This window comes from Brachyistius frenatus, unplaced genomic scaffold, assembly GCF_029030835.1.
Source record: "Brachyistius frenatus isolate BFR_SWC_R1_liver_20210118 unplaced genomic scaffold, ASM2903083v1 Contig_174, whole genome shotgun sequence".
Lineage (NCBI taxonomy): Eukaryota > Metazoa > Chordata > Actinopteri > Embiotocidae > Brachyistius > Brachyistius frenatus.
In genome coordinates, this window is record NW_027210773.1 from 240,910 (window position 1) to 312,662 (window position 71,753).

The 71,753-nt window shown below is 41.6% G+C and overlaps 4 protein-coding genes across 4 annotated transcripts in view; 1 reads left to right on the forward strand and 3 right to left on the reverse strand.

The window, feature by feature from the left end:
• The window catches only part of rps21 (ribosomal protein S21), a 3,458-nt gene extending 3,423 nt beyond the window's left edge, over window positions 1-35 (reverse strand). Inside the window, exon 1 of the mRNA XM_069717414.1 lies at window positions 1-35. This exon is cut by the window's left edge and continues 39 nt beyond it. The gene's annotated coding sequence lies outside the window, so the exon portion shown is untranslated.
• Window positions 36-12,580: 12,545 nt separating this feature from the next.
• On the reverse strand, window positions 12,581-29,312 carry LOC138632095 (cryptochrome-1-like). Its single transcript, XM_069717386.1, has 15 exons — window positions 29,142-29,312; window positions 25,530-25,697; window positions 20,317-20,425; window positions 20,014-20,156; window positions 18,999-19,183; window positions 17,594-17,682; window positions 16,974-17,114; window positions 16,569-16,880; window positions 16,216-16,367; window positions 15,731-15,933; window positions 15,531-15,635; window positions 15,265-15,435; window positions 14,844-14,924; window positions 14,507-14,634; window positions 12,581-12,651 (listed from the first exon to the last, which is right to left on the reverse strand). The coding sequence occupies exons 2-15, from the start codon at window positions 25,685-25,687 to the stop codon at window positions 12,643-12,645; spliced, it is 1,986 nt and encodes a 661-aa protein (XP_069573487.1). The 5' UTR covers window positions 25,688-25,697; window positions 29,142-29,312; the 3' UTR covers window positions 12,581-12,642.
• A 5,360-nt stretch (window positions 29,313-34,672) lies between these two features.
• Window positions 34,673-39,475, reverse strand: LOC138632100 (ras-related protein Rab-7L1-like). The gene is made up of 5 exons (XM_069717395.1): window positions 39,063-39,475; window positions 37,422-37,493; window positions 37,149-37,330; window positions 36,817-36,938; window positions 34,673-35,042 (listed from the first exon to the last, which is right to left on the reverse strand). Exons 1-5 carry the CDS (start codon window positions 39,193-39,195, stop codon window positions 34,925-34,927), a joined length of 627 nt encoding a protein of 208 aa, XP_069573496.1. The 5' UTR covers window positions 39,196-39,475; the 3' UTR covers window positions 34,673-34,924.
• Window positions 39,476-42,738: 3,263 nt separating this feature from the next.
• tmem81 (transmembrane protein 81) lies at window positions 42,739-44,800 on the forward strand. Its single transcript, XM_069717428.1, has 5 exons — window positions 42,739-42,957; window positions 43,036-43,181; window positions 43,607-43,722; window positions 44,456-44,634; window positions 44,786-44,800. The coding sequence occupies exons 1-5, from the start codon at window positions 42,739-42,741 to the stop codon at window positions 44,798-44,800; spliced, it is 675 nt and encodes a 224-aa protein (XP_069573529.1).
• Window positions 44,801-71,753: the final 26,953 nt, after the last annotated feature.

Consider the following 71,753-nt stretch of genomic DNA (forward strand, 5'->3'; position numbering starts at 1 on the left):
CACCCGGAAATAGAAAGGTCTGGTGTGAATGTCTGATCGCCACCTGCTGGACGCTGTTGCTCCTACAGGCGGAATAAACACCACATGGAGGAGGGTGGAGGGGTGGAGGGTGGAGGGGGGTGTGTGAGCAGGTCATTGTGTCTGCTTCCAGCCATGCAGGAGCTGAGGGCGCTTTAGTTTGAGGATGTTTTAGACAAAACTGGTTTTATTTTTATGGAAACGGTTTAGAGGTGCAACACTTTATAAATAGTTTTCCCAGTCTGGTGTATGAATACATTTGTCAGATTTTTTTTTTTTTATCTCCACACAATTAATAATTATTTTTCTTCCCTTAAAAGTCTTTAAATAATTTAAATGGAGTATTTTTTTCTAAATATAAAAGCAACATAATGGAACAAAACAACTATTAATTGGAAATTTTATCATTTTTTTCCTGTATGTCAACGGGTGTTTTGATTGCATGATTTTGATGTGAATTTAAAAACATGGGAATTCAACACAGACAGACACTTTAACTAAATCTGTATATTTTCTATATTTCTGCAGAAGTATCACATAAAACGTAATAAAAATGGGGATTTCTGTGATTTGTCATATTTATACAGAAATAAAAACAATTTTAAAGCGTACACAAACATTTCAAGCACCACAGTTTCTTAATGATTGATACAAAAACTCAATTTTTTTGTGTGATTATTCTTATATTTAATAAAGTTGAGTAAAATACAGCAAAATAAAGCATTTATATAATGCAAAACAAAATTCATATTTTATTGAACAGAAATATTCTGATAGTATTGTGTTGTTGTTAATGCTGATTACATGATGCATCTAAAAATATTCAGATACTGAATATCACATATTACAAAGCAGCACACCCCCCCCCTTTCTAAAAATGTGATTCATGTCACCCTGAAATGTGCGATGCTTCTAAAAATACAGAAATTTATAAAATTTCATCACATGTACGAAAAAAAACAACATGTTTCAGAGTCAATTCATGTCACTGACATACATTATATTTTAACCTGGTATCAAGGTAAAGTGGGAAATCAACACGTTGGATCCAGTGTAGAAAAACGTGATAGCCGCTCTGCCCTGTCTCGGCATGAAAGTTACACATTTCTACTTGGTCTCAAAACTGTTGCGTGAGCTTGTTCACATGATCCCAAGTCACGTGACATTTTGTAAGTTTCCAAAACGTGTAACTGTCACTCATAGACAGAGCAAAGCGTCGGTATCTCACATTTTGCTGCAGTGGACCTGCTTGTGGTTTGCCATGATACCGGGTTGTATATTTAGCTTATCCTAAAGGATTATACTGTGTATTTATACTGCATTGAAATATAACCCCGCCCCCCCCCAAAAAATAAAACAAAAATACACAAAAACGTGGTCTAGGTAAAACTATAAAAAAAAAAAAAAAAAAAGTGTTGCAACTATGACATCAAATACTACCAGTTGTCTTAATGTTTAGTGGTGTTTTAAAACTAAAACATGTCACACACACGCGCATCCGACAGCCAGCTGGTAGGGACAGAGGCACCAGCCGTTGCAGCTGTGTGTCATCTCGTGGACGAAAACCCGGACATAGATGGACTTGGCGGTCATGGTCGTATTGCGGCACGTCCCGCATACAGCATTAGAGATGGTCCTCGGTCTTCTGGCTGAGTCTTTATCTGCTCTGAAAAAACCAAACCGAACAGATGGAAAGGGAATGAATGGCATGTGGAAGAGTCACATCAGTGGAGACAAAATGACAGATATCAGATTTAATACAGCTTTAAACTGTATTAAATCCAACACATCAATTCTCCAGCAATTCTTTCGATATTTTTTGCCGCATTAGTTGCAAAACTCCAACTTGAACAGTTTCACTCAGCCTGAAATAACCTTAAATTGTGAAACTCAGAAACCGTCGCCCCTTCAAATCTTTTCACAATTATACATCACCACGTGCACCGTTAGTTGAGAACAGGTTGTTACGGAAAGGAAACTCACTCGTAGTGCCACGGCGCCGAGGAAGAGTTCGCGAGCTCGGCCGACAGGTGTTGGAATAACTGCTGGTGATGCGTCTGAGGCTGGAAGGTGCATCCCTCCCTGCAGACCGGCGAGCAGCGCGCCGTCCTCATCACCACCATGCTGCCCACCACCTGCAAGGAGCAAAAGAATCCGGAAATACAAACACAGTTTAGGGTCACATCACCAGAGCGAAACAGCCAAATAACAATAGCTGATCATTTTCAGAAATGATGTTCCCCTTTATGTGACCTGTGCTGCATGTCAAACGCCTGCCGTCATAAGTAATCACTGCTGTGAATGAAGTCGTTTTAATCTTTACAAAAATTAATTCTGCAGTTCCAACTGTTTATCTAATCTGTAGATCTTTCGCTGTTGCACTATGCAGAATGCATATGTCCTGTTACTTTAGTTTTCGCTGCGTGTATTTTACAGACCAGAATATGAAAGCCGATGAAGGAAATAAACAAACTTGAAAGACCTTCAGTATTTGACGGTGTACTCACCAGAAGAGCTGCGAGGTTCATGCTGAGGCTGAAGCGAACGTGATCTCCTGTTTTAAAAAGGAGTGTGATCGGTTGGGATCTTCTGATGGTGTCTACCTGTCAGCACACCTTTGCTGTTTTTATACTCTCCTCTTTTTATGTCGCCCTAGTGGTGATGAAACACGATATTTGCATTCGAGGGAAAACATCGGAGGCGGCTGTCATGGGACGGTGCCAACAATATATTGTCATCGCATATCGATATCCAGCTGTCATTTAATGATTGTATGTGTGTGTTGTGTGTTTTGTGTTTTTTTTGGTGTCACTTTTAGTTTCCAGACTTTCTACGAGTCCATCAAAACTCATAAATTCAAAGTCCTCAGTATAATTTGGACATTTTTCCTCAATTATTTCTCAGAATGAGCAAATGTTTTTGCAACGTATTAAATGTAGGTACTCATATAGTGACATTTATGAGAGCTTAGTCCATATTCCTGGTTTATTCTTTTAATTTATTTGCATTTATATTTTTATTTATACAACAAATATTAGAAAAAGAGGATTATTTTTTGAAAAATGTAAAAAAATGTAAAACAAATGTATAAATACACACAAGCAAGCTATCAACTCAAAATAATTAAAATACACTTTGACCTATACAGTGAAATGTGAAGATCATTGTTATAGTAGCAGGTGATTGTGTTGTTCTGTTCTGTTATTGATATTTGATTTATTCTGAAGCACTTTGTTCTGAGATGGGCGCTGTACTCAACGATGCACTCATATATTCATTCATGTTGCTATACTCTACTCACTTAACGTACACGCAGCTGGAATAATACTAACTACAATTTCACTTCCGTTTAGTCATCACCTTAAATTAACTTTGTGTTTTTCGTGCTGATTCCAGCGAAGAAGAGACAGGTTCCTCCTGAAAGCGATCCGGGGACACCGCCGCCGCTGCTGCGGTGAAACTGACCGCAACAATCTCTAAATGTGATTTGTGATGCTGCCTTCACGGACGCCCACGTCGGGAGATCCCTCTGAATGTTCACGCCCACACAGGAGGTTTCTCCTGAAAACTCCTGTCGTGAGAGGTCTGGCGCCTACTCCTTCTCAAATTCAGCCTTGATTCAATGTTGATGTAATAAGTTCCCAGTAAAATAGTGACGTTTTAAAACCTCCTACACAATAAATAAGTAAAATAAATAAATGCTGCTGCAGTCAGTGGAGTTTTTGGAGAGTTTTGGCTCCAGATTAGAATAAACGTGCGCTTGGTGTTGGTTTTGACATAATCCCACATATTAAAGAGAAAAGAGAATATATTTAGTATTTGATATCTATGGTTGATCAGCTACATGTCGGGGTAAAGATGGCTGGATTTAAAGTATGTAACCATACGCAAAGCGTGGATTTGTGTCCAAGGTTTTGATATTACAAACAAAATTGAACATGTTTAAATTAGATGGAAACTACATCCTCTGATTCTGTGAGAACATTCTCCCATCCATGTTTGTTCATGACTGATGTGACATGTTAAATACAGAATTAGCAGGAATCCTTACATACGTTCATATTCTCGGCCAGTGAATGCCGAGTCTGATAGAACATACAGTCGTCACTGACATTTTCAACCCGACAGCACAGAAGATCTATACAATTCTGCAGATATTCGATTTACGAGTGGGGGAGAGATGGATGGGACCAAAATGAGGACACAGCGACCTTGACCTTTGACCCCCAAAAATGTTATTACTTCATATTTAAGTCCAAGTGAACATTTGGGCCAAATTAGAAGAAAATTAGCTGGGCTCAGTCGGCAGATGTTACATTTACGAGGATGGGACAGATGGATGGGACAGACAATTTGGACACTGTGACCTTGACCTATGACCCCCAAAAAGTGAATCACCTAATCTTTGAGTCCGAGTGAACATTTGGGCCAAATTTGAAGAAATCAGTTCATCTTTGGGACCAAGTAATAAAAGCCACAATATAGGAAGAGTGTCTGTGGTCAAAACTAGATCTGTGTGTCACACGGGACAAGAGAGGACAACGGGACATTTGAAAGTTGTGTTTTTGTCCTCGGTGTCATCGAGTCTCACACTGTTTGGTTTTTTGACGCTATGGGCGAACAGGTGATGCAGAACCCAGTTTTGATGGTAAACACCAGTATTGGTGTTCCCAGTCGGGACACACCTGCAAACAATCCTGTATGTCAGGAGTTACTCTGACACCCCCGGGATTTTGTGGAGAGATAAACATCTGAAAGAGGAAAGGTGATCCTGCAATTTTGAGATGAAGCCAAACGATGCGTATTATGCAGTTAGGAACTCCTGGGGAAGACCTCGGCTGCCTTGTCACATTTCCATAACTGAAAAGCAAACAAGATCGGTGAATGGAGGAAGTTTGGGAGAGCTAGTTGGACAAAAGAAAATCCCACATGCGGTATGGAAATTATTTTCCACCCCTGCTATTTTGGATTGCCGTATTGTTTGTGTCCTTTATCAGCATACAGTGGCAGTATATTCAAATTTTAAAGTATGCTGCGAGGGAATCCCTCCACACACGCCCACGCACATGGAAAGCAGCCCGAAGCACTTTACTCTCCGTTTGGTCACTTAGAGGTGTATTATGTTTTTGGGAACTCCTATGTGGAAATCCTATGTATCTGTGTTTACTCAGATGTTGACGGATGTGAACTTTCACAGCGGCAAAAAATAAAATATAAATAGAGAATATATAAATAGATTATTGTTCCCATTCTAAATTAGGCACTGTGTATTTAAGGGCTTGCGAGCAGCGATCGGCAGCAGTAGTGCGAGCTTACATTATAAACCATCCACTGAATGTATTTATCAATTATTGTTACAAATGCAACAGCAATAATGGCAAATTATGAAAAGGTTAACAGAGTAGTAGTTCAGGTATTGTTAATGACCTTTTTATGTTGTTTTTTTATGGCTCGGTTTGTAGGGTTATTATTGGATTATTAGGTATCAGCTGTAGTTAAGATGTACGGACTCATACGCAATTCAATCAACAATATTTATTATTATTACAGAAGTAAACAGTTCCCTAACTTTCACCAAGTGGTTGATATTGACGAAGACACAATTTCTTTCGTTTTTGGGATTTAATTAAGACCTTTTCAAGTTTCTATCAAGCTGTATGAGCACTGAAAGTGGTTCAATGTGCACGATTTAGGAGGATTTATTGGCACAAATTAATATCTAAATGATGTAAAACTATTGAATTGAGTAAACCGGAGGGTTGGATGAAACCTCGTTATACATTTGAACTGTTAATGTTCATCTCACGAGGCGGTGATGACTGTTGTGGGAGGAGCCTGTTGTAATACCAACCACGTCACTTTTACTTGACTAGAAGTAACCAGAATTACGAAATCCAGCTTCACTGTAAAGGACCACTTTCTGTCCTATTATAATTATTTAATCACCGTGGTGGGTTTGGTTTCACCGTGGGTGGATGTGTAAAAGCTCTAAGTAATTTTGTTCTCCTGTATCTTTTGTTTTCTTTGACTCCTACATTGAGACACAAGACAGCACATGTTAAATCCTGCCAGAGTATCTTGCATCAGTAGGTAGAACTAAAATGAAACGTGTCCTGTCTCGTCTCGAGTACCTGCTGGTGCAGCCGATTGAGTTTCTGTCAAGTGACAGAAAATGTCATTTAGATGCATTGAGAGGATTTTTATAAACATAAAAGCAATCGCCTCGTTAATATTGGACAGATGGGGATAGCACCTTTGGTCTTTCTGCATGGCTCCCCTGTATCTGCATGGGCATGTGACCTGTCCGTCATGTGACCTGTCCATCATCTCTTGGTCAACATCCCACACGTTTTCGTATGTGCACATTTGCGTCTTGATTGTTTCTTCCGAAATTTCCAACCAAACATTTGTAAATCGAGATCTCTCTCCCATCCCACCACCTCCTACTCTTGGCCACATTTGGAATTTTTTTTTTTTTTTTTTTTTTTTCCTGTCTGCAGAAAAGTTACTCAATAAAATGTATAAAGTAACAGCATGACTAAGGATTAAAGTATTTTTTATTCAGAGAAGGTGTATCGTTGCATCACAGAGCCAGTCTGCCTGAAGATACATTTTCATTCCACAATCAATTCAAGCTACTACACGCTTCGTATCCTCTGACTCACAAACAAAAAGTCTGTTGTTGTAAAAGCTGTTTGTCTGTTTTGTGTACGTGTGTGTGTGTGTGTGTGTGTGTGTGTGTGTGTGTGTGTGTGTGTGTGTGTGTGTGTGTGTGTGTGTGTGTGTGTGTGTGTGTGTGTGTGTGTGTGTGTGTGTTGCTATCGATGCGAGGACGGATTGTCTATTTTTACCCTTCAATGTAAGGACATTTTTCCTGGTCGTGTTTTAAGGTAAAGATGTGGTTTAAAGTTGGAAGTTTAGAAATGTAAAGTTTAAGGTTGGAGTTGTGCATTAAGCTGACGGTTAAGGTCACCTGTACGTGTCCTGATATCAACCTCTATTTCAGGAGTCAATGAACACAAGTAGAATTTAATACTGCCACGGATGGAGATTCACACAGTTGCCTCTTAAACATGCGTTCCCGCTGACAACCGGCCGTGTTGTGAATGTAATGTTTCACGTGTTTTGGTGCTTTGCGTGTTTATTGAAGGATATTCCACCACAGGGCACATCCCAGAATAAAAAATGTTAATAGATGAAAATAACAGAAACTCCTGGATTTGTATTTGCTGCAGATGGTTTGTAAAGCAGCTAAACATCAGTCTGTATTTTTTACCAAGCAGCGGCAATTATGGAGCCCCCTAAAGGTCAAAGGCGAGAACTGTTTTAAGGAAAGTTTTTGCATTATGTCGCAATAACATTTTGTATTACTTTTGAATACTATTTTGTTACCTCTTGAAAACTTATTTCGAGGTAACACAAAAGTTATAATGACCTTGCAAAACTTTCGCATTGCCATGCAACTAATAATTTATCGCTTTACAAATACTTTTCGTTAACTTGCAATATTTTTGCGTTACCCTAAAACAAGTTTTGTGTTGCCTTACACTGCGTCACTTCTCAATTTGCGTTATTTCGCAATTTTTCTGATACCCGGAAACAAGTTTTGCGTTACCTCGCAACACTTTTGTGTTAATTCACAGTAAATTTTGCGTTACCTCGCAATTGGTTTTGTATGTCCATCAGATATTCCCTTTTATTTCCAAACAAGACTCCCAACAGTGTGAGCGTTCTGGAATCGGTCATCATGTTTTGTTAGTTAGCTTAAAATATATTTACATTTTTCGAAACACTTTTGTTGAAAACGTTATGAGGACATTTCATGCTCAGAAAAAAAACAAAAGTAGGCAGTGAAGTCAGATTATTGCATGTTACACATTGTTTTTCCTAAATGAATATTGTCTTGATATACAGTGGGTACGGAAAGTATTCAGACCCCTTTAAATTTTTCACTCTTTGCTTCATTGCAGCCATTTGCTAAAATCAAAAAAGTTCATTTTATTTCTCATTAATGTACACTCAGCACCCCATGTTGACAGAAAAAAACAGAAATGTAGAAATTTGTGCAAATTTATTAAAAAAGAAAAACTGAAATATCACATGGTCATAAGTATTCAGACCCTTTGCTGTGACACTCATATTTAACTCACATGCTGTCCATTTCTTCTGATCCTCCTTGAGATGGTTCTACTCCTTCATTGGAGTCCAGCTGTGTTTAATTAAACTGATTGGACTTGATTAGGAAAGGCACACACCTGTCTATATAAGACCTTACAGCTCACAGTGCATGTCAGAGCAAATGAGAATCATGAGGTCGAAGGAACTGTCCAAGGAGCTCAGAGACAGAGTTGTGGCAAGGCACAGATCTGGCCAAGGTTACCAAATAAGTTCTGCAGCACTCAAGGTTCCTAAGAGCACAGTGGCCTCCATAATCCTTAAATGGAAGAAGTTTGGGACGACCAGAACTCTTCCTAGACCTGGCCGTCCAGCCAAACTGAGCAATCGTGGGAGAAGAGCCTTGGTGAGAGAGGTAAAGAAGAACCCAAAGATCACTGTGGCTGAGCTCCAGAGATGCAGTAGGGAGATGGGAGAAAGTTCCACAAAGTCAACGATCACTGCAGCCCTCCACCAGTCGGGGCTTTATGGCAGAGTGGCCCGGCGGAAGCCTCTCCTCAGTGCAAGACATATGAAAGCCCGCATAGAGTTTGACAAAAAACACATGAAGGACTCCCAGACTATGAGAAATAAGATTCTCTGGTCTGATGAGACCAAGATTGAACTTTTTGGCGTTAATTCTAAGCGGTATGTGTGAAGAAAACCAGGCACTGCTCATCACCTGCCCAATACAATCCCAACAGTGAAACATGGTGGTGGCAGCATCATGCTATGGGGGTGTTTTTCAGCTGCAGGGACAGGACGACCGGTTGCAATTGAAGGAAAGATGAATGCGGCCAAGTACAGAGATATCCTGGAAGAAAACCTCTTCCAGAGTGCTCTGGACCTCAGACTGGGCCGAAGGTTCACCTTCCAACAAGACAACGACCCGAAGCACACAGCTAAAATAACAAAGGAGTGGCTTCGGAACAACTCTGTGACCATTCTTGACCGGCCCAGCCAGAGCCCTGACCTAAACCCAATGGAGCATCTCTGGAGAGACCTGAAAATGGCTGTCCACCAACGTTCACCATCCAACCTGACGGACCTGGAGAGGATCTGCAAGGAAGAATGGCAGAGGATCCCCAAATCCAGGTGTGGAAAGCTTGTTGCATCATTCCCAAGAAGACTCCTGGCTGTACGAGCTCAAAAGGGTGCTTCTACTCAATACTGAGCAAAGGGTCTGAATACTTATGACCATGTGATATTTCAGGTTTTCTTTTTTAATAAATTTGCACAAATTTCTACATTTCTGTTTTTTTCTGTCAAGATGGGGTGTTGAGTGTACATTAATGAGAAATAAAATGAACTTTTTTGATTTTAGCAAATGGCTGCAATGAAACAAAGAGTGAAACATTTAAAGGGGTCTGAATACTTTCCGTACCCACTGTATACTGGACATCAGAGCTGATGAATGAGACACAACGAAAGGTTTCCAGTCGTAACAATTTTAATTTCCTGTCATGAACTCGATCGAGCACAAGAAAAGCCAAGAGAGACCGAAAGAGCATAATATTACAGAGATGATAGATGCCATCCGTTTTCACCTTCATGTCACAGAAGTGAGAACAAAACAAAACAAAACGAGAATAAAAACTTGGTTCAGTTTGTTTTTTTTCTCCAGTGATAAAAGCTAAAAAAATAAATAAAAGAAAACTAACAATGTTCAGATCCTTTTTGAGAACACACAGATGTATAATACAGAAACACTACAATACTTTTTTATTTTTTTGATTCATACATCCCCCGCCCCTCCTCACCCTCTCTACGTTACTCCTGAAGCCGAGAGCAGTACGATCACAGATGAACAAATATCAAGTACTGTACACAGAACTCTGCAGCCCCAATCTGCAGGATTTTACCAACGTCGACTCTTCGACCGCCAACAGGGGGCGTAAAAGTGCTTTCTTTCTGGTGAAGGTGGTTTGACGAGCTCGAATTGTTTTTTCACTCGATAAGTGTTTTTGATTTAGAGAATCGACAGCGTATGGTCGATCGCAAATCAGGAGTCGATTTGGAGACTGATGTTTTAAAAAAATAAAATAAAATAAAATCACAGTGGATGTAGTTACACTGCTTGAACAAAGGGGGCGCCAAACTCAGGTGGCAGGTTGGGGCTTGAAGCAGACTTCAGGAAACTCTCCTGTCTAACCATTACAAAGGCCGTGTGTGTGTGTGTGTGTGTGTGTGTGTGTGTGTGTGTGTGTGTGTGCGCGTGTGCCATAGTTATCAAATCATCTACTCCCAAATGAAACCACACACTTCCTGTGTCCGTTTCACAATAAAAAACCCTCAGCTTCTCAGGAGGCAACCTCTCCTTCGAAGGGCTTTTATTGTGAAACAACAGGAAGTGTTGTCTTTCATTGACAAAGTTTCATGTAATGAAAAATACAGATAAAAATAATGCAACTAGTGCAATTTCTAGATTTTTTCCCCCCAGGATTTATGTTAAGTATATTTTGATTTGAGAACGTTCAATGTAAATGTCAATATTTCATGTGTGTGTGTGTTGGGGGGTATTAACATCAGCTGCTGGGTGGATCTTACAGGGCCAATCGTACATACTCAGGTTCAAGTCGACTGCATTCTTCTCAGAAGGAGTGAAGGTGATCGTAGAGGGTGGACGGTACTTAAATAAGACACCAGCTTCATCTTTCCAGCGCCGTTACACAATCCTCCGGCGGCCATTTTTGGGCCATTCTGCGACCCTTCATTTGTTTAAGATCAATAAATCGGTCGAATCGCGGCCACACTTACATCAGTGGATGGTTTTTTTGGTCACATTTAAAAAAATGTCCAAGTCGTAAAATGTCGCAAGCAGCCATAAATATACTTAAACATATATAAAGTTGATCTCCTCGTACAGTAGTTGAAATCCTTCATCGGGAGGGTATTATTAGTTCTGAGGAATGTTGGTTTCTGTTTTGTTGACAGAATTAGGCTCATTTGGATCTTTTATTGTGTCGACTCACTTCACGTTTTTTTCTTTCGTTCCTTTTTGTTTTGTAAGTTTTACAGGTTTTTTTTTTTTTTTTTTTTAAATATATGAAATCTTAGAAAAATGTGACACCTTTTCGAAAGGAGACTGAAACCAACCGCCCTCAGGTCACCTGCAACCACTCAGCTTGTGTGTTATTGTTGTTTTTGGTTGTTGTACAGCAAAAAAAAATTAATTATAATTTCCAAACGCCACAGAATGTCACAAAGACTCCGAAGCATTTAAAAAAAAAAAAAAAGAAAGAAAAGAAAAGTCTACAAGTTTAATCGATGTAGATCTGCAGAGGGGAAACAGAGAGGTGGAAATGTGACTGGCTTCTGAAGGGCGAAGTCCAAAACCAGCTGTGCTCAAAAAATTACCACGAAAAATGTCACAGAAGGGTTAAACAGAAAGAAACAAAATAAAATAAAATCACACGTGCTCGGTAAAAGTGCTAAACTACACTAGAAATTCAATGTAAAGATGGTCAGATGACAAAAAAAAAGACATTCTCCAAAACAGAGCCTGCTCATGTTTGACCGACGCGATCGAAATGACCAAAACCTAAAAAATGTCCGCGCTGCACGTCGACCTCTGATGACGTCACGCCAGTAAGCTACACAAGAACATCATTACACGTCCTTTTTTTATTTTACAGTAGGAGCGACCCGACAAAAATGTCCGCTCGCGCTAATCTATAGTAACACACTGTAAACCCGTTTCAGAGGCCGAGAAACCGGTCCGTTCATTTATATGAACAGATTTTAGCTGCCGATACGTAGCAAAGTGACGGTGGCGGATGTTCCTGTGAAATCAGCTGGAATCAGTCGCATTTTAAGGACGTTTTCAGGAGGCTAAACTCCTGGAGGACCTCCAGGGCCTTACAAACAGATCATTAAACCTCATCCTGAATGCCCAGATTCTTGATAACTATCCTGGTGAAAACCTAATTTGGCTTATTTACAAGCGTTTTGACAACATACGATATTACTAGAAACGACAGGTTGGAGTTAAAGTAGAACAAGTTCTCCGACAGGGTGTTTGTATGCAGGTGTATATTTGCAGCTTTAAAAAAAAACACGAAATATTGAATTTCTTACGTTTGTAGCTGCTTCTGTATCGGTACAATAAATACGGGCTGGTGGCAGCAGTTTAAGACAATAATGTCGTTTTTTTGTTTGTTTTATAGTTTGTATAAATAATTTGAGGCGTTTTGTTTCTTCGCACGTTCCTTTAAGCTCGAAAACCCCGAATGTCTGCGAGAGGTCGGAGGTCATCTGACTGATGTTTGAAGCCCTTCTGGAAACTGTCAGGAGCCCAAAAAATTAATCCCATTTTCACCTCTGTGTTTGCCCCTCGGGGACGTTTGTGACTGCAGAGTTGGAGCATGTTTAGACGCTCCGAGTCGGAGGCGTCATCGGTGTTTTTTTTCTCTCTCTTGGCTGGCCGGGTGGTGACTAACGGGGAGTTGGACAGCCTCATCTCCGCTCGCCCTAGGTGTTCTGCAGGGAAGACGACAACAAAGACACGGTAAGTTAACAGAGGAAGATGTTTCCAACTGATGTTATCAATAAGAGACCATCAGTGATGTCATCGTTGGTTTGTGAAAGTTATGAATCCTCCAGTTCAGATTCTGTCCGTCACCATCTTTGCTAGTTCGGAGCAGGAAGTGACCATATTTGGACGAGCTGGGGGAGGAGCCAGCGGTGGATCTGACCGATCTGATCGGAAACCTGACGATACTACGTCCCGCCCACCGATAGCTGTAACCTGACTGCACCACAGGCCTGTCAATCAAACAGACACGCCCCCAAAAACAGGTCTTCTTGAATCTTCTTTTCTAATGAATGAGGGATTATTTTCAGATGGACCTCCAGAAAACTAAGAAGAAGGAGTGACTTTAGCTAACAACACCGAGATAACTGATGGACACATTTTATTCACTTTGGATTTGATGAGAGAAGTTGAATGGGAGTCTATGGAGCCGGAGGCTTTTTGGAGCCGACCTCTAGTGGCTCTCGCTGGTACTGCAGCTGAAGACACTTCTGGATCAGAACCATTTTACAGACCTGAAGCTACGAACTCTTTTAGAAACAGTCTGTGGTCTTGAGTGACCACCTGTGATTGGATCTCACCTCCGAACTCTACATGCAAACAAACATGTAGGTTACATCAAGGAAATATATAATTAAATTAGCACGAACAGCTGGGAGTAAATTGGAGAAACATTCAGAGAGGTGATGGATGTAACTCCTCTCCTCCGTTCATAGTTTCCATTGTTTGCACAGTCAGGTGTCCTGAATTCAAACATCTGCTTTGTATCTTTTATTGTTGACATTTACATAGATGACTCCCTCTGCTGTCTGCATGATGATAAAAACTATTGACTTTATAAAGTTTAAAATAACCACAACAGTCTGTGTTTGTTGTGCTATCGTGTCGTCGACGGTTGTCTGAAAAAACAAATAACATTTGTCTCTGTTTGGTCTGTCCGGCTGTAACGTGATGTTTTGGAAGAATTACAAGTCGCTGACATCAACGATGACATTTAAAATTCATTGAGTGTTAAAGGGAAAGTTACACCAGCGGCAGCAAAACATTTACACCTCAACTAGTTTCTATGGGAGCGCAAACACACACACACACACACACACACACACACACACACACACACACACACACACACACACACACACACACACACACACACACACACACACACACACACACACACACACCATAATAACTTGCTGAGTGTCACTCAGTGGCATCATGTGTATTTATACCAAAAGGTCTCTAACCTTTTTTTTTTATTTGCTCCTCATGTTCAGTAACATTTATTCACATAGCTGAGCTTCACCCAAACCAGCTGAATCAGCTTCTTTTATGTGAGCAAGAACAAACTGATGCTCAACACACACATTTGTATCACAACAGCTTAAAATCTAGAGCATATGCATGATTTTTTTTCTGTATGCAATTCTTTACGTTTTCAATTTAAAGGGGGGTTTAAGTGTTTAAGTTCTCCAACTCTTTTTAGCTCCGCCCTCTGCTGTTGCGGTCCAGATGAATATATTGTATTTATGTTGTGTACCAAATATACCAGCAGATGTTTGTTTTCTGCTTGTGCTTGTGTCCTCTGATCTCTGTGTCTCACTGTGGGCGGAGCTTAAACCTCTGCTGTGTTTGTGTCCTCTGATCTCTGTGTGTCATCCTGGTAGCTCCAGGAGCAGGAAATCTCACATATCGCTGTTCATATATCATCTCTTAAGTGAGGTCTTAATGTTGTCTGAGCCGTAACGGTGACGCGTCAGCAGAAGTTCAGACCCGGTGTGGCGTGATGAGACGAAGACTGACCTCGGCACTCTGCCTCTGCATCTTGTGCACGGAGCAGGACGCCGGGTCCTCTTCCCCCGAACCGTCACGTTCCGACTCGCGCTCACGCTTTCCTGTAGTGATGCCGCCTCTGGTGTGCAAGAGGAGTCCTGAACGTGCAAAAAAAAAATCATTATGAGAGTAACGGGATGATTAAAGTAAAGTTTGGTTGGATGAATCCTCTTTGTGGCACCATTATTACTTAAAAAAAAAAAAAAGAAGGAATTTCTACATCTGACATTTTACAAAATAAGCAAATAAACAAAATTCAGGACTTTATTTAGACTTTGGAAGATACGAGCTCCCGCCTGCTTCCTACCTGGATGTTGAGGCACAGCGAACTTGTGGTAGAGTCTGCTGCTGGTGACGGTCTGGCTGGCGTCTGGCACCGAGTGGTATCCTGCAGCACAAACCGGCAACACACTTTAAACTTGTACGGTTAAGTCAGTCCTTCAGAGTGTTTTTGTGATTGTTGCGAGTAAAAAATGTTTGTGGAGGATTTTTAGAGTTTTTTTAATGTAATCTTGTTTTAAACATATACCTTATAATGAGCCATACGTAATCTCTTTCTTTGATAATAAACATGCTGCACATCACATATAATGAGACTGACAACTTTGAAGTTAGTGATTAAAGTTTACCTCCACTTTGTTATGCTAAAGCTCATTTATCTCTTCACGCAGGTTAAGGTCCAACTAGGAAGTTAAGAGCAACTGTTTAAGAGTCAGGTGGGGGTTTACCATGCTGTTGCTGTTGTTGTTGTTGTTGTTGTTGTTGCTGCTGCAGCGGTTGCAGTCGTTGCTGCTGCTGTCCGACTCTGCTGGTCCTCGTCTGTTCCTTGCTGTCGAAGTTGAGTAAGATGCTGCCGCTGCCTTTACTCGTCGCAACGGAGCTCCCCGACAGTCCAGGCACTGAAGACAGAAGAAGACGTGTCAGACACGAAGTCTCCGTACGATGGCATCGACTCAAAAAAACCCGTCTCTCATTGTTTTTAAAATGGACCTACAATGTGAGTTGTTGTTGTTGGTCCCTGGCTGCTGCTCTCCAGGAGAGTAGGCCATCATTCCTCCGTTCCCGTTCCCGTTGGTGGACGGCACCGACGCCAGCAGGCCTGAGACACACAAACACATGTTTATTTTGAAATGTATGGAGAGGAATGATTATTTAGTTTGGAGTCTGGCTGGATTTAAAGTCCTGATCTCTTACCCAGTCCCCGGTACCGGCTCAGTTGCTGGTAGATCTGCTTCATCCTCTCGATGTTGAGGCGGCTCGCCTCGGCGTGGTGCACCATGGGCTTCGGGTAGTGGACGCCGATGATGCACTTGGCGGCCGCCTGCACGGACTCGGGGGCGTTCCACGGGTCGTAGATGTACTTGGCGGGAAAACCTCGGAGGACAGGTAGGTATCGTCTGGAAGCAAAAGGGAGATTTAGACGCGCTGGTTGGGTCAACAAGAGGTGGAAGGTCGGGGAGGGAAATCAGGGAGCGACGCGGGGACACAAAAGGGTGTTAGGAAAAAATTTAAATAAATAAATACTCCAATATCCTACAGTAGTTCAAACATGTGAAAATATTTAAAGTTATATATTTAAAAGTTTGAACAGGAAAAAAAAAAAAAAAAGGAAGTGAGAGGAGGGAAGGGTGTTTGTTCTGTTTCACCACTGGGGGGCGATGGCAGGACCGGTTACCCACCTGATGAAGTCCCCGTTGGGGTCGGTGCGCCGGCCGAAGCCCACGGGACAGTAGCAGTGGAAGAACTGCTGGAAGAAGGAGCTGCAGGACAACCACATCCAGCTGCCTGCGTTCACGCTCCAGTCGGCGTCCAGCAGCAGCTCCTCGAACACCTGCAGGACACACGGAAACTGTTCTTAAAAGTCGTTTCTTAAAGACGATGATTTTGAAGCTTCAAAGTGAAACGGACAAATCTTTACGTACCGCACGCATTATTTTAAAATCCTTTCACTACAGCTGAATCAAGGAGAATAAACTTCCTCTACGAGATTAAATTAAGTTCCGAGACTTCCCGCCTCCTCCCGCCTCCTCACCTTCATGCCTTCCTCCCAGCTGATCCACAGGTCGCCCCTGGTGAGGAAGCAGGCCACGGCGTGCCGGGCCAGGTGGTGGATCCAGCCCTCCTGCCTCAGCTGAGTCATGATGGCGTCGATCCAGGGAAAGCCCGTCTTGGCCTCGGCCCACTTGGCGAGGGCCTCGGGGTTCTTGTCCCAGGGGATGCGGACGCAGATGGGGTTCCCCTCCATCTTGTCGAAGCGCGGGTTGTTGGTCGCCGCCGTGTAGAAGAACTCGCGCCACAGCAGCTGGCCGTACAGGGAGAGCGGCGGAGAGCTGTTCTTCTTCACCTGGAGACCAACAGAGAGACGTTAGGCCGACGCGTTACGCCGCGGCGGTGACACTCGTGGCTTCTCTCTACGCCGGGGGAGTCGAGCGCCGACCTTTCGGTAGAGGTCGGTGAGCTTGAAGTAGAAAAGGCGACAGGAGAGGCAGCCGAAGCGCAGGTACGGGCTGAGGCCCGTCGGGCTGGCCAGCAGCGAGTTGGAGTTCATCCTCGGACGCTCGAAGTTCGCCACCCAAGCCTGGACGAGGAAACACAGACCAGAGAAACAGGACGAGTCATTTTACAACATTCAACACTCAGATGAGCTGATTATTTTCCCAATAATGTCATTTTTTATTAAATGTCAGGTGTCATTTGATTGACAACAAAAGTAGACTAAAGTGCTGCAAAACATGAAATAGAAATCTAAACTTGAAGCATTTAATCTATTAAAGAAAAAATAAGCAATAAAACAAAAATAATATTCGGAGTAATTAATAATAAGGAAAAAGATAAATAAATTCAAAAATCCAGTTAAAATAGTGTAAAAGCAGCAGTGACATCATTTTAAATGAGTTTGGTAATACAGACTTAAATATTTTACAGTTTTTCTCAGTCAAAAAACCTCAAAACTAAAATTATTTTGTGATTAAATTCCAGAAAATGTATTAAAATAAATAAATGAATGAACTCCTGGCCATGCAGGGAGCTGCTAAAAAGCAGAGGTGCAGCGCTGACCTTTCTCTCCAGGTGGCGCTCTATCCTGGTCAGAGCCTCGGTCTCCCCTCCAGGCCACACGGCCGTCGGCAGACCCTCTGTGTCGAAGCCTGAAAAAAACCATCCGTCTGGATCACAAAGCTGCTTTAAATATGAAGTCATCGGTGTGCGTTTGATGAGTCAGCGATCCTTCAGTTAGGTCATATAAACACCGATTTAAAAATCAGCAGGCGGCTCCCCAACCTGCTCTTAAACCCAACAAAGTCACTGAAACCTTTACAAAACAATTAAACTTGGATAACAGTGGCATAATAGCATTCATCTGTAGCTGCCTCAGGGCGGCGGTCTTTGTTTGAGGAGCAGCGAAACAGGAAAACTTCCCCACCCACAGTCTGCAGTATTATGTAATGTAACTTTCTCGCTCTTTCTTTTGAGGGCGGTGTGAGCAGGTGTAAGAAAGTGTGAGCAGGTTTAAGAAGGTGTGAGCAGGTTTAAGAAGGTGTGAGCAGGTGTGAGAAGGTGTGAGCAGGTTTAAGAAGGTGTAAGAAGGTGTGAGCAGGCGTGAGCAGGCGTCAGCAGGTATAAGAAGGTGTAAGAAGGTGTAAGAAGGTGTGAGAAGGTGTGAGCAGGCGTGAGCACCACAAAGACTGTAAATGGCCGCCGGCCGTCTGTGAATGGAAACTCCACATCCTGACCGAGAGGATCAGAAGTTTCAACATGCTGTCTGGTTAATTTATGTCATAAATAGAAGCGTGCACAGGAGGAAACATGTGGAGCGACATCCTAATAGAGCTTTGATCTCCTTGAACTTTTCAGGTGTTAGTGAAAGAGCTGCACGGGTTGTAAGCGGCAGATGGCTGAGGTGCAGTTAAGGGTATGAATGGAGACTTTATCCTGTGAATGGAAACCAAACGTGTGGATGGAGCTCAAAGAAGCGGCCACGTTTAATCCAATAGGGAGAGTTTAGACCAGCTTTAAATAGACAGACTTGCAGTTAATGCGTTCAGTTTCTCCTGAAACTAGAACTAATTATGAGTCTATATATTATTTATATATATATATATTATATATTATATATATATCTCAAAGTGACCTTGACCTTTGACTTCCAAACGTGAATCAGTTTATTCTTGGTATCAAGTGAATGGTTTTGCCAAATTTGACCCAAGTCCCTCGTCGTGTTTTCAGGATTTTAAGATTTTTTTAAACAAAACTACTGTTTTTTTTTTTGTGTGGCATTTTTCACCATATTTCTTCAAAATGTATTGAACTTTTTAATACTTTTTTTTTAGGGTATTTTATTTTTACATTTCTACTTTTTCTTTCTCGCTGTTGTTGCTTTGGAGCCACTACGTTGTTTTTTCCTCATCTCATCCAGGTGTGCCCTTCTCGAAGGTATAAAGTGTGTGCGTGTTTGTTTTCTCACCCAGCTCCTCCAGGGACGGGACCCCGTACTTGTCTCCGTGGTCCTCGGAGACGGGCGTGACGCAGCGACCCATCAGCGAGTCCGACAGCGTCTCCACGGGCATCTCGGGAGGATCCAGCCGACTGATGAGGGTCTGGAAACGCTTGTAGGTGAGAGGAGGCTGTCCGCCGTTCAGCTCGATGATCCTGGAGAGAGGACGGCTCAGATGAATCAGCTGGTCGCTGCAGGCCGTCTGTCATCAATGTGAGGCAACACTTTCTCGCAAAAGCTGGTTTGAGAATAAACTTGAAAGCTGTTGGCCAATGCAGGCCAAAGGTTAAGGCTCTGCTTTTGCTCATCTTAAAATCAGATATGGCTGAAAGCAAATCTCCTCCTCTTAAAATAAAGATCACTTTCTCATGTTTAAAGACAAACTTTTCGATCAGTAGTTCTAAAACCTGCAGACCGGAGGAAAAATGATTATTAAATAGGGACGTACGAATAAATAAAGAGTTTTGACAGCCGTCTCTCGTGTCTGCTCTGGCTCTGTCAAAGAACAACGTGTTCCTCTCTTGGACTCAAGATGGCGCTGTTCACTGCTGTGAGATCTGCTGCAGGCCTTAGAGCAGTTATTTTCTGGGATGTTTAAGGTCCAAAGTGTGAGCCAAGATAGAAGCGTTTGGTTTCTAAAGACGCAGGTGTTTAAAGGCCCCTGTGATCTTCTAGCAGATGGAAAGAGGTTTATTTAGATATGCAGAAGATAATTTGATCATTGAAGCTGCTTGGTTATTTAGAAAAGTGTGCAGGAAGCACTTTTTTCCATTTCTGCAGGGTGAATGCAAAATATCGCAATTAATCCCTAAAACGATCAACGAGGAAGACGGATTTGGAAACTTTTGGAGTCTTTTACAAACAACAAAAATGAACCTTTTTCTGATCTGTGCTTCTATTGTTAAGATTTTTTTTTCACAATAGAAAACATTACTAACTCAGAAGAATCTGTACTATTTGTGTATTTTCGGAGTGTGTTCCTCACTTGTCCAGGTCGTAGAGGGTGTGTGACGTCTTGACGATGACCTCCACGCCCGCCTCCATGGCCAGCTTCTTGATGGCGGCGTCTCTCTCCTTCCCGAACGGCTCGGAGTCGTACTCGAAGGTCAGCCGAGAGATCTTCCACTCCTGAAAAAAACATCGTTGACGTGACATTTTAAAAATAGGAATGAAAGACCGAAGATTCACAATTTAAATTCATGTAAAAAAGGAAAAAGCTGCAAAGGTTTTCCAATTCTTTGTGATATTTGTTTGATGTGTTTGTTTAAATATGTGGGTTTTTTCTGACCTTAAAGAGCCGCGGGAACACGTTGGCTGGTTGACCCCTGATGACGAAAAGGCGCGAGTTGAGTTTGCGGAGGCTGGCGTCCAGATCCTCCAGACACTGGAGGAGGAACCTGAAGAGGGACCAAACATTTCATTATTTATCCAAAGTCATAAAGCCCCAAAAAAAGGTAAAAACATAAATAGAAAGAGAAATAAATAAAAGTGAAGGTAATTTTTCATTTTTTAAACAGTTGTTGTCGCATGAATTCAACACCTGTTTAACAGGAAGAAACCTCCGACAGACTCTGTTCGAGTGAGGGGAGAGCAGAGAGAGAAAAGAGCAGCATAGAGAGTCAACTACAAAGTTCAAGTCTATGGAGCCGGAGGCTTTTTGGAGCTGACCTCTAGTGGCACTCGGTAGTATTGCAGCTTTATGCACTTTGTTTAGAACGATGAAGGAGGACAGATTGACATCTGATGGCACGCTGCCTGGTTTTACATTGAAGTTTCCTGCCGATGCTGCCAAACTGGTTTGGTCATGACACGTGTGTGTGTGTGTGTGTGTGTGTGTGTGTGTGTGTGTGTGTGTGTGTGTGTGTGTGTGTGTGTGTGTGTGTGTGTGTGTGTGTGCGTGTGTTTCCTTCACTTGTGGAAAGTCAGATTCATCAGTGCTGCAGGACGAATGAAGGATTCCGACTAGAAATTAACTCTAAAAGCTGAATGACCGAATGAGCGACGATAACAATTGAAATAAGATCAAAAGCGTTTTAAATTGCTGATATTTTAAATGGAGTCTGGCTGCAGATGCTGGATGGATTAAATGAATACAAGCAAAAACCATGTCAGTTTAAAAAAAAAAAGTTTTAATTGTTGATCCATCTAAAAGGTGCACAAAGAGATCAAATGTTTCATCCTGCGTAATCATTAATCAATAAAAAAAGAAAAGGGCATTAACTCAAAAAACAAAAGTACTTTCACGCCCACCACTTGGGTGTTTGGCCTCTAAACAGCCACCGATTTCATCACCAGTCGAATCGAGTGCTTCGGTTTGTTGATCATTAGCAGAACACACGATGTCGCGCTCATTGTTGGCCTGACCCCGTTGGTTCAAACCGGCGGAGAGACGATCGCTCACAGCCAAAGCTGCTCCCAACACGCACACGCACACGCACACGCACACGCACACGCCGTGAGAGAAGCTTTCATAACTGCCCTCCTCCACCGGTCTTTAGGAGGTCATTTCACGCTGCGGCTCCACTCGGGGTTATTTTGAACTGTTTAAGTTTAAATTTTGGGCTTTTGACTTGTTGATAAATAAGGATGATTATTAGAAGTTGTATTTTATGAGGTGGACTCACCGAGACAAAACATCCAATCAGACAGCAGCCCATAAATGAAGCCAGAGAACCACGAGAATAAAAAAAAACCCTGTCTCGAGTCAAAATAAAACATCACATAATATAGTTTGAAAATCTTCCAAGCGGCATTTTATTTTGTGAAAAAAATAAATTGATAGCAATTTTTTTTTAAAGCACACTATGGATGATTTTGTCTTAAAGCTGACATATTTAAGGGTTAAATTCCCGTTAAAGAACCGAACGTGAACGACTGGCTTTGTATTCTCAGAAAAACGTTTTCTTTTGAGGATCATTCACATCATTTCATTTCCAGGTGGCTTTAACTTACGGAGCGATGACAACAGCTGGTTTTGTGGTGTACAGCTGCATGTTTTTGCACAGTAGTCAACACAGAAAACCTCTAGTGGCACTCGGTGGTATTGCAGCTGAAGACAGTTCAGGCCTCATTTCTCAGACCTAGAAGCTACGTCCACTTTTATTTGCAGTCTGTGATCACAATATTTGTTTACATTTAGGGAATGATGTTGGTGTCCCATCCCGTGTGTTCAAGTGAATTTGAAAACTGTCCTATTATATAAAGTTTTGGGTTTCTGCGTGTTTATTTCTACGGCTCCGAACTGACGACGCAATCGGCCTCAACGTGAAGAGAAAAAGACGAAGAATCTGCAACTCCATGGAAACGGCGTTCGATAGGAAGCAACAGATCGTGTCCTTCTTCACATTTAATCATATCGTCATCAACAGTTGGTCCAGAAATCCTCTCGGTTGTTCTTTTTCTTTTCTTGGCTGCTCTCCTTCCACCTCAGCCGGAAAAAACACGATCGGAGGAGCTCCAATCGTTCTGGATGACGTGCTGTTATCTGTGTGAGTGAGAGTGTGTGTGTGTGTGTGTGTGTGTGTGTGTGTGTGTGTGTGTGTGTGTGTGTGTGTGTGTGTGTGTGTGTGTGTGTGTGTGTGTGTGTGTGTGTGTGATGAAGCCTGCACACAAGTAGGTCACGATAACATAACCACCAGTTTCATGCGCCGGCACGCTGACCTTCATCTTTAGAGAGTATTTCACATTTTACCTTTAAAAACAGCTGATTATTCTCCCTTTGACTGGTTGCCGTGGCGACTCCGAGCCTCCACACACAGCTCTCCTGCGTCATCGTCACCACCGTGGCTCTTTTTTTATTAATCATTCTAACGCAGGATTGGAAAATAATTGTCCATTTAACACATTGAAATTGTATTTGAGTCGTTAAAAACTCGATGTTGATTTCTGTCCTTTTATTCAGCGAGTTTTGGCTCCGAAAAAACATCTGATGATGCAACAGACGGGTAGAAAATGTTCCCGAAACACAGCAGCTCAGGGACAGAGAGGACAATAACCCTATTCTCTTTGTTTAAAGTGACTTTTATAACAGCTTAGATAAATAAGTTAAATCACGTGTCTCCTTCAGGAAACTGAAGATGAAGAAAACAATCAAATCAAATCATTGAGTGCGTTTTGTTTATGTTCATTGAGCCCGTCCGTCGGGGTTATCAATAAAGATCAGACCCTGTTTTTCAGAGAGCAGAAGCTCCATCGCTCTGATTTCAGCGCATCCAGTTATTTTAATCATCTCGGACCTTTACAGGCTTTAAAACACGGAGGAGACCGGACGAGGTTCAGAGAAACCGGCCGGCCGACGCTTCCTGTCCACGCTGGGAAAATCCTGCCTGTGTGTATTAATTGGTGAATAAAATGTAGAAATTAGTAAAAACCAAGTGAACCAGTGAAGAAGCACCGAATCTAAAACGAAGCTGCAGCAATTATGGTGTTAAATTAAAGAAGCTGCAGCATCATAAAAGCTCTTTTTTTTGTACGTACGTTAGCGACTGTGGCTACGCTCACGTTAGCAGTTGGTGAAGTACAGAAGTGGGACTTTTAACATTAAATGGATCCAGATCCTGAATAATAATAATAATGTGACTTTTCCATGCAAAAAACCCAGTGTGGATCCAGGTAGGACCCACCAATAGAAACTCTAGTTTTCTCCTTGGACGTAGGCCCCGCCCACTAAGTCCTGCTCAACTCGGTCACAAACGTTTTTGATTCGCAACCACAAGTTTTTGTGAACAAAACCAACTAAATTGTAATAATAATAATAATAATAATAATATTTAATTTTCAATTTCTTTATTTTTAAATACACACTTGATTTTTGTTTTGTAAGTTCTTCCGTTTGCTTCTCTTTATTTGCTCAAAAGTGCAGCTGGATGACTTATTTTTACACATTAGAACCAGTTTGCTTGTTATTTCTTTCCCCGTGGGGAACACAGGACGGACTGTTTTAATCCCAGACAGCAGGCCGACGAGAGATTTGAAATCCCCTGTTTCAGGTACCAAAAACAAAGCTAATAGGATGACTGCTGTGAACGGACCTGCAGGTGTCCCGGCAGCTGGCGCCGGTTTTAGTGCCGTTGACACCTGTTGGGTCTAATTCAGCTTTTAAATACGGCTAAAAACATGTTAGAATAAACAGTTCTTAAAAAGTCTCTGCTCCGTTTGATTGGTCTTGTTTGAATCTCCTCTTGTGACGCAGCTTTTTCTACGTTTTGTTCTACGTAACTCCTTCAGCCCACAAAACCGGGACTCTGCACTTTCCTGCACACTTCGAAATCGAAAATGTGACATCAGCTGCTGTCCTTCAAACATCATGAATTTTACACACAAGTTCACGAGTTAATGTGCAAAAAAAATCTCACTTAAGGCAGCAATTAATTGGAATTAATTCTTGTCTAGTAAAACTTTTATTAGTAGAAAAATATGTACGTCTTTCCAGTGACATTTTTAAGAGACTATTGATAATAAATAAATTCAGATTTTGAAGCCTTTTGGCTTCACAAAGTCTTCGTAATAAAACACGCAGATCAAAAAAAGAAATAAAGCGCTTCAGCTTCAGATTAACGCCGTGGAATCTGTCGCGTGTTGAAGCGGCGCTGATGTGTGTTTCCATCGATCTGTTTACAATATATATTTTTTTTTAGTGACAAGATCAGCTGGACGACTTCAGAATAACACCTGGTAAAAAAAACACAACAGGGCCAGTGAGCAATGAACACTGGAGCGACCTCGACCTCCTGCAGAGAGTCTCGCATGCTAAACACACACACACACACACACACACACACACACACACACACACACACACACACACACACACACACACACACACACACACACACACACACACACACACACAGTTCGTCCTCAGCGTTTGCACCTATTCCACTAACCTACTTCTAAACCAGCCGCTGAGCTCAGAGGTTTCCTGCCGACTGACCTCTGCAACGGGATTAAAACCAAGAAGGACGCCGTGAGGAGGTCACGGCTCCGAATCCTCCGTTTCAGATCCACTTAAATCAAGACGTCTTCGTTTCAACACTCTTTTGTCGTCCAAACAAATACAAATAAAACGAATAAAAGGATTTCTATGATTCCTCCTGTCTGATTCTCTTCTCTCCATTTCACCACTGAACACTTTCAGTCTCCAAGTATGAAGCTTCCCAACGCAGAGAAATGCTGACATCGTGTGGCGGGTTGGAGAACTGCAGCTCAGTCAGCTTTTAAAAAAAATAATATTATGATTATTTATGACTGGCAGCTTCCAGCTGATCTGCCATCACTACTGAACAAAAGGAAATCGGAGCACTTCACGTTTCATAAATTCATGACAATTGAGAAAAAAAAAATGGTAGAAAAATAGCGAGCATGTGAGGTTACATCTGCTGAAGATCTTTCAATACAAAAAAAAAGTAGGATTTTTCTTTCCTTTTTTTCTTTAAATCTTTCCTGTCCTCTTAATCTCTCAACAATCTTCAGGTCACAACTTTTGCACAATAATTGTCTCACCTCCACCTGTTGACGCCGACGTTGGAGGAGCCGGCGAACCACGGGTCCAGGAAGTAAACGCAGCGCACGGTGCCCGCCCCCCGGATCGCCTCTCGTAGTGCTGGGTTGTCATGGAGACGCAGGCCCTTCCGGAACCAGTGGATGGAATTTGTGGCCATGTTGTTCTGACTGAGGAGGAAGAAGAAGAGGAAGATTCACCGAACAGGGACTGAGAGGACTTTCTTTGATCACAGAGACGACATTTCTGAATGGACAGTTCCTTTATTTTTATTTAGTTTTAGAACAAAAGTGAACGTCTCCCAGCTGGGGAGAGGACGGAGGCGGCCGCGTTGGATCAGTTGCCGGCGGTGTAGGACGCAGCCCAGAATAGAACAGAGTTTCTATTATAGGCAGGAAGATTTTTAGGGTGTTGGGTTGTGGAAAGAAACTCAGCGAGCTGAAACTCCATTTCTGCAAACATTGTGAAATGCTAACTTTAAGTTTTCTATCATTATACATTGATTATTTGTTTTGTTTTTTTGCACTGTTGGACAGATTAAAGTTGGAAATGTCTCCTTGCGCATTAATTAGATCAAAGAAATAAAGAAAGGTGTTGCGGTGGCTCGTGTTTAACCAGAGACGTACAATGACGCCGGTTCGAATCCGGCCTCCGACCTTTTTGTTGCATGTCAGCCGGCTCCTATCCGTCCTTCCTGTCCTTCCTGTCCTTTCTGTCCTTCCAGTCCTTCCTGTCCTTCCTGTCTTTCAGCTGGATTGTAAAAATGCTAAAAACCCATTAAATGATCCAAACAAAGAAAATCTGACGATGCTTTTGTATTAAATACAAACATATTGTGGCTGCGGAGGGATTTTTATGGCCGTTTCTTGTTTTGGGCGAGCGTTAAGTTTTTACTTTCAATCTCAGCAGAAGTTTAACTGGCACCAACATTTTGGTTTGTAATCCAAGAAATAATCCAAATCAGGAAGCCTTTATTGTTATTGTAAGATCTGCATACAAGAACATTAGGAGTGCTTCTCCTCTTTGGTACATACGACTATTAACCACAGAGAAAACAGCCTCTAAAATAAATATATTAATAAGCGACTAAAATATGATTACTATTGCAGAGAATTGAAAATATTGATATTGCACAAGTCAAATAAGACTTTGCAAACATGCCAGAGTGCCAACAAATCAACCTGCATGCGTGATTCAAAGCGATTGGATTAGTGAGCGGAGGGAGCAGACTGGACTGTAGTCGAGCAACAAACCCGTTTAAACATCCAACAGCTGACTCTCAGATTCATAAACTTTTACTGCCACTTGGTGCCCGACAGGTGTTCATTAATGCAGGATTCATTTTCAATGCACATTCACTTGTCTTTATGGGGATGAAAGTGCAAAGTGAGACTCTATCACTTTAAAGCTGAAGTAATGGATTCAAACAGAGAGCACGGAGTTCGCTTCATTCACAGGACGTCCCGGCAAAATCAAAAGTCACGTACAGAACTGGATTTTAAGTCCATTTCTCCGATATTCAGCAACACATATTTGGAATCTCTTCGATTTTAAATCAAGTTTTGGCATCTTTAGGATTTTAAATCAATGTTGTTGTTGACGATGTTTACCTGCTGATTTTGTACGAACTGAACCACCAGCGAGATTCTGTCCATCCTTAATAAATCTGTTAATTAACCGACTTAAGTTGAAAAGTACAGATATTTCATGAGGTTTGCTGCAGTGAAACCGGGTCACTCTTATAAATCACAGTTACGGGCTTCAGTCCAACTGCTTCCCTCAGAAATCGCAACGCAATTCACAGTTTTGTACACATTTTTTGCAGTAAAATTTCTGGAATTTTCAACAATTGCAAATTTCAAAAAATGTACTTTATTACTACCTAATAAAGAGTCATTGGAATCATTTGCAGCAGAGCGCAAAAAAAATAGCTTAAAATATTGTAATTCTAAAAGTTGTTTTTTATTTTTTGAACTTGGGTTTAAAGTTACAAAATATTCTCGAGTCAAAGGAAGCGTAGTTTTACAAAACAAACAAAATCTGTGACTTTGATATAAAATAAACAGGCTACATCTTCTGTAAAAAAAAAAAAGTTTTAAATGCTTTTAAATCCTATTAATTTAATGCATACGGTACATCTTTTACATCTGAAGTGAATAAAATGTCATTTTTAGGAGCTTAATTCTCAAGATAAGAAAATATTTATTCTGTTTTTGAGGTTTGTTTTGATGAGGAGAGGTTGAAGAGCCTCTCTGACTGTAAATGAGGAGTTATTGTTGATGAAGCAACGTTTTGTTTGGAAAGTCGTATTTCGTGCTGGAAAACCTCCAGCAGAGCTTCTGCTGAGGAACGTTACAGCCGAGAAATTGCAGGAATACAAATGGTTGAATTTGCATTAATTATTTACAACCACAAGATTGTATAATTTCTTAGAGGGACCGGGGAGTCTCGTCCAATCAGGTTCAAGCCATGCTGGGGGGGGGGGGGGCTATTTCAAATACAGCGGCACAGATTAATTATTATTATTCTTTAACAATAAAACAAAAAACAGAACACTTGGAAGAGCTGAAAAGTTCCGTTTGTTCCCTGAATCTGCGACTACATGTTGCATTGATGATAAATACGCAGGAAATAAACATTAGTCAGAAATAGAAAACACGATAAATCACGTTTTCTGCCTCATTCCTCTGATTATTAACAGTCTGACATCCACAAGTCTCTCTGGCACAGTAACACGCCACCCAACAGCCGGTTGCCCAGATTTGAGAGGGGAGCCTCTTGCATGGAGGAACACTCGAATGTGCAATTCACAAAAAAGAAACAACTCCACTCTCCAACAGCGTTTTTTAACTGAACTGAAATTATGAAATGTGGGCTGGAGAAAAGGAGCAGAGGTGACATGGCAGCAGCTGGGTGAAGATGGAGGGTTAGAATAAAACGAGAGGAGGCTTACAGTCCTGCTGTAAATAGGACAATGGCAAAACTAACAGCATTTCACACACCATAATGTCAGTTATTTAATAAAATGATGTATTATTTTGATATAAACTTGTGTTTTATTGTAAAAGGCTTGCACAATGTGACCTCAAAAGGCATTATATTAAATTAAAAGTCCACCAGGTCTCATCCAAAACATCTATTTTTCATGTGATTTTAACCACAGATTACAATATTAAATAAAGTTTATTCAACTGTACACTTTACAATTAAGCACAATAGAATTTAAAAAAAGGGCATTTTAAAATTGCAACTAAATCCTCAGTGTGAAGTCTCAGCGATGGCCCTGCTGACTTCTCCAGATGGAAATTAGGTCACAATGTCCAGAATGAACGGAGGGCTGATGTTAAAGCTTCGCATGAACATCGCTCGGATTTCATATACTTTAACAGTAGAAATGAGCAGCTGCCCAACATGTCACGGTGGCGAGTACGAATCCGAGCACAACGTATAGTTGAGCTAAAGTTCAACTCTTCGGCGAGGAAACAAAATCCATGTCGAGGGAAACCGGGTCACAGAGCTTTACTTATGTAAGGTGGTGGCGCTGTTTGTTGAAGTACAGCCGCTTCACGTTGAAAACAAAACCCGCAAAAAGGTGCCACGAACAGCCGTCTTACCTCGTGCTGGCTCCCGCTGGTGATATCTATGTGAAGCCCAAAGATAGAAGCATTTCCTCCCTTCGGGTTTCTTTAGGGAGCGGGAGGGTGCCGGTGCCGGTGTCGGTGTCGGTAGCCTCGGTCTGAGTTCTCCCCCCTTCAGCCTGCTTTCAGCCGCTGCACTCGTTTGTTTCATAAGATTTCCACCGACTGCGCATGTGTCCGCTCTGTTATGACCCGAAGCCAAGCTGCGTTCAAAGGCGCCTCGGTTAAAATGGTACTAACCCACGAGCCCATTGGTTGAAAACGCCCGCACGTCAGAGCCATTTAGGTTAGGTTAGGTTAGGTTAGGTTAGTGTTAGGTTAGGTTAGGTTAGGTTAGGTTAGGTTAGGTTAGGTTAGGGCTAGGTTAGGGCTAGGTTAGGTTAGGTTAGGGTTAGTTTAGGTTAGTTTAGGTTAGGTTAGGTTAGGTTATGGTTAGTTTAGGTTAGGTTAGGGTTAGTTTAGGTTAGGTAGGTTAGGTTAGGTTAGTGTTAGGCTAGGGTTAGGTTAGGTTAGGGTTAGTTTAGGTTAGGTAGGTTAGGTTAGGTTAGGTTAGGGTTAGGTTAGGGCTAGGTTAGGTTAGGTTAGGGTTAGTTTAGGTTAGTTTAGGTTAGGTAGGTTAGGTTAGGTTAGGTTAGGTTAGGTTAGGTTAGGTAGTTACTTTATTAATCCCCGAGGGGACATTTTTTTGCTACAGCAGCATACAGGAAGCAATAAGATAATAATAGAATAATAGGAAAGCAATAAAATAGTAGTAAAAATATAAATATAAAATGCACAGTATATACAGTACAGTATATATCTATATATATTATATACAAACAACCAAGAAACCAAGTTTAGTGAAACTATGACAGCAGAAGTTACACCAGAATAACTGGGAACGGTAGTTGTGTTATGATGATAAACTTTAACTGCCACCCAATCTGACAAAACATTTTTTTATTTTGTTTTGAACTATTTTTGCTTCATTTAAACAAATTCAACATTATTCGTGTGAAGTTTTTCTACAGAGAATATTAAAAACAGTATCTGACATCTGGAAATAATAAAAACGACATCTGTGCTGGTTGTCTTTCTTCACTTTAGCTGTTAACGTTGGTAACTCAGATTTGTTAGAACGCTTTTTTCCTACGGTACCAGAACGCAACACCAGCCCTGCCGAACGTGAACGGCAACATGCTCACCAGTTGGGCGAGTCTCATTGGTCGGTGCGGCGTCACGTGCTTGATTCCGAGTCACGTTTAAAAAGCATGGAAGTGCGGAAGTCCATTCACACTGCAGCAGGAAGAACGGATGTTTGTTTTTTGTTTGTTTTTTCGTCACCATAGATGCTGTATTTAAAAATACAAAGTATAAAAGTGATTATTTAAGGTGATGCTGATATCTACTGTTGTTTAGTTTAATCGGCTGTGATGCGTCGTATTATATAAGAGCATCATATGTTTGTGTCATTTATGTTTTCAGCTTTTTTGACTGCATTTTCCTGCTGATCCCAAAGTTGTTGTTTTTTTAAAGAGTTTATTTAAAAAAAGAATTTTCTGAAAAAAATTAATCTAATTTTCAGTCAGTCATGCAGCAGAATAAAGAACGATATTAACTCATAACGTTGCTTAAATGGAAATAATGAAGTAATTTAGTATTTTAGTGAGTAAATGTACTTAGTTACATTAGACAGGCTGCAGTTAAATGCATGAACGAGCTTGCATGACTGAAGTCTCTCTATGGAGTCGTATATATATTCAGAGGCTTTATTGTTTTCATGTTTTTTTTACTCTCAAATTTTAAGCCGTCAAAAAACAAAATACACACCAAAATGGAATATGTGAATTACACAGATATATTAGATTACGGTCATGTAACAGGTTCTTCTGGGACTAAACTTAATTTATAAATCAGATCAACATTTTCTATGTCTGCTAACTCGTGTTGTATATTCATTTATTATTTTCTCTGCATCGCTTCCCGTCTTTTCTTTCTCTTCCTCTCCGACCTCTCGCTGCCAGCCCGAAAAAAACATCACGAAAAAATTAATTAAAAAAAGATAAAACCTGAACCTGAGACCAGCGCGTGCGTTATATCTCGTTATACATCTATTTACATGTCCTACTTTTACAAGCTAATTGGGGTAAGAGCACAAAAAGGGGACGATTATAACCAGGTTATGATGTCGGACGAGTGTTTAGTTCTGTCTCTTGGTGATGAGCTGTTCTTCTACATGTCTGATTCTCTGATGGATGAAGATCTTGTTGGTCGAGGAGAAAAAAAACACAGAAAACAATCTCCCTGCATCTTCCAGGCTGAGCAGCATCATCATCAAACATGTTATAACCACAGACTGTTTCTAAAAGAGTTCGTAGCTTCAGGTCTGAAAAAAGGTTCTGATCCAGAAGTGTCTTCAGCTGCAATACCAGCGAGTGCCACTAGAGGTCGGCTCCAAAAAGCCTCCGGCTCCATAGACTCCCATTCAACTTCTCTCATCAAATCCAAAGTGAATAAAATGTGTCCATCAGTTATCTCGGTGTTGTTAGCTAAAGTCACTCCTTCTTCTTAGTTTTCTGGAGGTCCATCTGAAAATAATCCCTCATTCATTAGAAAAGAAGATTCAGGAAGACCTGTTTTTGGGGGCGTGTCTGTTTGATTGACAGGCAGTACAGCTATCGGTGGGCGGGACCTGGTATCATCCTGGTTTCCAATCAGATCGGTCAGATCCACCTCTGGCTCCTCCCCCAGCTCGTCCAAATATGGTCACTTCCTGCTCCAAACCGCTCCGAACTAACAAGATGGTGACGAACAGAATCTGAACTGGAGGATTCATAACGTTCACAAACCAACGATGCATTTTTATTGTTCACTTACAGAAAATAAATACAATTTTATCTGTTTTGTACGGCAAAAACATAAATCTAAATGAGTATTAAAAACAAAGGGTTGAAAGACGGAGGTTGTGTCTGGAAACTGAACGTCACGCTGGAAGTCATGTGACCTTCATCGGAACATCTGGACCATCCGGATAACACGTCTTTTAAAACATTAAAGATGTAATCCGTGATGCAGTCTCCTGTTCTGCTGGCGTTACTCCAGTATGGTCGAAGGTAAAGGCCACCAAACACCCTCCTCCTCCTCCTCCTCCTCCTCTCCTCCCTCGGCGACTCCTCGAAGGAGCTGCTGCTGCTGACATCTCGTCTCCGGGCCTCGCCAAGTTTTGACGTAACTTCTGTAAAATCAGCAAATTCTTTCTCCTGCAGTGTAACTCAGATCTGTGGGAACGTTTCTCCTTTGGACAGCAGCTCAACTCAAAGTGTAAATACTATTAAAATGATTATATTATTATTATTATTAATAAAACATCCTTCAGCATTACGTTTACTAAAAGTAGCATTCTTCTCCTCCTCTTCCTCCTCCTCCTCCTCCTCCTCCTCCTTCTTCAACACAAAGGTTCTAAATCAAGTATAAAGCATGTGGTAAATACAGTGTGAAGTTAAAACAGTGTGAAGTGGACCAACATGTTCCGGCCGTCGGTGATCCCTCCGGGCCGAGCGGCTCCTTCTATCTCTGGCTCTGATGGTGATGTGAGAGAAGGAGCTCCCACCCGCCGCCCACGCCGCCTCCTCCGAGCGTCACGGCTGGCGAGGACCGGGGAGAGAGTCGCTGCCAGACGATGATGTCATCATCCACTCGGCTAGAAGGAACGAAGGCTCTGAATAGAATCCGGTGAGCTCAAGTTCGCTGCTTTTAACAGCTTGTTTTCTTTCTCTGTGTTTGTTTACTTGGCAAAATGAAAAGAACAACGTGTTCACGGCGTTACGTCATTAAAAAAAACAGTGTTTAGCGCTCGAACTTCTGCAGCTTTCTTAAGAAAAGTGGCACAAAACTGAAGTCAGACGAGCGACTTGAGACACGAAAAGTTACAAAAGTCAAAAACCTTTAATCAAAAAGCACATAAACAGCAAAACAAATCAACGAGCAATAAAGTGGCGGAGCAGCAGGCAGTCACGGAGCTGGGAGGACGAACAAGGGCGGGAAGTCGAGACATCGAGGTGATGCTGCCTTTGACGCTGTTGCTAGGCAACGGCAACGTGGAGGGAGTCTAGAAGCCTCGGAGGCTAACAGTTCATCAAGCTAACAGGAAATACAAAGACAAAGAAGGAAAAGATCAGGCTGTTGGGACGATCCACATGTTCCTCAAACGCAGGCTGTTATCCAAGTTATTACGACAAACTCTACGTGAATAAAACTACAATATATCAGCTGAACTTCCACACAAACATGAACTTCCATGACCTCTGACCTTTCTGGAAACAAACACGTCACAACTCGTGAACTCGAAGGCTGATACAAAACTTTGGAGCTCCGACATGGTGAATACCACAAGAGGGCGCCGTTCATTACATCACATGACACGAGAGCAGGAAGTGAAAACATCTGGAACTGGAAAAAAGGAGGCGACTGTCAAAATAAAACAGGAAATGAATGCCGAGAATGTGCAGAAACAGAAAGATGACATTGTTCAGATAAGATATTTTTCATAAAACATAAACATCTTTTGTGGATTTTCAATTCAATATTTATTTTTTATTTATATTTCACACAGCATCACAAACTTTTGTAATCATTAATCAAAGCCACATTCAAACATTCAGAAAAAGAAAGAGGCTTTATGAACAAAACAAAACAAAATCAGACTTCAACAAAATGAAATAAAAGTTACACAAATTAAAATTGGCGTGTTTGACCTGCGTGTGATCACATGACGTCTTTCAGAGGTCAAACTAAAGTCGTTCACGTCCGATTGATATGAAGCCGTCGCTCCTGACGCTGTCGCTGCACGTTTGAAAAGAGCTTCGAGGGCACACGCGTGTCCATGTGCCTCTGACCTTTCTGTAAACACGCGTGTCCATGTGCCTCCGTGGTTGTGAGCATGCGGACACCATGTGCCCTGCTGACTCAGCGGCGTTGGAGGGAGGTGAGTTGGCGGCCGCACTGAGCACGCTCCGCACCTCGTTCTCTCACCGAGGCCTTCCCTGTAACGACGCACATCTTCCTCCGTCTGCTGCCTCCTCCTCCTCCTCCTGCAGCTCCGCTATCCTCTTCGCTCCCGACATGACAAACAGGGCAGTTTTCTGAAGCTTCATACTGTAACCTTTATTTCATTACTGTAGTGATCAGATGTTTGGCCCCTGAATCAAAGAAAACAAACCAAACACCAAAGAAAACCAGGAGTTCTTCTCAGTAGAACATTCAGTGCATTATTGTACATTTTGCTTCTAGTGTGTTCAGTATTTTAGTAATAATCACAGACTGGATATAAAAGAGTTCGTAGCTTCAGGTCTGTAAAATAGTTCTGATCCAGAAGTGTCTTCAGCTGCAATACCAGCGAGTGCCACTAGAGGTCGGCTCCAAAAAGCCTCCGGCTCCATAGACTCCCATTCAACTTCTCTCATCAAATCCAAAGTGAATAAAATGTGTCCATCAGTTATCTCGGTGTTGTTAGCTAAAGTCACTCACAAGAGGTTTACATAAGTTTCACGCTTTCAAAACGTGTAACTTTCACGCCTCAATAGCCCAGAAACGTGTCACGAGTTGGATATCGTGCTTCAGATTCAAGCTACACATGAGTTGTTGTATTTTGATTATATTTATCCAGGGAAGATTTTTTTTCCTGTGAATTCACTTTGACATCTCGGACGCCGCAGCTTCCTGGTTTCTGTTGGACAGCTCAACTCAAAACTCTTTTCCACCTTCAAACAGCCGGATGATCTTCAGCAGCAGCCGCCGCCGCTGAACTCCGAGTCCAGCTGAGGAGAAACGCAGCCTTCAGGTCGCGGTTCCAGCCCATCCAGACCGGACCGGACCGACAGGATCTCCTGCACCAACATCCTGAAACACACAACGGATTTTTAGCAACATGTTTTTGTTCCATTTAGTTATGAATAACCATCAAAATTAATTTCATGGTTAAAAGTCAACGTCTGCATTGATTTACATGACAGACTTTTGGCTCAGGGGCATTTTTATTTGAATTTATTTTGCACAAATTTGAAAACACAAAATTTGCAAAGATACAAAAAAAAAAAATACTATAAAGTGACCTTATGGTAAAAGTTCAAAGTTTACGTACAGAAATATTATCACAAAATAAAAACAAAATGTTGATGTGTGTTTCAGTTGCAAAACAGGAGTTAAGCTCCTTTTAAAGCATTTTATTGAGGAACAGCTTTTTGCCAGATTGGAAAAACCATCCCATAATTTGGATGAAGATCTGAAAATTTGCACCTGTAAATCTGCACAAAACCTTTTCAAAAACAACTAAAGCAGCAATCAGATACTCAAATTAAGAAAAAAAACAATGCAAAGTCATCAAATAATCAGAAACCCTTTCAGAAACACATCTTTTTCCAAAAAAGGGTTGTGGATGTAAGATATTGCTCTAAAATGCAGGTTGAAAATGTGTCAACATAAACATAGCAATAATTTACAAAACAGGAGAGAAAAATGTTGCTTTATTTGGTTGTTTTTTTACAGAAAGATTCAGCATTTCTGGTTAAAACAGGTTTTTGTGGTGCGACAAGCTGAAAAGTGTTCAAGAGTCTAAAAAGCCCATAAATGAGGCGTAACCGTCTGTTTCCATCCGTGTTTGTCTCCTTGTTTTGTGCCGCTTGCCCACAAACTGAAAACCACTTTGGATTAAAGTAAAAATGTCCCGATGAAGGTTCGGAGACCCTGAAGAAACATCTTCTGTCACTTCAGTCTGATTTTCTTGATGCGTCACTCAAGAGTTTTTGAAAAGAAAGAAAGAAAGATTCCCAAACATCTTTTTTATTTTACTTTTATTGTACGCGTGTCTAAAAGATTTTTAAAAAACAGAAGTGGGGGCAGTTATACGAAGCAAATATATGAAAAGAGCTTCAGTTATGAGCCTTCAGTGTGGATTTATCCATCAGATGGACATTTGCAGAAGACTGTATGTTAAAGACACTGAATGACCATTAATATAAATATTTTGGTCTTTAAAGCGGGAGTTACTGCGCTTTCTAACCACATAATGAGTGACAAGGACCTTGGTTATGATGTCAAGCAGATTTATTGACTTATTGTCAATTATTCTGGCCCACATGCTCCTAAATGAAACTGATTCTCAGCTGGTATTCAGGCCCACCTTCCTCCCTCAAGACCCTCCGAAGAGCGTTTTCAATTTCAACTGTGTGGAAATGACTTTTTTTGTAATTAGATTAACTGAAAATGACTTTGATGATATACACCGCAAAAGCAAAATATAAATGAGACGGCAAGAAACGCTGACGTAAATCTTCCATTTTCACCAAATGTGTCAAATTGATCATTTTTATAGCATCAAACATCAGCTGATTTTATGCCGACACGTTGCATAATTTTGAATAAACAAACTGATGCATGTAATCTGATTTCGATTGGACATTTGAGCCGCTACAGATGAGTCCATGTGTGTTTGTTAACGGCCTGATAGGCAGCTGCTATCTACCATCAGGTTTTTGCAATTTATTGACACAAATCAAAATCGGATTTTGATTTCCATCAGGAAACTGCAGCCTTAATAAATGTATTCTTTGGCCACATGACTCCATTTCAACTCTGCACTGAAACCTGCTCCTGACCCCCCCCCCCCGCCCCTCACCTCATGGCTTCGCCGATGTTCTTGTTCTCTTTTACCGAAGTCTCCATCCACGCCATGAAGCCGTTGGCTTTGCTGAACTTGTCGATGCTTTCCGATGACACGACCCGCTGAGAAAGGTCACACTGAGTGACGGACAGGTGCAGGAACGATTACAGGTTTCATGGACGAGTAATCTGAGCAAGTAATTGTTTATTTGGTGAATAAATTCACAGAATGTTTAAAAAAAAAAGAGGCTGAAAAGCCAAAAACGAACGGAACATTGCTGATTTATTAATCCTGAGTCCGAAGGGTTTTCACGATCCATCATTCATCGGTTGAACGCTCTGACTCACCTTGTTGGCCAGCAGGATGCAGGGGATGGAGTCTCCGTTGAGCAGCATGGCCTTGTTGTCCAGGTCCTGTTTCCAATGGCGACAGCTGAGGAAGCTGGAAGAACTGGTGACGTCAAACATCACCACACAGCCCAGTGCGCCTCTGTAATAGATCCTGGTCATGGATATGAAGCGCTCCTGGCCTGGAGGAGGAGGGGGGTGGCAAGTTCACTGTGTCATCCATCCATCCATCAAACATCCATCCATCTTCTAAAAAATATGCTATAAAAGTACCTGCGACATCCCATAGTTGCAGTCTGACCTTTTCTTTATCCGACCAGTGCAGCAGCTTCACGGAAAAATCCACTAGAAAGACAAACAAAAGTACCAATTAGAGACACGGAGAGAAGAAGTGAAGTGAAATAAGTGACAACTGAAACAGCACTGACGACAGAAAGCTTTCCTCCCCAAAATGTTTCACGGCAAAACTTGAAATAGACACGCTTTGACCGTTTCAAAACATGTAACTTTCATGCCGAGGCAGCCCAGAGCGTGGCTATTTCACGCTGAAATCCTAATGTTAGCATGCTAATATGACAATGCTAACATGGGGGGATACTGTTCACCAACTTCTTTTGACTGTTAGCACGTTAAAATTAGCAAGAAAAACCCAAAGTACAGCTGAAACCAATAAGAATGTCAAATTTGGTTGCCGTTTACCTTCTTTCAACTATTAGCATGCTAAAATTAGCCAGCAACCCAAGCTAACCCAACATCGAGCCGAAGCCGATGGGTCCATATCTGGTTTCATGTGGTCAGAAACCAAAGTCTGGGTCAAAGTGACATTTGGACTGGATGGTAGCACAAAGTGAAACGTTAAGGGATCAACAAACTCATTACAATTCAGCACAAGAGGGAAACCAAACAGTCTGCAACAAATATCATTGCAGTACATCCAAAAAGTTTAGACAACATCTCACTCAAAACTACCAATGTGAACCGACCAGGAGCTGCTTGAAGGTGGAACGATGAATATCTCAACCTGAATTGAACAAAATGAAACTTTGAGCTGCTGATGATATAAAATTGGGAATCACAGTTGGATGATTCTGATAAGATTTGATGACAATCGGTCGAATAGATGTTGAGATATTTCATATAACTAACTGAAACAGAGATTTAAGGTGAACGGTGAAAAAACAAGTTTTTCTGGAACTGTAAAAATATCTTTGAGAGGAAAAGATTTGAGTTTAGATAGATAGATAGATAGATAGATAGATAGATAGATAGATAGATAGATAGATAGATAGATAGATAGATAGATAGATAGATAGATAGATAGATAGATAGATAGATAGATAGATAGATAGATAGATAGATAGATAGATAGATAGATAGATAGATAGATAGATAGATAGATAGATAGATAGATAGATAGATAGATAGATACTTTATTAATCCCACAAGGGGAATTTATTTTGCTACAGCATCATTGTAGGTACAGAAAGCAATAAAACAACAGTAAAAAATATTAAATATAAAAATAAACAGGATATACAATAAAATAAAATAGAATCATTAAATTAAATTAAAACTAACTAAACAATAGTGCAAAGATTTAAACAAACAAGAAAACAGACAACCAACGTTGTTATTGTTGTTAAGTATTCAGATCATAGTATGACTGCGCCCTAAAAGAGGGGGTCCCCACAACGTCAGTGATACAAGTACACACACACACACACACACACACACACACACACACACACACACACACACACACACACACACACACACACACACACACACACACACACACACACACACACACACACACACACACACACACACACACACACAAACTGAAGATTACGATCCTGTAGAGTCACTTTATTTAGTTGTTTTTTTAAAGAAGATGAAGTAAGGCGACCTCACCTCCGACGGTCATCTTGTACGACCTGCTGAACTGTCCGTCGACGTATCGATGGACGAAGGACGACTTCCCGACGTTTCCATCACCGATAATCAGTATTTTCAGCAGGTACTCGGCCATCGCTCCGTCAGACATCTCACCTGACAAAGGTTCAAAGTTCAAACCGTTTTCTTGCCTTTAACTACACAAAACTCTTCGACCGTTCCACCTCTAAGATTCTCCTTCACTCCAGCCTTTCGTTTGCATTTAAAAAATAAATATGTTTCAGCCTTTTAGATCTTAATTTAGTGCGTCTACAAGTATAAAACTTAAAAGCATTACTTAGTTAACCTGCCTTCAACGTTCTGTCAAATCTAAACCTAAAATATTGTTTTGTTAAGCGTCGCTCTAAAAACACAAAGCTGGCTGTCTCCGTCTGAGATCTTCTACTTTTGCTTTCAAGAAGGAAGTTGCTGCTGGCCGTAAATAGTTCGGCGGGATAAATCACGCCTTCGTGAAACAGGAAACAGTTTCTTTCTGAATCTTTGTAGACTCAGAAGCTGGCCGAAGATAGGGGGCGCTGTTGCACCGCTCTTCCCTCGAACAGCTGGAACGGAGATCGTGCTGCCGTGGTCACAGTCGGAATCAAAGATTGGTTTTGTGACATTTTAAAAAGAAAGTGTGGATGAATACGAGTAATAAAAAAACAAAATCAAATCAAATCACAATATTATGAGGAAAAAAGTTGTAACATATTCAGAATATTCTTTTTTATTTGACGAGGAAAAGTAAGAGAAGGTGAGAAAAATGGAAGACACAAAGAAAAGCTGTAAAACAAACAATAACAATCGGGCATTTTTTTAAAAAATAACACAAAATTGCTTTTATTTTATGTATCGTCATGTTTTATAATAATAAACATTTTGTATGAATGTAATTCCAACTGAGCAAAACCTTCTCTTTCACTTCCTGCTATTACGCAACGTCCTCCTTTTTATTTCCCTCCATCCTCGTTATTCTGCGTCCTCCTCCTCCTCCTTGTCCTCCTCATCCTACTCCTCCTCCTCCTCATCCTACTCCTCCTCCTCATCCTCCTCATCCTACTCCACCTCTTCATCCTCCTCATCCTACTCCACCTCCTCATCCTCCTCATCCTACTCCACCTCCTCATCCTCCTCATCCTCCTCATCCTACTCCACCTCCTCATCCTCCTCATCCTCCTCCTCTTCCTCCTCATCCTCCTCATCCTCCTCATCCTACTCCACCTCCTCAACCTCCTCATCCTACTCCACCTCCTCTCATCCTCCTCCTCATCCTCCATCCTACTCCACCTCCCTCTTCCTCCTCATCCTACTCTCCTACTCCACCTCCTCATCCTCATCCTCCTCATCCTACTCCACCTCCTCATCCTCCTCCTCCTCCTCATCCTACTCCACCTCCTCATCCTACTCCACCTCCTCCTTCTCATCCTACTCCACCTCCTGATTCTCATCATCCTCCTCTTCTTGGATCATTTGTATTCAGGCACAAACCATCACACACACACACACACACACACACACACACACACACACACACACACACACACACACACACACACACACACACACACACACACACACACACACACACACACACACACACACACACACACACACACACACAGAGGCCATTAGGAGTTTACTGGTCTGCCAACTAGGCCTCTGTCATCGGCGAGATATTTCCGACTCCCACATACGATGAGTCATCTTTGAGTTTTTCCTGTTTGTGTTTTTTTTTCGTGTCTTGGTTGTTTTCCTGATGTCAGCGCCACTATATCTATCACTATAATACATCTATATTATATCACTCAGGATTTAAAAAGATCTCTTTTTTTGGGACCAAGCCAGACCAACTTTCAATGTGCAAAAGTGATCGTCTGCTGTGGCCTGAAAAAACCCAGGCAGGCTATTTTATCACCTCGGACTTCATATGTGGGTAGAATCAGTGGTTGTGAGGACCGAGCTCAACCAATCAGGTGCTCGACCAATCAGGTGCTCGACCAATCAGGCGCTCGACCAATCAGGCGCTTGACCAATCAGGCGCTCGACCAATCAGGTGCTCGACCAATCAGGCGCTCGACCAATCAGGCGCTCGACCAATCAGGCGCTCGACCAATCAGGCGCTTGACCAATCAGGCGCTCGACCAATCAGGCGCTCGACCAATCAGGTGCTCTGCAACTGTCTTCAACATGAAAAGGCCATTGAGTGGTTGTACTTGAAGAAATATGTATTCTAAAACAATTCAAAGGAAAAAAAATCTTACAACTTACAAATGTAAAAATCTTACAACCTAGAAGTGTTCACCAAATCACACCAAAACAAACCCTTCAATACAAACAGGGACCAATAATGTCCTGCAAAAAAAAAAAACGCATGGAAGAGGCCTCTCCAAAAAGGATCTCAAAATTTTAGAGTTAATTTGAACTCAAATAGCCTCCATCTTTGTCTTCTATATTCCTCGTTATAATGTTTAATCTGAGCGGCATCATTGTCGGTGTGAATCTGACTCAACGTGAGTTGATCTAACGATGTGTGATGTGTGAAGGTCCAGCGTGGAGGAGGATCTATTGGCAGAAAGGGAACATGTCATGGTCTTGGAAGGGGAGTCGAGGGTTGTCCAGTTGGTTGCAATCTGCAACGTCACCACTAGATGGCACTAAATCCTGCACACTGCTTCTTTAATGAAAAGCCAGCAGCTGTTCAGTATATTGGCCGAAACTGTAAAGCTAATAAAGTACACTTTTATCAGTTCTTTCACTAAACTATAATTTAGATAATTTTCTTATCTCATTTCTTTTTATTACTGAATTTTAATTTTGCTTTTATTTTATTTTATTTGGCATTTAATTGTGGATGTCATGTTGCATATGCTGAATTAATTTTTTTAATTTGACTTGGTAAAATAAAGGTAAAATAAAAAAAAAATGTATTCAGACTAAATAGTCATTATTGTCTCTTGTGGTTTACGGTTAATAATTTGAGTCATTTTAGTGTTTCTTTATGCTCTTTAGTTCCACATTCTGTTTGCTACATGTTTATTTGATCAGTTATATTAGTTGTATTCCGTGCAAGATGATTCACCCTCTAAAAAATAAAGGGCGAAAGATTTATTTATTTGTAAACTTACATTATGATCACTGAACTGAAGACTAAAACTAATCTACCACAGTGGTGTACAGACGCCTTCTGCGGTTTGTCTCCGTGATTGTCTGACATCTGGTGGTCATCTTGTGAATTGCAACATCATCCACATGCAACAAGTTGACTTTTCATCATTGTTAAAAGCTGTTTCTTTGATACAAACAATAAAAACAGAGCAAATAATAAAAACGAATTTAATACTACTGAAAAAAGCTTCTCTGTCCTGTATATTCGTTTATATAATTTATTTTTGACATTTTTGTTTTTTGCATTTTGACACGTGGAAGGAGGGAACTTTCTGACATTCTGGTTGTCACAACAAAATATTACATTCAAAATAAAATCCTATTGATCAGGAGGAGTTATTCAGTTTGGATTTATAATCATCAGCATCTTTTAACCTGTCCGGTCTATGTTTTTTTTAATTCTTTACAAATGAGAACTTTCTCAGCAGCTTCAGCTTGAACTTTATACAGTTTCTTCTTTTTTTCTGCAGACTCAGCATCAAACCTCCAAATGCAGCATGGTCCTCTTTGGCTTCAGCTCTTCCTCCTCCTCCTCCTCGTCTTACCTCTGACCCCGGCCGACCTGGGCAAGGTGCGAGTGGAGGTGATCACCGACAGCTCCGCCTGCAGCACCACCTGTGGTCTGGGGGTCAAAACTCAAACACTGTGTCTGATCAGAAATGGGGAGATGGCGATGGAAGGAAACGTGAAAAGCACCGATGCAACAAAAGTACGACTGAGTCTCAACACAACATTTTTTATAATAACTCAGATTTTTAATAATCATCATATTTCATTTTTGGAAAAGGTGTCCGAGGAGTGTCGGGTCCGGAAAGTGAAGTGTTTTGAAATCTGGCAGTGTGGACTCGTTACCATGACGGTGACCATAGGGCAGAAAGTGAAGCTCGACTGTCTGGGAGATGTCATGAAGGCCATGGGGAGGTTCTCCTGGAGGTGAGGTTCTCCTCCAGGTGAGGTTCTCCTGGAGGGGAGGTTCTCCTGGAGGTGAGGTTCTCCTCAAGGTGAGGTTCTCCTGGAGGTGAGGTTCTCCCGGAGGGGAGGTTCTCCTGGAGGTGAGGTTCTCCTCGAGGTGAGGTTCTCCTGGAGGGGAGGTTCTCCTCGAGGTGAACGTGACAAGGCGGGAAGTTTCAAATAATGAAAAAAAAAAAAAAATTAAGATGTTACAACCTCTTCTTTAATCAAATCTTTTTTATTCTTTAAGACCTGCTAGTAAACCAACATTTAGGGGGGAAAACTTCCCTTTTTATGTGAGTGTTGTCTGATGGTCACCAGTAGGTGGCGCTGCACTGCTCAAAACCTACCGACTCGGCTCACGTTAGAAACACCCTGACATCTGACGGTTCTGTTGTCCGGCTCAGGGTGTCGTGGCGTCACGCCCGAGGAGTCATCACCTCCGACGACTCCCTGTTCTCCCGCTGGGAAGCTCCTCACCTGGACCAGCTGGTTCTGGACGCCGTCACCGAGAACGACGCAGGTAAACACAACACACACGGGTCACGTTCAGAAACATCATTTCCTGGTGAGGCGGTCAGCAGGAGGGAAATTATGGAACTGTTGAAGCTGAATTAGTGATTAAAGAGAAAAATGTCATGAGGCTATAAAATGAAACTTTTAAATTGTATATATACTAAATATACTCGTAACTATACTGATGACAACCTACGATGGATGAGGACATTAAACTTAAACTTCTGAAGAGGTCGTCTCCAACCTGCAGATCGCAAAACTACCAGTAGAAAACCACCCGTTTCTGAGCTTCGAACAAAACGCAGCTTTTCCTGCCCGAGTATATTTGTAGATCTAATTTTAGCATTTTTATTTATCTATTTATTTTTTAAATCTGTCTGAGAGATCGACGCAATCAACGCGATGGATTAACGAGCGGACGAACTCCCCCCTCGCTGCCTTCACCATTCAGTAGCAGCAGAAGAGTTTTAGCTCCGCCCACAGAGAGACACACAGAGATCAGAGGACAGAAACACACCGAGCTGGAAAACAAACGGCTGCTCGGATATTAGGTGGAGCTCAGCTATGTGAATAAATGCTACCGAAGTGGCCCGTCTGTCCTAGAGGATACAAATTAAAGTCGTATTGAAGTTTGAGCCGACAGGACAAAAAACAGCAAATACAAACAAATAAATAAAATAAATGCACGTTCATCGACTGGAACTTGCTGACTGTCAGTAACCACCTGTCCTGGTTCCCAGGTACGTACCGCTGCGACGTGCAGGACACCACCTACCGCCAGGTGAAGAGGATTTACTGGGGGATCCGCGTTCTGCCCAGCGGCATCTTCAACCTGGACTACGACAGCTCCGAGGACGAGTGGGCGTCGACCGGAAACCCGAAGACGGCGGCGGCCGACACGTCGCATCTGTCTGGCATAGTACGGCTCGGTTCGGGAAGAAGAGTGAATATCAGTCTGTAAATTCTCCTTCAATCAAAGTAAGCAAATGTTATTTTTTGTGCTTGAACACACAGGTGGTGATCAGTTTGGCCCTCGCAGGCTTCTGTATGGCGCTGCTGTTCCTCTGCAGGGTGATGACGTCTGACGACAAATATTCCTTTGATCAAACCAGGCGATGATTTCCATCTACAAACTTTGTTGTTTTTTTTGTCCACAGTTGAAAATAAAAATCTAAATTCAGAACTGAGCTGCAGGAAACTCTTATTTTATTAATTCATTTCTTGGCATTTAAATGCTGTTTAAAAAAATATTTTCCCATGTTGCATTTGTTTCCAAAACTAAAATAGTAAAAAGAAAAAAAAATCAGGTCTGTAAATATTTTAGGTTTGTATAAACATCTCTTAATTAATTAATTTAGTTAATTGTATTTCAGAGACACAAGCAGAGCAGTTAGTTCACGTTGTCTCTTCTTCTGCAGCTGAGTTCAGTCTGCCAGCTGCTGTCAATCAAACAGAGACACACCCCTCCAGGTGAAACTATTTCTGACTCAGACTGTTGGACTTTAAACACCTGATTTAACTTTTAGTTTGATTTTTGTTGTTGTTATTTTAATCGTCACAAAACTTATTTAACGTCAAGCTTTTTATTTTTTAATTGAGGGAAATTTCTGTTTGTGTCTTTTATATCTAAAGCTGGCGCAGCAATAATTAAAGTAAAACTGTAGCCTTTTAAAAAGTTTTTAAAAATAAAAGAAAGTAAATAGACTAATGGGCGGAAAAAAGAGACTTCCGGTCCGGGTGAAAGTTCAAAGTTCGAGGGTTGGCGCAGACGCTGTTTTTACGGGTCGTTTGGCGTGCAGTGACGTCACAGCCGGCTCGCTACGTCAGGTCCGGAGGTTCAACACGCAAAGATGTCCGGACACGGTTTAACGAGCCGTTCACCGAGACAGAAGAACCGGAGCCTCCGATCCAGCCGCGGCCTCCGGGCACCTCCGGCTCCTCTGACCCCGAACCGGCAGCTCCAGCCGCGGCCTCCGGGGAGACGCCGACACCGCTGCGGACCCGCTGCGGACCCGCTGCGGACGAACCGGCCTGAAGTTCTGTCGTCCAGATCACCGGAGAAGAAAGCCGGTAAGACCCGGTGTTCGTCCTCTGAACTGGGGCTCTGATGGGGTGATGTCCGGGTGTAAGCCCCGCCGTCGGGCTGCGCGGTGGGACGTTTCCATCGCTCCTCCAGCCCGCTGACACGTGACGTCTCATTAAAGCGCTGTTTGATCATATCGATCATATTGATCACATTGATCACATTGATCATATTGATCATATTGATCACATCGATCACATTGATCACATTGATCACATTGATCACATTGATCACATCGATCACATCGATCATATTGATCATATTGATCACATTGATCATATTGATCACATTGATCACATTGATCACATCGATCACATTGATCACATTGATCACATTGATCATATTGATCACATTGATCACATCGATCACATTGATCATATCGATCACATCGATCACATCGATCACATCGATCACATCGATCACATCGATCACATCGATCATATCGATCATATCGATCACATCGATCATATCGATCACATCGATCACATCGATCATATTGATCATGTTGATCACGTTGATCACGTTGATCACATTGATCATATCGATCACATCGATCACATCGATCACATTGATCACATTGATCACATTGATCATATTGATCATATTGATCACGTGAGCAGCAGGTCGCTGCCGGGATGTGAACTTTAATTTCGTCATATTGTTGGATGACATGAAGCTTGTTTATGTTGTTTTGGGTTCATTGTTGGAGGTAATTCTTGAGTTTTCATTAAAGTGTCCTGTTGAGGGCAATTTTGAGGTAGTTGACTTGAATATTTCCACGTGACACTCCTTCATCCTTTCATCCTTCATCCTTCATCCTTTCATCCTTTCATCCTTCATCCTTCATCCTTTCATCCTTCATCCTTTCATCCTTCATCCTTCATCCTTTCATCCTTTCATCCTTCATCTTTCATCCTTCATCCTTTCATCCTTCATCCTTTATCCTTTCATCCTTCATCCTTTCATCCTTCATCCTTCATCCTTTCATCCTTCATCCTTTCATCCTTCATCCTTTCATCCTTCATCCTTTATCCTTTCATCCTTTCATCCTTCATCCTTTCATCCTTCATCCTTTCATCCTTTCATCCTTCATCCTTTCATCCTTCATCCTTTCATCCTTCATCCTTTATCCTTTCATCCTTCATCCTTTCATCCTTCATCCTTTCATCCTTCATCCTTTCATCCTTCATCCTTTATCCTTTCATCCTTCATCCTTCATCCTTTCATCCTTCATCCTTCATCCTTTATCCCTTCGTCCTTTCATCCTTCATCCTTTATCCTTTCAGACTTCATCCTTCATCCTTTCATCCTTCATCCTTTCATCCTTTATCCTTTCAGACTTCATCCTTTCATCCTTCAGACTTCATACTTCATCCTTCATCCTTTCAGACTTCATCCTTCATCCTTCATACTTCATCCTTCATCCTTTCATCCTTCAGACTTCATACTTCATCCTTCCACATTTCAGAGGGAAATATTCAACTTTCAGATGCAGATTTGGCACAATATAAAATAACAAGCTTTTAAAATCCAACAGGTCTAAAGATGAAACTCCAACCTTTAGACATCTTCAAACAGAAGTGTATTAAGTTGTTAACAGCTTCACCAAACAGTGATTTTATTTTTCCACCTATAAACTTCTTATGGTTTTATTTCAATAAATGTTCAAATGATCGGTCAGTAAAAATCTGAAATTATGGAAAAAAAGTCCACAATCTTCAAATCATTTTTTTTTCTCCCAGTAATTTGTAGTTTTTACTACAAAAAACAGGAAATATGATTTTAATTTTTTTTAATTTTTATTTCTATAGAAATGGGAAACAAGATTATCAGTGTGAAATGTGAATGAGTTTAAAAAAAAAAAAATCAGTCCAGATGCTGAGATGTTAATTATTAAGGTCACTGATGTTCCTTTCACTAATATATTCAGTAGTTGTACAAGTTGTCCCGCCAAAATAAAACAAAGGGCCTGACGAGAACACAGGTGTTGTCCACTAGATGGCAGCGTTGCTTCACGTGCAGGTCTTTAACCACACGCGCTGGGTGGAGCGTGACCTGTTGGTAAATGATCACAGCCGCCCAGCTGCATGCTGGGAGCTCAGCTGCATGCTGGGAGCTCAGCTGCTGCGGTGGCATCGACCTGATTAAGTGGAAGAAACAGAAAAGAACAAGATGATGCACCTCGAAGGGTTTCTGCTCATCGGAGGACAACGAACCTGCTGCCGTTATTAGACTAACAGTCACTCAGCGATGCTTCACGCTCGTTGGGACGACATGACGTTTGGAGACGAAAGTTGTAAAGACGCCATATTTATAGAAACAAACAAGCTACTGAAACATTATGTAATTCGGACATAAAAAATACTTTTATACCCTTTTTAAAAATAAAGAGGCCATATATATATACATACATACATACATACATATACTTTTTTAGTCTTTAGTTTAAAGTAAAAGACAAAAAAACGGGGAAGAGAGAAGGGGCGTGGCTTGCAGGAAGTGGTCGTCCTATAGGCAGGATGCGAACCAGGAAGTCACAACTCAGGGCATCGCTATGGTCCCTCGCCACTTGGCCGCCGTCGTGGTTCGGCACCCTTCACTGCCTTATTAGGGGGAACGTTCATCGTCATGGCAACACTAATCAGCGAGGTTAAAAGAGGACTAATTGAGTGAGTTCGTTGTCATTATTTCCCCCAAAAAACATTCTGATTTCGATGACGTGAAGTTATCAAACAACAAAATGTAACGTCGGCATGATATTTAAGCTACTTTTGATGTGAAGTTATTTCAGCACCTTCACATGCGATAGTTGTTGTTTTTTCACGCTGCTGATTTTTGAATGAATGAATGATTCTTTATTGTCATTATACAAGTAGAATGAAACTCTGTTTAGTTGCTCTCTAATAATAATAATAATAATAATAATAATAATAATAATAATTAAAAAAAAACATTAATCAAAAGACAAAACAAGAGGACCACATAAATAAGATAAAAGTAGACATCCGGACTGATGAAGAGCAAATTAAAAGTATGAATGAGTGAAGAAGAAGCTCAATAACATCCGACGTTGCCTCAGACTCGGAAAGCCGATGATGACCGAGCGTCTTTCAGCCTTCGGTTTGATCAACACGTTGGTTTGTGTTTCTCTGGGAGGAGCCACGGCGACGCCAGAGACTCCTTGGGAAATAACAGGAACGCAGTTACGATGATGAAATATGCTCGGTGTAATTCATTCATTCATTTCCTGGTGAAACTTGGATAAGCCCCCGAAGAACGTCATTTCCCTCTACGCGCTAGTTTTGCGACTTCAGTTTGACAAATGTAAACGCTCCAATTTAATTACCGCTCCGCCGTAGCATCTCGACACGGTCGACACGGCAACGGGGTCGGGTGATGCAGCCACAGCGAGTCCTTCCAAAATAAGATCCTGAATACTAATGACGAGCTCAGATGTTTGATATTCACACCGTTGAGCCCCCGAAGAGATGAAATCAACAATCACTCTTATGGTTCCTGCTTTTTCTGAACTGGAAGTCGAAAGTAGAGTTTCTTTTACTTCCTGAAAATAACTGAATGATTTCATTTTGAAAGTTCTGCTCAGTTTTCATTCAAACTTTTGCCGCCACCGTTTCAGTCCATCGCACGGAACAAACTCGGAAAAACAACAAGAAAAGTTTTAAAATCTCCAAAGAGCCTAAATTATTTCCATCTAAAAGTCATTCTGCAGAAAAGTCATTTTGTGAGAAATTGCAAGTTGCAAAAATGTCCACTGAGCTCCATCCTGTCAACTGAAGCCTGGTGAAATGGGCTGTTACACTCCGACACTCGGCATCCGTCTCAGGTTAAATGTTTGTTGGGAGATTTTACAACGAGAGAGAAAATGGAAAGTAAACACCACAAATCTTTACTGTATGAAATTTCATTTTCCAAAATTTCTGCGCTGTGTTTTTATGATGCTTTCTGACACGAGACCGAAGTCTCCCTGGTTGATTTTCCACTTCTACGTGAAGTTAATAATAAGTTGGACTTCGATGGCTCCATGCTGCTCTTTTCTCTCTCCGCTCACCACCAACCGCTCGAAACTCGCAGAGCGACGCGTGTTTCACCGAAGAATGCTCGTCGTTTCTTCTTCTGCTATTTTTTTCCACTTCTTCTTCTGCAAATGGCTTTTTAAGATCATTACTGCCACCTGCTGTTGTCAGTCACACATAACCAGCAGGTGTTGGTAAATAGAAGAGAAACCCTTTTATTGTCCTTGTTTACTAAAAATACAATAAAATGAGGATTTCAGCTCCGTGTTGTTGCAAAAAAGGTAAAAAGAAAAACAAATGTTGTGTAGAACAATAAAATATGAAGCGTGACACACACACACACACACACACACACACACACACACACACACACACACACACACACACACACACACACACACACACACAGTCGGTAATTCACTGCCACCGAACTGATTTGCACTTCGTCTCTCGCCCGCTCTTCTTCGTCTCCCTCTCTTTCACACACTTCCACCTCGCTCTTCGTCTTCGTCGTCTTCACCGCCCACTCGGCCGCTGCTCTTCAATTAAAAAAAAAAACCCCGATGGGAACAAAACGACGGCCTCTTCCTCCTCAGCGTCGACGCTCGCTTTACATCATCTCTGCAGAAAATGAAAGAAAAGAAAGAAACGAGCGGCGCGTCGGCGAAGGATGTGAAAATAATGGAAATGTGGTGAAGTGGTGAATGTGTGATGTCGGTTCAGACTAATAAAAAAAAAAAAAAAAATCTCCTTTTCTCCCGGTGCAGATAAATCGGAGGTTTGAACACGTCTTTGCTGCAGAACGGAGCCGCTAGCATCTTTTAAAAGACCAAGTCCTGCCGGTCCCGATTAAATTCGGATAATTGAGGCACATTAAGTTCTTGCTGAAGTTGTGAACCTGAGAGCGGGACGGCGGACACCTCTTATCGGGACAGCTGGTTAAATCACCGTTTATTCCAGCTTCAGGTGGAGAGAGGGAGCACTCGGGCACAAAACGTGATTTTTCAGTTTCCGTCTTTGTCCTTTCGGTGCGACACTGAACGCCACACGTTCAGTTTGTACGTGTTAAATACGGTAAATAAAAATCTGTGACGTGACGAGATAACAAGCAGTCTGATTAGAGGACGCACAAATTACAGAGAACGAACTCGCATCATTAAAACGTCTTTCATCTGGAGGTCTCGGGGCAAAGACCGAAATGTTCTCGACGCTTGCTTCTCATTTCTATCATCATCATCATCATCATCATCGTTATTATTGTAGACCTTGTTAGTTTGAGCCAAATTGTACACGAGCAAGACTGCAGCTAAATTATGAGGCCGGTGTCTTTAGGCTTTTTTCAACAAAGTTTCATTTTTATTTTTGCCCGTCTACGAAGGTGCAAAACGGTGAATATTTAAAGCTTTTATTTCAGAACTTACTTCGTTAAACAGTTGGACTTGTTTCGTCATCAGATGACTTGTGAAGATATAAAAAAACAATCTTTTCTTTCATGCTTTAAATTGGGAACCAAATCAATTTTAAACATCTATTCGCAGTAAGTTTCCAGAAAACTTAAAATAAGACTTAGTTTAGCAATACACACTTCCTATGTCAGTGCTCCCCCTAGTGTTCAATATCAGAACTGCAGGATGAAATTAAACGGACAAAAAATTTATTAACTCCGTCATTAAACTAAACCGAAGGCTTCTTCTTCTTCTTCAGAAGAAAATCTCTTGAAAACAACCAACAGTACAAACACTCAATGATCAACCTTTAAAAAGAAAAAGCCAGCCAGCAGGTGTGACCTGAAAATGTCCACTTCAATCGGGAAAAAACAAACTAATCTTGTTGCTGAGCTCTTAAAGCTTTTATTGGCCGTTGTTTGTTGTTGCTGCCGTCCTCGTCTCTCCGCTGAAGCATCGCTGACCTTTTTGTGAAACACTCCACCGTGTACGCAAGGCCACCTTTTTATTTTTTTCATTTGTCCTAATGTGTTATTCTCCAGAACCAAAACCCCTGAGAGGATGTTTTCTGTGATTCAGCACTGATTGTAAAACATAAACTGGTGTTTGTTGCTGGCAGGTATCAGGAGACCAGTTCTTTAAAGCCCTACTTGATAAAGTAATGAATCTGTCATCACTTCCTGTGATAATAATCCTGCTGCACATTTTTTATTTATTTATTGAACTTGGAGAACCACGGGGCTAAAAGTTACAAAAATAAATCCTAAAAGCTGCGTATGTTTCCAGAACAGAGCGTCTGTGACTGGAATATAGAAACAAGGACGACATCAGCCTTTCAAAATAAGAGCTTTAGATGCTGTTTAATTCATGTTCATTCAACACATAGACCTGCTGGATGAAACAAACAAACTGGACGTGTGGAGAAAACTCATTTAACATCCAGTAATATGGAATCACTTCCTTTGATCACAAACATTGAATTAGAAACTTTTATTGTGAAGGCCGCATTTTCCGCAAACCAAGCGAGTTTTGTCTGAAGACTTACTTTATGTCATTAATACTCCCAGAACAGTTCCTGCTAACGACATTTTTTTTGCGGAAAAATCGCGGCAATTTAAAACAATTGCAAGCTCACGCAAATATTGTGGAGTTTGTTTGAATTTGCGTTAATTATTGCGATTTCCTGGAGGGACGGACTACTGATTTGACAGAATTAACTTTGACGTATCTCAACACGAAAAAACGATCATCTCTCGCTCAACAGTTAATGATGTAGTCTGATTGTTTACAACAATAAAAGCCTTTTATTTTAACCCGAGTTATTATTGTAACCAACAGGAATTCAAGCTGACCTCCGCTGCCTCTTTTTAAGAGTTCAGTTCTCAGCAAAGCTGAAACAATTTTGAACTGATGGGTTTTAAAGACAGAACATTTAATGTCAACAGTCTTGATCGTCAAATAAAATGATTAAAGCCATTTATCAATTGAAGATAATGTTTGTCTGGAAAAGATATTCCGTATTTAACTTTGGACTGTTGGTTGAATTTAATGAGTGATTGGACGATGCCCTGGGCTCGCTGACACTTGATTAAAAAGGTAATTAAGTTGAAGAAAAAAAAAAATCAATACATTATTGAATAAAGGAAACAGTCCTGAGCTGCAGCCGTGAATAAGATAAGATGGACTTTATTAATCCCACAGTGGGGAAATTCGGTCATAAAGAGTGAAATTAAAACCGATTTTTGTGGCGCGTGACTTCATCCGATGACCAGAAGTCGACGTGGAAGTGACCGAGCGTTGAAGCCGGTAACGTCCGCGCCGCCAAGAAGTCTCGGAGTTAGTCTGACTTCAAATAAAAAGGAAACGTGACGGAAGATTGATGCTGAAGATGAGGTCGAGACGGGCACACGCACACGCACACACACACGCACACGCACACACACACACACACACACACACACACACACACACACACGCACACACACACACACGCACACGCACACGCACACGCACACGCACACGCTGAAGTGACAACAGAGCACATTAAATTAATTTCACCTGAGGTCTGACATTTATATATCGGAGCTACTGGTGAGAGCTGACCTCTTGAGAAAAAGTGTGTGTGTGTGTGTGTGTGTGTGTGTGTGTGTGTGTGTGTGTGTGTGTGTGTGTGTGTGTGTGTGTGGTTTGAGAATAATTTAGAAAAGATGGCGGTCGTTGTTAAATAAAACCAAGATTCACCGTTGGGATGCAAAAAAATAAAAGTAGTCTTACAGTTTGTTTGGCAAATTATGGACAAGATGACATACCAGGAAAAGCACACAAAAAAGAGTGTTTGAACAAATAACCAATGCTGCTGCTGCTGCTGTTGTTGTTGTTGTTGTTGTTTTTAAATATCATCTGCATTGGAGAGAAATCAGGAGACGACTTGAGAGACGACCGTCAGCTGGACGGAGAGTTCGACTAACATGTTCATGAGTCCTCATCACACCCTCTTCATTACTTTGAATTTACACACTTAGCATGTGATGAGTTTTCTAATAGCTCGAGGACTTTTCCCTTCGTCCCTCCTCTGTTCTCCTCTTATTCAATTCAATCCCTCTTCTCATCACCTCCTTCTTTTCCTGTCACTTCCCGCCTTTTATCTGGCAAAAAGAAAGGTGTTTTTTTTTTCCGCTGAGGGCTGCAGGTTTTCCAGCAGTCATAAAGATGTAGAAATAAATCACGAGTTTACAGGTTTTTTCCTCTTTGTGATTCTTTTTTTGAGCGTAAAGCGAGAAAGGAAGTGAAGCGTCGTACCGGCAGTGTGAAAGGTGATTGAGATAAACCCAACTGTGACCTGTCAATCATCGACCCGTTGTTCATCACAACGGTTCCAGCAGTTCTAAGTTTTACTGTAAATCCTTTTATTTTCTCTGACTATTCAGCGTGATGCAGTTTGTACCTGTTGAACTGCAGTAAATCTGCCCCCCCCCCCCCCGCCTCCTCTCCTCCCTCCACCGACGCTCCATCACCTCCTGTTGTTTTCGGTTTGGCAGCGTGTCCATTAGGACATGTCTCTCCGGATAAAGACGGATCCTTTCACGCCGGAGAGCTGAGTGCTCTCTGACGTTTCAGTTTTCAAAGATAAAAAGAAAGAAAGGTATTTCAGCGACTCCCCAAACTGTTATTTATTCAGATGACAGCAGGTAGCGTCGGCTTTTTAGCATTTTTTTTTTTTCTGTCTGTCACTTCTTCTGTTTTCCTCGACTGGGTTTGATAGATGTGAACGTGGAGGAAGAGGCCAAGTTCGAAAGATATAAAATAGACGAAGACATTTAAAAAAAAAAACCCACAAAACTTTGGACGGCATCTGACGGATAATAGCTGAAAAGGAAGCAGCGGATGTCCAGGTGATTTTGTCTTTGGCTGTCAGGTCAACATCAAATAAAATCCTTTCTTAGATCCTTACTGCTTCAATTCAGCCTGATTTTTGACACGATCTCCAGTTTTTGGTCCAAATCTGAACGTCAGGAACGACGAACATAATTGCAGACCAGCGACGCAGCGTCTCGGACACCAGAAGGCTAGCACGTCCGCTTCGTTTCGCGTTTACCAGCCTAGTTTGACGTATCCTACGACGACCCTTGATGTCGACCAATCGGGTGACAGAGTGCATTTGTGGCGAAGACAAAGCGAGGACCGTTGACGGGACATAAAAGCGTTCGTTGCTTCCGGGTCTGAAAAATGAGGCCGATGCAGAACTGCAATACCACCGAGTGCCACTAGAGGTCGGCTCCAAAGAGCCTCATTAAACTGACCTGTTGCTCCTTTTATTGGCCGTAGTCATCAATGTGTTTTATTTTCATGTTTATTAGCTCTTATCCTGAATATATTCATTATAAAACAAGAGTTGTGTTTCTCTTTAATTGTGTTTTGTGTTCCGGGAGCTTCTTTTGCAGTTTTTCCTGGTTTTCTCTGAAATTCATGAACTGCTGAATCCCACCAGAATAATAGTGAAAGTCTTCACTTGGCAAAATGAAAGTTGGAACTTCATTCTGTTGTATATATCGGTGACCACAAAACTTTGAATGAGCTTTTAATGGTGACAAACAGTGGCAGCCTCATTCTACGATGACTTCAGGGCTGCCAGTAATCAAAGTGTTTGAAAGAGCTGGTGAAACTCTTCGAGGTCTGGGAACAACTTCTGATGAAGGATAAGTGCAGAGTAGAAACTTTTAAATTGCAACGACGAGGCGAGCTCTGTTTTTTGTTCTGTTGTTGTTGCAAATGTTTGTTCTGCAGAAACAAAAAAAGGCTGAAAAAGTGAAGAAATCAAATTGTAGCTGAAAGTCGAACATTAGCTGAAACAGTAGAAGCGTTCAGTCGCTGGTCAGTATCAGTATTTTATTTTAAACTATTTTATGCTGTGAATGCATTTTACTCCTTAAGACCTGAAGCACTTTTTGGATTTTATGTTCAGTAGAAAGCAGCTCTTATGCTCCCTTCAAAGAGATAACCCTTTTTAAGGACTGTGGAGTTTCAAACCACCTAAAATAAAAGAATAAAATGAGGAATATCATTTCCCAGCTTCCTTCTGTCTCCCTCTCAAAGTTCAAGGATGATGCGTTCAAAGACCCTCTTCTCTGTTTCAGGGGCCTTTGTGACCGGCGCACATTCGGCTGCAGGGCCTCGAGTTTCAAGAACAACAATGTTTGATCGCTGCGGACTCAAGTGTTGGTGTGTGTGTGTGTGTGTGTGTGTGTGTGTGTGTGTGTGTGTGTTAGGTCGACTTCGTGCTCGGGCGACGTCATCAACCTAATTATGATTGTTCTGCGTCGCTAAGCAACAAAAAGAGCAAACGAGGCAGATCAGTCCCTCCAGGAGGTTTTTTTTCGTGAGATTGTTGCGATCAAATATGTTTAATTTTAATTTTTGCAGCTTTTTTGTCAAATTATTCTGCAAGTCAAGAAAGAAATATGTGATTGAAAATGTATTTTTTTATTTTTTATTAAGCTCTATGATGTAATCACTTCCTGTGATTATTTTACTTTTTCTATTATTAAACTTGGGGCTAAAAGTTACCCCCAAAAAATATCCTAAAACTGACGTAGCTTCACAGAATGAGAGTCTCCAACTATTAAAGAACTACAGAAGCAGAGTTTCTGCTGACAAAATTTTTTTTGCAGAAAAATGGTGAAAATATGCAGAGTTGGCGTTAATTGCGTTAATTATTACGATTGCCATTTCATGGAGGGACTGGAAGATGTTAGTGGAGGGAAAATTCCTATCAAACAACCAGCTGCCATTACAGAGTGGTTCCGAGATGTTTGCATTTCAAACACAGTTCAGTGTCTTATAAAAAGTTGAATTATGACCCCGAGCTCGGGTCGGTTCTGCAGCACTGAAACCGAGGCCGAAACATGGAGTGCAAAAAGATCCCAACGTTTGTCTTTTGATTTTTCCACCCTTCATCTCTTCAGAACATTTTCACTGTCGTTTAATTTCAGTCCGACTGACTGTCGCATAACTTTGATACAATATTCATCATCTTGCTCGACGGCACCCCGTTGAAATAATTACAAGTTCTCACGGCAGGATGTAACTGAACTTCTGACGGATGTGAGGCGCTTTGAAGAGCCGGCGTTCAGTACCGCAGGAATTCTGCAGGTTTTAAGAAAAAGAAGCGACAACGAGCTCCAATTTACACCTGATGACCAGAACCATCACCGTACTCTCAGGATGAGGTCAGGTGTGCTGGTCTCAGGATGAGGTCCGGTCAGGTGTGCCGGTCTCAGGATGTCAGGATGAGGTCCGGTCAGGTGTGCCGGTCTCAGGATGAGGTCCGGTCAGGTGTGCTGGTGTGCTGGTCTCAGGATGAGGTCCGGTCAGGTGTGCCGGTCTCAGGATGTCAGGATGAGGTCCGGTCAGGTGTGCCGGTCTCAGGATGAGGTCCGGTCAGGTGTGCTGGTCTCAGGATGTCATGATGAGGTCCGGTCAGGTGTGCCGGTCTCAGGATGTCAGGATGAGGTCCGGTCAGGTGTGCCGGTCTCAGGATGAGGTCCGGTCAGGTGTGCTGGTCTCAGGATGTCAGGATGAGGTCCGGTCAGGTGTGCCGGTCTCAGGATGAGGTCCGGTCAGGTGTGCCGGTCTCAGGATGTCAGGATGAGGTCCGGTCAGGTGTGCCGGTCTCAGGATGAGGTCTTGAGTTCTTGTGCTCTTCATCAGACCGGAGCATCAAACATCTCCCTCAACCTGCTGTCTGCTCTGTAATGCTTCCATTAGAGCCCGGGGGGTCTTGTGACACCGAGTCCCACCGGGAGCAACTCGGGTCGGGTTGGTGACTCACTGCCTTTTAACTCCTGTCATTTTTAGGTTAAAGCAATAATGTGACTGAAGAATCAGAGCAGAATGGAAGAAGAGTCGACTGGAAAACGTACGAGTTCAACTGCTTGTCATTCTTCACCCAACAAGACCGGCGGCGTTCAGGGTCGGCGCTGCCGGGTCAGCTTCCTGACTCGGTGGAGACCGGTCAGTTTTTCTGACATGCAGCTCTCCTGTGTTTGTGGGACGACTCCATGATATTTTCATCAGAACAGAACGAAGCCTTTTTCATTGGTAAAGATGGTAATCAGTAAAAATGAGTGAGGATGTGACAAGCTCACATTATCTGCATTATTTACAAGGTCAACTTTTGCAGTGATCACCTGTAGGAAGTGACCATATTTGGCCAGCTGGGGGAGGAGCCAGCGGTGGATCTGATTGGAAACCTGATGATACTACGTCCCGCCCACCGATAGCTGTAACCTGACTGCACCACAGGCCTGTCAATCAAACAGACACGCCCCCCAAAACAGGTCTTCTTGAATCTTCTTTTCTAATGAATGAGGGATTATTTTCAGATGGACCTCCAGAAAACTAAGAAGAAGGAGTGACTTTAGCTAACAACACCGAGAGAACTGATGGACACATTTTATTCACTTTGGATTTGATGAGAGAAGTTGAATGGGAGTCTATGGAGCCGGAGGCTTTTTGGAGCCGACCTCTAGTGGCACTCGCTGGTATTGCAGCTGAAGACACTTCTGGATCAGAACCATTTTACAGACCTGAAGCTACGAACACTTGAACTAGCATGTGGCGGGCTGCAGGTTTTTCTTCCTCTATGAATGACCGAAGCACCGGCTTGTTAACCGAACAACAACAGACCTCGAGTCCAATAACGCCATCTGCAAAAATATCAGTTTATGTCTTTTAATAACACATCTCACAGTAAGTTCTGTGAAAGCTCAGGATATTGGAGAAAGATCTGAGATTACTGATGAAGTCAGGTTTTTCTTTCGTGTTTGAAAAAAAAGAAAACATCTGCAACACGCGTCCATTACAGGTTTATTCACTTCTTCTAACATTTAATGTACCAGAGAGATACTGATTTACTCACACTGGCCAATTCAAACCCATTTACTATCGAACAATTCTGCTGAAAGCAGAAACGCTGAGGACTCGGGACCGTTATTATGTGCTTAATGGTCTGAAAACCATTTAAGCACCAGGTTCGTGTTAGTTCATATTTTCAGAATATACAAAGATGAGATGGATGAAATATGGTCATAAGAATGGCAAGAGACATAACAGAGGAAATGAGAGAAATGAAAAAAAAAAAAAACAACATCCATATTTGATGTTCTTTGCGTTGCAAAAAAAAAAAAAAAGTCTTTGATAATTTTTGCTTTTAGCAAATCTCTAAAATGAACAGTTTTTGTACTGTAAATATTAACTTCCACTGGGAAATACTCAAAACACAGAAGCGAACATTTGGATGGAATTTATTTTCCTGTACGAACTTATGAAATGCCTTCAAGCACAATATGTAAAATCCAGCAATGAGCATGAAAAGATAATCTGCCCAAAATAATGAGGAAAAAAATAATCTGAATTCTGACTTTCGCCTGTGTTGTCGTCACTCGTGAACTTGGCTGTGTTCGTTATGTTGGATAGTTTATTTTACAGTTTTCTGAACTAACTGATCTTCAGACTGGTAAGAGGCCAAGAACTTCCACGTAATCCCAGACGGTCGCTCTGGAAACCACGGTGACTGAAATGAAACGGGAGCCACCTGTTGAACCTCTCCGGCCGTTCATCTTCCTCTTAGCTTTAAATTACAGTGCGGCAGAGCGCCGGCCACGTTTGTCTGTAATTGATTTGCAGTGAGAAGCGTCGGTCGGCGGAGGTGACCACGTTTCCGCCCGGCTCTCGTAGATTCGGGTCTGACGTGGATCAGTCGGACCGCTCAGCTGCGTTCTGACAGCAGAATAATAAATGTCATCTGGCCTGTCGTGACGGCCAGATTTGAGGAGGTCTTGGGGGAGCATTTTACATTTTTTGTTGAAGCGGTTAGAAGCTGAGACTCGGCTAAAGTCGGCAGCGTTCAGGCCGCCGGCTGCCAGCAGAACCAATCTCAACTTTGGCTGCAGCCGTGTGCTTTTCATTATGAATCTCAGATGAGGCAAAATGATTCTGTCACCATCAGTTAGCTTCATTAGTGGGTTATGTTGCCGTGGCAACGCTGCCGTGTTCAGGTAAGCCTGAAGTAGACTCTGATGAATTTTACTGTAACGTGAAATGAATTGACGAAAAATGTGAACTGTTGGCTTCCTGTCAGACTCAGCGGTGGGCGCCACGCCCACAAATACTTCCACGGAAATGAAAACGGATAATATCACCATCTCCAGCCCGGCAACAAACATGAACAAACATCGTGGGATAACTGAAGCCATCTTTAAATAATAAACGTGGGGTTACATTATTTTGTAATCATTTCACATACTGTAATTATTAAGTGACGTACTATCAGGAGTTTGCACAGGGACTTTCATTTTGAAAAGCCAGGGGATTATGCTACTCTGTGCAGGACATTTAGGGTGGGGTTAAGTATTTTAGTGGGCGTGGTTAATTGTAGTTATAAAGTAGCTTGTGGTTTCCAACTTGCCTGCATGTGTTTTAGTGGCTTGATGCCGTTTCCACTGAACGCACTGCTGGATAAACTGTAAATAAGTATCTCACCAAAAAAAAAAAAAACTACCGCAACATGTTAATTACACCCATCGATCGCACAGCGCTCCAGGCAGGGAGGCGAATGATTACATGGCTTGACTCTGAGATGGAGAGTAAGCAAACAGCAGTAAGCAGGGATGTGTTAATCATGAAGGAGAAGACTGGAAACAAACACAAACAAACACAAACACACAAATCCATCACAAAAAAATGACTTTCCAGGATTTGTTTGAAAAAAATGGTTTGTTGTAATTTTCCTCTTTTAGTGACGCAGTCTAAAACAACAGTTCAGTGTCACATCCGACGTCTTTTTCATTAGTTGATCATTAAGATCTCGACCCACCACCTCATACGTAGTGTCGGTTTTTGATTCTCTATTTTTTTCATTTTATTTTTTATGATTAATCTAAGAACTGACCAAGACAACAGTTGAAAATTTGCCTTTTGACAGTTAGTTATGTTATCCTGGAAAAAAGAATGAATTTCGAGCAGCGATGAAAATGTCACGTGGGAACTTTGACTAATAAAAAAACAATGCAAACCCTCCAGGGGTCGAGAACATAAAGTGGTTCGGATGTAATTATTCTAACCTGTAGAAAGATGAAGGTGGATGAAACATCCATTCAACTAACGGCACTCTTTCTCTCATATGAAGTTTATCACCACCAATAAAACTAAATTCCCAAGTAACGAACATTTTAATTCATGAAGTAGCAAACTGAAAAGTTTGTACAGTGATGAGGAAATCACTGAGAGGCGCTTTGACGTAGCTACGGAAGAAGTTCTGTTTAAAGATGAGGATGTAATGACTTCTTGCAGACAGATAACGTTCAGCTCTGGTCTCTGAGGTTTGTTTAAACCTTTCTGGGAAGTGCAGGAAACCAAAAAAAAGTAATAACACTTCATCTTAAAATGGATCCTGAAAATGCTGTGAACACTTCAGATTGATGGAACAGCGCCAGAGAACGAAAGATGTGATTCTTGTTTTTACTTTAACTTTCCTCATACTGAGTTTGACCTCTTGATATTTGCCTGGAGAGAAAACCAATTTCAGATAGTTCCCTCTAATTTCCTTTCAGGTTAAACTGGATTCAGTCGGGTCATTGGATGAATGTCGGCGGTCTTTAGGGGGAGATTGTGTTCGTGGACACTTGCCAGCCCACTGATGTGTGAAGGGCATTTATTTTCACTGCAGCAAAGTAGACGAGGGAGAGCCTGAAATATGAGTTCCATCATTTGAAAGAAAATTACATCATATATACGTCGATAAAAAGACTGAAGGAGCATAAATTTGAAATCATACGTTCAAACTGTTGAATAAAGAACGACAAAGCGTGAAATAGACACACCCGTCCACTACAGTAAAGCGTGAAATAGACACACCTGTCCACTACAGTAAAGCGTGAAATAGACACACCCGTCCACTACAGTAAAGTGTGAAATAGACACACCCGTCCACTACAGTAAAGCGTGAAATAGACACACCCGTCCACTACAGTAAAGCGTGAAATAGACACACCCGTCCACTACAGTAAAGCGTGAAATAGACACACCCGTCCACTACAGTAAAGTGTGAAATAGACACACCCGTCCACTACAGTAAAGCGTGAAATAGACACACCCGTCCACTACAGTAAAGCGTGAAATAGACACACCCGTCCACTACAGTAAAGCGTGAAATAGACACACCCGTCCACTACAGTAAAGCGTGAAATAGACACACCCGTCCACTACAGTAAAGCGTGAAATAGACACACCCGTCCACTACAGTAAAGCGTGAAATAGACACACCCGTCCACTACAGTAAAGCGTGAAATAGACACACCCGTCCACTACAGTAAAGCGTGAAATAGACACACCCGTCCACTACAGTAAAGTGTGAAATAGACACACCCGTCCACTACAGTAAAGTGTGAAATAGACACACCCGTCCACTACAGTAAAGCGTGAAATAGACACACCCGCCCACTACAGTAAAGCGTGAAATAGACACACCCGTCCACTACAGTAAAGCGTGAAATAGACACACCCGTCCACTACAGTAAAGCGTGAAATAGACACACCCGTCCACTACAGTAAAGCGTGAAATAGACACACCCGTCCACTACAGTAAAGCGTGAAATAGACACACCCGTCCACTACAGTAAAGCGTGAAATAGACACACCCGTCCACTACAGTAAAGCGTGAAATAGACACACCCGCCCACTACAGCAAAAGTGTTTCTTATTGTTGAAGTACCGGGATGCTGTTGTCGGATAGAAGCTATCAGTATGTTTGTTTTATGCATTAAACAGCAGGAATAAAAACACTTACATTTTTTTTGGAGAGTCTGATATTTTATCGGGCGACGCATTCAAATGTTCCGGTCTGTAATTCGTACATCTGTCACGCTTCTTACCACCTGTTAGCTAAAATAACGTGTCACATTGATATCCAATAGACATGAAGGCAGATGGTTTAAATCAGACTTAATTTATTAATGCAGATTATTATTATTATTATTATTATTATTATTAATCACCAGACCGTTGGCATAATCTGTATTTTTTTGCTCCAAACAGCCAATAACCAATAACATGCAGCATTTTCAACTCCTGCATCTTTCATGTGGAGCAAATTCACATCCATTCACACACGTTTTGATTTGCCTTTCTTTGTGTCTGAATTCACCTCCAACCTTCTCTGTGGTTTCTTAAGGAGCCTGTTTGGATGAATGTTGGTATCACATGTTTACTCACACAACAAGGAAACATTCATACATTCATAACCAGATAATACGCGGTGTTTGACTGACAGGCCGGTGATGCATTGTGACCATTTGGAGGTGAAGGTGGAGATGTGTCGTGACAGAGGACGAAGACACTGCAGGAAAAAAAAAAAAAAAAAAAGTCTGAGTTTAACAGTTCGATGCCAACTTTTAAAAGTCTGAACTCGCTGTCCGTTCACTCGCTTCTGTCGGAGCCGTCAGCACTTTAAAAGGCACTTATACAGTCGTGCTTGAAAATGTAATAAACCATTCAGAAGAATGACCTTAAACCCATCAGATTAAACTGATTACAGAAATGGGACGGCTCGATTAAATGCTTACTCGGCAGTTTATTTATGGGGGAAAATGATCCAATATTACATATGTGATTTGGCAAAAGTATGTGAAGCTTTGCTTTAATAACTGCAGCTAAATGTTTCTGTAACTGGAGGACGTAAAAGAAGAGATTTATTAGTATTGAACATTGACGTTGCCCTTCAGGCTTTCTAAAGCAAAAAATTGCAAAGGGTACAAATGACATAAGTATCTGCATTTTACAAAACTTTTGACTGGAATAGAAAACTAAATTACAGCCACATACCAGTAATCAGAATAAACAATGTATGACATTAAAAGAGCACCAGTGACACCTCAAACTGTGGAAAAAGGATTTGGAAATAGCGAGAGACATTTTGATCATTCTCTTCGACCTGAAGATGAAACTGATTTCAACAATTATTCAAAATGATGGTGGTCAGCTCAGATAATTACAATCGGGCGATTCACGTAATAATTATGACAGGCCTCAGTTATTATAAATGGCACAAATTAAAAACCTTTTATAAATCAGAGGATTTAATCAGAGAGAATTTCATGATTTATATATTTTTTCTTATCCAGTGATTCTCATTTTCCATGAATGATGTTTAAACCAGCAGCTCGTCCATCGTGTGTGTGTGTGTGTGTGTGTGTGTGTGTGTGTGTGTGTGTGTGTGTGTGTGTGTGTGTGTGTGTGTACGTACGTACGTACGTACGTACAGCCTTTCTAATGAACCTTAATAAAAGCTACTGTGATCTTTTCCTAACTACTCTAAATGCCATGAGCAACGATTGCAGAAAGTTTCTGCAGCATTAAAGTGAGAATATGAAACTTTTTCTGAACAGCAGCTGCTGTCGCAGGTGGGAAATACAGGCCAGCACTAATTATGGAAAAAAACAACACGGTCTCCTTAATTGGTCAAAGAGGGCTTTTATTTTATCAGGCAGGAATTTAAGATGTAAATATTGTATATTCTTTAAACAGCATTGGCAGTGAATATAATTCTGGGAAGCAGCACGTCCTTTCATATCGAGCTTCGAACCTCAATCTAATATCTGTTTATTAACTGCCAAACAGAAACACGCAGAGCAACTTGGGTTTTGCTAAAGTGAGGAACTCCTTCCATGAAGGTGGTTTGGTGAAGTTTTCAGGTAGTTCGGTAGTTTGTCGCTCTCGTGGGACGGCCGGATGGGACCGAGCCAATGGCGGTACGATGACGTTTGGAGGCGGTTAAAACCTCATTAGTGATTCTCCTTTTGTGCCACTGGAAGAAATAAACTTCCTCTTTCATGAATAAAGATGTTGTCCCACTAATGTAACTTTTCAGTTTCCCCGGAGTACGATTAGATTAAGATTGAACATGAAGCTTCGTGCACCGATGTGCAGATGTGGAATCCACAGTTACACAACGTCTGGCCTAAATACTCAGAATAATTCATGCCCTTTGTTCTCTGTGTTTTTTTTATTGTCCCTGCTGTCTTTGTGCATTTGTCTCCGTGTCCTTTGTACTTTGTGAATCTTTGCGCAGCAGCTTTTTAACAATGCTGCAACCGAGACCATTAAAACCGAGATGCAGAGGCGTTGTTAGAAAGAAGAGAAAAATGGGGTTATTAAGTTTTTGTGAACTACAGAAAAAAAAACAAAAAAAACATACAAAAAAAATTATGCTTTCAGTGTTCGTATTTGCTCATAACTGCTCATATATTTAACTGCTGAGTCTCTTCAGAGGGCCGGAAAACTTTCCCCGAGAGCATTTTATTAGATATCGATTCCAGCCTTGTACTTGTTAACTTAATAAGATTAAAGGAAGCCTTGAATTATGTCTTATTTTCTCCTCAGTTTGTTTGACACCACCAGAAGTTACAGCTGCAGGAACGAGGCTAATGGAATAAATAGCTATAATTATAATCTAATTATGAAGCGTTTTCATTTACACGTTCATGCCAGCTGCCGTTTGGCAGCTCGCCTGCTGGCAGTCTGGATTCTGTCTTTAACTTCATATTATAGTTTGTGCTCTGTTTGTAAAATAAGTTGCTCTGCTTACTTGTTCGTGATTGGTCACATGCCACAAACTCCGCCCCCTTTATGTTGAACTTTGCTTTGTACAACAGGAGAACGACAATCTGAAAAAACAACCGGCACAACTCGTGAACTTTGAGAGAAAATTTAGAGCTCCGACGTGGTGAACACCACAAGAGGGCGCCGTTCATACGGACTCTCCTCGTCATTACGCGGTGAATACGACCACATCTGAACGCTTCGTTAAGTTCCTTCTGAAGAAGGAAAATATCTCTGGAAGCTCGTTGCAGCTGGTTTCTCTGATCAGCTGAAACCTGTTTGAATTACCTTTTGAAATTCCACCGAAAAATTCTGCATTAATTAGCAGTGAAAATGAGTTTTATTGTCGTTTTATCAAAGATTATTACAAGATTAAGTCTACATTATAAAGGTGTGACTCATTTTCATGAAACACTAAAATTAGTTATTTTATGACCAGAACTGTTGTCTAGTAAAACCCGTAAAAAAAACTTTTGTTTTTTTTTGTTTTGTTATATTCGAGTGAAAATTAATCGCCTGCTATCAAATTGTGTAACATCAGCCTGAATAGTGACTTTAATGCCCCTCAAGTGCCGTTTAAACTTCTACTTTGTGAGCAACAATGAAACTTTAATCTACTTTTATAGATTTACAGTCACATTTCAAACAATTTGCCCTCCGGTGAAGATAAAATCTGTCAGATGCTATAAATGAATTCCATTAAAACATGAACACTGAAGGATCCAGTGATAGTTGATAGTTTCCATTCTGACTTTATGGCAGCTTCTGCCTGAAACTCTGAGACATCCCTTTTGATTTCTGAGTCTTCTTTTTCATCACTAGATTTCTCTGTGATGCAGTTTATGGGACGACGAGTCAAAAGATGTTTCACTCGTATCAAAGAAACGGAATCTTTTTTTTTTTCCGTGTCAACTTGTATTAGAGGACATGAATCAAATAAAAAGGGGAAAATGTGTTTCTTAATGACGTAATTGCAAAGTCATGGTGGGAAAAGAGGATTTAAACATTTCACTCGGACGATATATCACAATATATCAGCGTAACGTCCAACCAAAACATGAACTTCCGTGACCTCTGACCTTTCTGTAAACGTCAGCAAACACGCCCCAACTCGTGAAAGTCGTGAATACCACAAGATGGCGCCGTTCACATGGCAACATCCACCTGTCACTCTGAAGCCCCGCCCTTATTTATGCAGAATTTTAACCTTTAAAACTATTTAAATGGGTGAAACATCCTCACACCCTGTCAACATGTTTGCTTCTGCTGGATGTCTTTGGGGATTGACTTGCTCTTTGGTGCCAGCCTCAAGTGGTCATTTAAGGAACTGCGGTGTTTGGCAATTTCCATTTGGAGGTTCGACGAGGTGCCGAGTGTTGATTCTGCGCTGAATGCTGAACATTTCTGCTTTTCTTTTCCCGGTCAAAAAAAAAGCTTTACCGTCACCAGCCGTCCAATCACGGTGAAGGAGGGGGTAAAAACACCGACTCGGCTGTCTTTTGCAGTGTATAATAACATTTAATCCAATATATACTGGATGCTGCAGTTTGTGATCAGCAGTGACAGAGAAACCGAGACGAAGAGGAAATGATGGTCGCGTGTTGTTTCCTGATATGAAACTCAACAGCAGGACAACACTATTCGTGTGTGCCTTCCAAAACATCCGATTACATCTTTTTCTCCCAGTTGACTAGAAATCCTCTCGGTTGCTCGGTGGTTGCTAAGGGTCCGACTACTTCCTGGAGTAGTAAACATAGCACACGTTACATAAGAGTCTACTGATGCAACAAAAATTGCACTAACAAAAAGTTTAATATTTTGAGTGACTTGCCCCTCAGCAGGAACACGTTTATATTACGGATTTTATTTAGTCGGCAACTTGCACTTCGGTTGTCGTGCCGATAATGACGTCAAAGCACACGTCTCGTCTCATATTGCGTCCTAATTAATTAAGGTACGTTTATGAGCGAGTCGGTAAATGATTCGGAAAAGTTCTTTCCAAAGTCAAACGGACCCCCGAGGTCTTAAACCCGGCTGTGAGACGGTCGTCATGGAGACGCGTCGTGTTTCAGCGGCTCGATACGGAGAGTTATCGTGTTTGGAGTCGCTGGTTTTTTTGCTTGTTTGGAGAATAAGATCCGTACGAGATGAGAGAAGCTCCGCGATTAAATTCAGTCACAGCAGCATTCGGGTTTTGTAGCAAATCAGATGTAGAAACGGGGTAATAAAATGATCCTTATTTATTGGAGTATAATGGTGTGTGTGTGTGTGTGTGTGTGTGTGTGTGTGTGTGTGTGTGTGTGTGTGTGTGTGTGTGTGTGTGTGTGTGTGTGTGTGTGTGTGTGTGTGTGTGTGTGTGTGTGTGTGTGTGTGTGTGTGTGTGTGTGTGTGTGTGTGTGTGTGTGTGTGTGTGTGTGTGTGTGTGTGTGTGTGTGTGTGTGTGTGTGTGTGTGTGTGTGTGTGTGTGTGTGTGTGTGTGTGTGTGTGTGGTGTGTGTGTGTGTGTGTGTGTGTGTGTGTGTGTGTGTGTGTGTGTGTGTGTGTGTGTGTGTGTGTGTGTGTGTGTGTGTGTGTGTGTGTGTGTGTGTGAGAGTGTGTGTGTGTGTGTGTGTCCTGAGAGATAAAGCAGCGCCAGCCTTCCTGTATTCACTGCCAACAGAAGGAGGAAACTGGACGTCCGTCCATCCGTTTCTGTTTTTGTTGTGTCTCACGAGGAGAGGAAATGAGTTGAGGACACGTCCAGCGGAGACGAACTGATAAAACACCGACGTCTAATTAGAAAGTGCAACAGCTGATTTTATGTGTCGTAGTAAAACAAACTGGATTATTGGAGAGGAAAAGAAAAAGGTTCAAACTGAAACAGCAACAGGTAGTGAGATAACTTAGGGAGACATTTCATTTCGATTCATGATTTTAAGTATCATTAATTTTTAAGAAACCAACATCAGCCTACAAAAAAGACATAAATTGATGTTGTGAGTCGCTGCTCTGTAAAAGCAACACGTTTGTCCAAGCCGAGTTTTTTGTTTTGTTTTTTTGTGTAGATTTTGTGAGTTTGTGTTTTGCTCGCGGTGGAAGAGAAAATGATTTGTGAGTTTGGAGCATTTAAAAAGATATTATTAATAATAAGGAGACAAACGACATGAACACACCTACTTATGTCACATAACAATACATTCCCATTTTTTATTTACGTTCATATTTAAATTCTTTTAAATTGTTTACTGTCCACAATCACAACATAAAACGTACTTCTATGCCAGATGAATAACATCGTAGTCGTCCATCGTGACCAATAAAAAACAATCGGTGAAATCTCATCTTGCTCAAAAGTTGTTCTTTTGCAACTTTTACCTTCGTTTACGTTTATTTAACACTTTAATCATTTTTGGAAGTCCAGACAAATAAATGTTTATCATAATCAGGAACAATGATTCATGTCGTATTCACACTGTTACAGATAATATAAAACTACGTCAGACTTTTCCTTGAGTTCGACCTGTCATGTTTTGACTCTGACCCGACGGAGGTGTGAACCTCGGTCCCTGAAAGTGTCACTGAGGACGGGACAGGTAGCAAAGGGACTCGACCGTTTCCGTGACGACCACTACCGGACGCTCGGTCATCCGCGAAATCCGATTAGAGACGGTGACCGAGCAACGGCCGAGTTCACCTTTTGCACCGCTGAGAAAGGAGGCGGAAAGAAAAAGGGGAAGTTTAGTTTCCAAAGAGTCGCCGATCAGTTCGTGAACGGATTTAAATGTCTGATATTTATTTTTCTCTCTTCTCTGAAACTGTCATCAAGGTTTCTGATGATATGTTTGATTATGTTCCAGCTCTTCACTACGTTCACTTCTTCTTTGGATGTTTTCACCTCAAACTTCAACATGTGGTGTCCCACACGTGTCCATATTGGGTCCACTTTTGTTTTTCTATTTATGTTCACGTTTACATTTTTAAATTGTTTGCGGTCGATATTCACCAACATATAACTTACTTGGATGATCAATGATTTTATTGCTGAGAAATTCCACATCTGTAGCTCAAACTCGGGGCGGACGTCCAACGCACTCCGATCTTTAAGTGTAACAAATTGTTGAGATGAAGATGCTCACGTCCTCATCGCCCAGAGAGAGAAACCGACTGTCATCTCACCTGGAAGAGTCCGGCGTCCCGTGTGTGTCGATCAGGTCTCGGAGGAGGCAGACTAAGATATCTGGTTCACCCCTGAACAACGGCCTGTGGTGTATTTTTATTCTTACACGGTCATGGTAATGTAAAGTTCAACAACTACCGCAAGCGCTAAATGTCTAAAAACGAAATGTTCTAAATCCTCGAACGAGTCGAGGGTTCCTAAATGTTCTAAAGCTTTTGGGTGTCTGTCGTCGCACTACTAGTTTAGCACCGAGGGCGACCGGTGCTAAGGGTCTGGTGCTCTATACTGGGGACGGCTGCTGCTTTTATGCTGCTTGAACAGGAAATGTCTCTGAATGCCATATATGGCTACATCCTGTTGAGGTGGGAAGTCCCTGTCGAAACCTTCAGTACTCAAAGAGGAGATAGCATTTCCATATTTGGCTTTATAGAAGCGTTAGCTTAGCTCACTGGTTACGTGACTACGAGCAATATGCAATGCTGTTAGCTGAGTATACGTCCTTATTAGGACTCGCAAAGTTTATCTTTGGAGCCGCCGGCGCAGCAGATGAAGTAAAAAGGTATTTAAAGGCTGCAGGTGGAGAAAAGCATTCAAAGATTTTAATGCTTAATTAAAATGTTTAATTTAATTATCAAGTTTAGAGAAGCATTTCAGGAGGTTTTCTGAGATTTGAACAACTTCATAATTTAGTCATAACTGTCCTCGCAAACTGTCTGTGCCATCTGTCCATCTAACACACACACACACACACACACACACACACACACACACACACACACACACACACACACACACACACACACACACACACACACACACACACACACACACACACACACACACAAGTTGGCCGATTCAGCTCGTGTTTCATCCTGACTGACCGAGTCAGACGCTCGGTACCATCTGCCCGTCTGCAACCTTGAGACCTGTGTGTGTGTGTGTGTGAGTGTGTGTGTGTGTGTGTGAGAGTGTGTGTGTGTGTGTGTGTGTGTGTGTGTGTGTGTGTGTGTGTGTGCGTGAGAGAGAGTGTGTGTGAGAGAGTGTGTGTGTGTGTGAGAGTGTGTGTGTGTGCGTGTAAAAGCTAAAAGGTTACGTGTCAGACCAGGAAAATAAAATTACAAGTATTACCGGAGGTTTCTCGATTTGCATTTCTTCTTCATTTTGTCATTTTATCGTTTTAATGTTAATTTTTTTCCTTTTTCAAACCTTTTTTTTTTTTTACTTTAGAGCTTTTTCTTTCATCATTCTTGTCTTTTGAATCTTCATTTTCGTTGGTTTTCTTGGTCTCATCAAGTGTTTGATGGACTAATAAATTGCACTGTTTGAGGAAGCAGCTTAAACTACCGGCCCGATGTATGAAACCGCTCGTGAAAGTAGTGGTTAGAATAATTAATCTGATCGCTGTGAATAAAACAAATTTGTGGAACTGAATTGAATGATTGGTGGGAACAAGCTAAGATGCAAATATCCTCTGTTCAGAAGTGTCCTTCTACATTGCAGTATTTTCTATGAGTCCCAGATGCTGTATAATGCAGATGTAACGTGATACTGATGAGTTGAGCAGATGATGTTAAAGTGGAAACTCTTCTCCAACCCGCTATCACGGAAAAGCGTGTAATAGACACGCTCCTGGACAACGGCAGGCGGAGCTACCGCACGTTTTACTTTTAACGGACGGGCGTGTCTATCACACGCTTTGCCGTGACACGAGGCTGCGCTGGTCGTCATGCCGTCTGTCCGCTGGGGAAGGATTTAAGAGTTGCACGTGTTGTTGACATGTCGGCTGATCTGTCTGCGTCTCTCGACCACTTCGCTGGCTCAGAGAACGTTTAAAAAATAAAATAAAGCAAATATGTGGTTTTGTGTCACGTGAATGTGTTGTTACGCAACACCTTGCAGACATTAATTCAGTGACGCATGTCAGTAAGTGGAAGCAGCTCTGCAGTGTCTCTGCAGGCCTGTGTGTGTGTGTGTGTGTGTGTGTGTGTGTGTGTGTGTGTGTGTGTGTGTGTGTGTGTGTGTGTGTGTGTGTGTGTGTGTGTGTGTTGATTAACTCTGATGGCTTCAGGGAGAAACTTTAAAGATACGGAGGGAGGAAGAGGCGCGAAGCTGGAGGCTCTTTGGGTACTTTTCATTTTCTCACCTCACCGCCTCGTCTTCTTTCACA

Bases quoted from the DNA above. Each gene is read 5' to 3' on its own strand.
- LOC138632095 (XM_069717386.1), bottom strand. From the start codon at position 25,687: ATGGCCACAAATTCCATCCACTGGTTCCGGAAGGGCCTGCGTCTCCAT. The intron at 20,157-20,316 runs GTCAGAAAAAAC...TGTTTTTTTCAG, and splicing joins TGTTCCCGCGGCTCTTTAAG to GAGTGGAAGATCTCTCGGCT. The intron at 16,368-16,568 runs GTGAGGAGGCGG...TGTGTCCTGCAG, and splicing joins GCTGGGAGGAAGGCATGAAG to GTGTTCGAGGAGCTGCTGCT.
- LOC138632100 (XM_069717395.1), bottom strand. From the start codon at position 39,195: ATGTCTGACGGAGCGATGGCCGAGTACCTGCTGAAAATACTGATTATC. The intron at 36,939-37,148 runs GTGAGTCAGAGC...TCCGTCACTCAG, and splicing joins GCATCCTGCTGGCCAACAAG to TGTGACCTTTCTCAGCGGGT. The intron at 35,043-36,816 runs GTGAGGGGCGGG...TGTGTGTTTCAG, and splicing joins AACATCGGCGAAGCCATGAG to GATGTTGGTGCAGGAGATCC.
- tmem81 (XM_069717428.1), top strand. From the start codon at position 42,739: ATGCAGCATGGTCCTCTTTGGCTTCAGCTCTTCCTCCTCCTCCTCCTC. The intron at 42,958-43,035 runs GTACGACTGAGT...TTTTTGGAAAAG, and splicing joins AAAGCACCGATGCAACAAAA to GTGTCCGAGGAGTGTCGGGT. The intron at 43,182-43,606 runs GTGAGGTTCTCC...TGTCCGGCTCAG, and splicing joins ATGGGGAGGTTCTCCTGGAG to GGTGTCGTGGCGTCACGCCC.